The sequence below is a fragment of the Lactuca serriola genome, chromosome 8 (genome assembly GCF_051521515.1).
Source record: "Lactuca serriola cultivar US96UC23 chromosome 8, Lser_US96UC23_V15, whole genome shotgun sequence".
NCBI classification, from domain to species: Eukaryota; Viridiplantae; Streptophyta; class Magnoliopsida; order Asterales; family Asteraceae; genus Lactuca; species Lactuca serriola.
Window position 1 is genome coordinate 76,491,299 of NC_136415.1, and position 60,948 is coordinate 76,552,246.

Consider the following 60,948-nt stretch of genomic DNA (forward strand, 5'->3'; position numbering starts at 1 on the left):
TTACGAGGAGCGGTACGATCACGCCTTCGCCTTGCCACGATCTCCTGAAGAACCTGAAAAACATGAAACCACAACTGTAAGCCCGAAAGCTTAGTGAGATACCCCCAAAATACCAACCACAAATACCATACACGCATAACATGCCATAACATATCCGATCATAGAACAGCCATGCTCTCCGGGTCTACTGTGTGACTGGTCCGCCGCACCGGCCAACAGTCCACCTGGTCCACCCTCTGAGTCAATCCGCATACATCGAGTCTGCAGTGTGATTGGTCCGCCCGTTCCCGGGCCTTCAATCCACCTGGTCCACTCTCTGAGTCTACAGTATGACTGGTCCGCCCGCACCGGGCCTTCAGTCTGTCTGGTCCACTCTCCGAGCCTTCGGCACGTCTGGTCCGCCCCTACCGGGACCTACAGCCTATCCGGACCGCTCGCTGGGCCTACGGGACAACCGGTCCGCCCTGGGTATCTTGGCCTACTGCACACAGCAGGACCCGCCTCAACCCAACTCCAGTCCATACATCCATGTGCACATATACATACAATCATCTAAAAATTCACAGATAACAAGCAGATCAACAAATCACATAACATGCCACTATCCTCGCCAGGATACCGACCTAACAGGTCACTAACATAGCATTTCTCTAACTCTTGGATACCGATCTCAATCAGGTCTCTAGCATATACCATCCTAACTCACAGGATGCAAACATGATAAAACAACAACATAAAAACAACTACCCGGATCTCAATCCGATAAGGGTCGGCCTTGGTGCCTTAGACCCCGTTGATATAGTGAGGATAACTCACCTCGAAGCTGCCGACTGAACAGATAATCCGAGCTACTCCGATCACTGATACGATCTCCACCACTGGTCAACCACCAATGCGCTGAACTCAAAACAACAAACAATAATTACCAAAATGCCCCTGGACACCATTGGTCAACCCTTGGACAAAGGCAAGGTCAAAGTCAACTCCTGACTGACCCTACTCGCCGAGTCAACCCTATGACTCGTCGAGTTCCCATACTCAGACTTCACTCCATCCGCGACCTAACTCGCCGAGTCACCCCAAGACTCGCCGAGTCCAACAACTCAGAGACCACTCGCACACAACTCACCGAGTCATCCCTTGACTCACCGATTCTCGACTCAACCAAAGAATATCGGAACTCTTCGACAAGACTCGCCGAGTCCAAGAACAGACTCGCCGAGTCCAAGGCTATCTTCATCCGACTCGCCGAGTTGTTCTTCCAACTCGTCGAGTCCCAGCTCATCTTCAAGCAACTCGTCGAGTTCACCCATGTGACTCGCCGAGTACCACCAATCTGAATCCATTCAGAAGCATTCCAGGCCATGCAAATGATCCAAAACATAGATCCAACCTCCTACAACTCATCCATCACGTAAAGTGGCAATCTTTACGTGAATCCATAGAGATCTAGGCCATATTCACTCATAACTAGGGTTTGGGACTTGCAAGCCTCACTAAACACTCCAACACAGGGACTTTCATGCTCTCTGATTCTCCTCCCTTCCAGATCTGAGGTAGCAACCTCAGATCTACCCTCTAGACATCCATTTACACCCTTAAACATGATCCCACAAACCCCAAAATGAAGAAACAACATACAATCGGACCAAGAACGAGATATTACCTCCAATGGACGCCCCCAACTGAAATGAAGTTGATTCCAAGCAAAGCCCCTTGCCCCAAGCCTTCAATTCCCACAAATTCCTTCAAAGATTACTTCTCCAAGCTTCAATCCACTCAACAATGGATCTCCTCTGCGATTTAGGGTTTCTAGCACTCAAGAGGGAAGTAAAGAGGCTGGGGAAGGAACATAATGTTCCTTATATAGGGCTCAACCCCGAGAATTAGGGTTTTCTCCACCCAGCGCCTACTCGCCGAGTCCAACTCATCGACTCGCCGAGTCGGCTACTTAACACGCGGTCAAGCCGCGACTCTACTCGCCGAGTCCATCCATGGACTCGCCGAGTCACTCTTTCCCAATTAACACTTTTGGCCCTTCAACTCTACTCTCGCTATTTCGGGATGTTACACTAGGGTTATTGCTTTGGTATTCAATTTGCATGTGTCAATTAGTGAAAAACTTAGATCCAAAGCAATTAGGGTTGCGTGATCACATAAGATTGTAGATATACTCATAACCCATCAGCCCCATGATTAAGAAATTGCTTAGATTGATTATTGGAGAGAGATAAATGATTTATTAATATACTAATTAGAAATAGTTATAATTAATTTGGAATTAATAGCGGGTTAATTAGAATTAATTAAAGGTTGAAGGACTAAAGTTGTAATTGTTCAAAAGTTAAATAGAGAAGAGGTTCCAAAACCTTCATCCTATGGACGGTGTTGGAGACCCTAAAAGGGTTTCCGATAGCCTCCATTTAGATAATTAAGGAACTAGATAACCGTCTTATTTGAGATAATATTATTTTATATTCAAAGAAGGGTTTCTAGATGTCTCCTACTCAGCTATAAATAGCGTCTTATACTTTGGAATTTTCAATTACTCTATTTCTAGATACCAGATCCGAAAATTGATCCTCTCTTCCCTCTCTCCTCTCTCCTGATCTTTTTAGGGTTCTTATGTTGTGGGAATGAATTATTAGAGGTTCGTACACAATTAAAGCTTGTTTTCAAATAGACTTTTGGATTGTTTTGATGGAATCAAAGATTTTTTTTACAATAACAAATAAGATATATGTAATTTTGTGAATTTAATTTCCGTAAGGGTTTAAAAGATTTGATGTTCAACAATATGTTGCTTCAATAGTGTTATGACATAGATCAAAGTAGGTTGCATGTACCCTTAACGCCTTGTTCATGATTTTTTTTTTTGTAAATTCAATAAAGGAAAGAGAAGGAAAATTTTGACAGAAAGGGAGGGGATGGAAAATATTCATTATTCTATGTTTTCGAGTTCAAAAGAAGTGTTTCCGAGTTCGAAGGAAATGAAAGAAAAATTTCTTCTCATTTCCACTTCTCTCCTTTAATGAAACTCGGGAACACCAATCTCTTTTATTTTCTTTTCATTTCCACTTATTTCCTTTTCTTTCTCTCGTTAAGTTGAACTCGGGAACGGGATGTAAAAGTATAACATCTAAACTGTTAGATTTAACAATGCAGGGACTACCGGTGTTAACAAAACCCTTCATAGGGATCACCCATGACAAAATGCGAATAGTAGGACCAAAATCGCTATTTTCGCAACACCATAGGGACCAAACATGTATTTTACTCTAAAATGAATTAAATATATATTAAATAACGGAAATATGACCAGATCTCGTATCAGATGAAAACGAGGAAGTTCGAGTAAAGCGAAAGACGAAAGACGGAGAATTCGTGAACTCAATCAGTGAATTGAAAATCATAGTATAGTCGATTTAAGCATATGACTTGTAATATTGAGGAGAAATCATTCTGGGTTGAACTGGGAGCCGATTTAGTCAAGGTATGTTGATTATATTTGTAAAGTTTGCTTAAGTTGTGTTAAATTAATGGTTGTAAGATGTTTAGTTGTTGGGATGTTAGCTAAATCAAGACATAGAACTAACTTAGAAGAAAGTTGAGTTGAGATTGTGTTTCCTGACCTAATTTTGTCAATTTCTCGATTAAAATGAGTAATGATGATTTGAGTGAATTAGGCAATGTTAAGTAATGAAATTGAGAATATTATATATATATATATATGCTAAAACTATAGGATGATGTCAAATTAAGTAAAAAGAATCAACTAAATGATGAGCAAGTTGTGTGGGGGCTGGAAATGTTAGTGTCATTTGCTCTGAGCAAGAGAAAGTTGCTCTTCTCAAGTTCAAACTTAGTGTTGATGATCATTATGGAATCCAGTGTGATGGTGTCACTGGAAATGTTCAAGGCCTTCATCTCAAAGGAGATTACTTCTATGACTACTTAGTTGGTAAAAAGGTGAGCACTTCTTTGGCAGAGTTGAGGCATCTCAAATACCTCGACTTGAGTAGGAATCGTTTTTTTTTTTTTTTTTTTTTTTTTGAAGGAAGTCATATACCAGAGTTCATTGGATCCTTGAAACACCGGAGCTACCTCAATCTCTCTTATGCTGGTTTTGGTGGTATTATTCCTCCTCACATTGGAAATCTTTTCTAATTTAAAGGTTCTTGATCTCAGTTCAAACTATTATGAAAACTTTCTGAAGGCAGATGATATGGCGTGGGCCTTTACCCTTTCGTCACTCCAGCTTCTCTACTTGAGTGCAGTGGATCTTAGTCGAGCACAGAACTGGGACATGGTGCTTCACATGATTCCCTCGTTAAAATACCTCCATCTTCGCTACAATTCTTTTAAAGGTCCACTCCCTGGCCTTTTTCAAAACATGACATCTCTAACTTTCCAAAGCTACTATAAGCGTGATCCCTTCTTTGTCAGAGCTGCATTTGTCTGGTTGTGGGCTTGATAAAACGCATCTATCTTCCCATCATCTTAATTTTAGTACACTTTCTAACATCCAACACCTAGATCTTAGCTGCAATCCACTTGGAGGCATATTTCCATCTGTATTGAGAAACATGAGTTTCCTAAGAGTCCTTGACCTTTCAGATTCCATGCTGAATTCATCGATTCCTTTTATGCTTATCCTAATACAATACTTTTTGTATTTTGAATTTGTATGACTTGTAATACGGGTGTTGTTTAGAGGTGCCAATTTACAAATCTATACTGAATTGGGTATTTAGACATGATCAAGTTGTAGATTATACTACTATGGAATGCAAGTAGTTCTCAAATATATATATATATATATATATATATATATATATATATATATATATATATATATATATATGTTATCAGCTTTCATCTACATTTGTCCTAGTAAGTAAGAACCAGGTAATCTACTCATTATTTATTTCTTCATTTGTAAATTTTCTAGTTTTTCATGTATAGAAGGAAGATGTGTGGGTGAAAGGTGGAAATTTTTTGTTGGATTTGGTATTTGGATAAGATTATGGTCTGCTTGTATGAATATGCAATGGTAGTGGTCTTGTTTGATTATTTGGTTATGATATTAGATTAAGGTTAATCAGTATGTAAAATGTCATCCTTATTTTGTTTCTATGTATCTATCATTCTATCTGTAATTTCTGATTTTTAACATCATTGTAATATTTTACCTGTTTTTTTGTCCTGCATGATTGATACAAACAGGTGGGAGTTTGTGCATGAACAATTCTTACCAAAGAAGAGGTAGATTTTAGAACATTTAGTCGAATATATTTCCTCAAATATCCTTGGACATTTCCTTAGTGAAAACATACCATAACATATTGTATTGCTTGAGTTTTTTTATTTGCATCACCTATTTTTTTTTTGGTTTGACCAAGATAGTTGTGTTATTACTAGTTATTTCCTCGGGTGTTCAAGCCCTTGATATGTATTTGAGCAATTTCTTGATGTTCCTTGTCAATTTGCACAGATATCAATGATGAATATTTGATTGAAAGCTTGTTTTATTAGAGAATGGACATTTAGTTTGTCAATGTACACAGACTTCATATCCTTTGTGTTAAATTCTTTTAGATTTTAGGGATGAGTCATCGAATCATGCATGGTCTTTTGCTTAATAGAGTTATTGTTCATCTCTACAATCTTGCTTCCTTGTTTTCTTTAGAAGCATCTCATCATTTTGCTCAGTTTTCTCACCATGTAGGGTACATATTCATCATCTTTTGAGGCATCAACCAAGTTACTTTTGAATGCTAAAATAGATTACAAAGAGAACTATATATAGCCAAACAAACAAACGAAAAATACTACAAAACTTACAGGCATGTGCTTCCTATCAAAGTGGCAACTAAGCCCCCGTTATTCTCCTTCATACTTGGTCAACATATGATCACTTCAGCAACTAAATGAATCTGCCTAAAACCAACCCATGACCCATCACTAAAACCCAATTAAACCTGACTTGAACCATCAAAGATTTCTTGCAGGGTAACCCCTTTTTAATTTTATTATGTGTTTGAGGGTTTTATTATATATATAGATAACGACTAACCTTGTCCTTTACTTTATTCGATTTGTTTCTTTAGGTCATTGAAGATGCATCATATATTATACTCATAACCATGTTACAGGTCAGTTTTTTCTAACTCAAGTGGGTGAGTTTTCTATGGGAATCTCATAATAGTTGAAAAACACAATATCTCGGATACACCACAGTACACTTTAATAAAATAATTAAATAAACCAAGTGTCGAAAAATAATGATAAAACATAAACTTTTGGGGGATCCTTTGTGGACTTTATTAATCATATGTGAGGTCCACCATGAAACTATTTAGACCTATCATGTTACCATTGGCCTGCTAACCTATTCACAAGTTCGTGTATCATTTCCCACTTAAATATATTGAAATAATAATGTAGTTTTTTAAATTCACAAGTTCCTGTATCATTCCTGACTTTAATACATAAAAATAACAATATAGGATTAAAATAATGTGATTCAGGAGATTGTAAGTATTAGATTACACTTTGAATAAGTTTTAAAATAAAAAATATATATATATATATTTTAGGTATTTCTGTAAATCATTAAATTTCAAAATCAAGTTTATAATCTTTAATTATGATAAGTCTTAAAACCATCATATATATTGTTTTTGTGGGCAAATGCATTTACGTGTGACATGGGGAATTGATTTAGCCAAAAATCACTTTCTTTGATTGAGAAAATTAAAAAAAAAAATAGCCCATGACCAAATCAATACAATTTTGTGGATACAAATCAACAATTGATTTCCATGTCTTGTTTTGGTCAAAGGAAAAGTAAATATAGATAGACTATAAGCATGCAGTCTTGTCTTGTGGATACAAATTTTCAATTGACTTCCAAGTCTCCCATCACAATAACTTGTTTCATCACATCACATGCATGGGCAACTTAGTCATCATATTTGTAACTTGTAAATTTTTGGTTATAAGTTAGTTTTTTTTTTTTATTTTTTATTTTTATTTTCATATACACTCCACAAAATGCAATGTCAAGTCTTGTACCCTTCTCCAGCATACTGTTAGGAACAAGCTAAAAAATCAAAAATTAAAATACGTTTCCTTTCCTTGACACATTAACATTGTTACATCAAATAATACTAAAAACAACTTGTTCTGTTGTATCTAGGTTTTTAAATCGTTGAAACCAAAAATCATTTTTATAATATAGAACAATAATTTACAAAAATTTATAATCTATCTTTGATTTCTCAAAACTCCATCTTTACCTCCTAAAAATATAAAGCTAAACTAGTCTTGAACACGGGTGTTATAAAGGTCATGATTTCTGATCAATATACTTACACAACACTCATAGATGGGCTATCCAAAGCAAAAAGATTGGAAGATTCAAATATGGTTTTAGAAGATATGTATATTACTTTTTTTTGTGGCAGATTTTTGTGATGATTAGGAAATTTGTGAGGTAGTGCTGGTTGTGATCGTGGCAAAAAGAGCAATACGGTGGTGGTGTATGGCTACATGATGGGGATTTGGAGACCCTAAAAGCGTTTCAGGTAGCTTCTATTTAAATAATCAATGAACCAGATAACTGTCTTATTTGAAATAATATTATTTTATGTTCAAATCATGATTTCTACATGTCTCCTACTCAACTATAAATAGAACCTTATACTTTGGAATTTTCAAGTACTCTTTTTTTAGATACTAGATCCAAAAATTGATCCTCTCTCGCCTCTCTCCTAATCTTTCTATGGTTCTTGTGTTGTGGGTGTGAACCATTAGAGGCTCGCACACAAATAGAGCTTGTTTTCAAAGATAATTCTAGATTGCTTTGTTGGAATCAAAGATTTGTTTACAATAACAAATAAAAGGTATGCAATTTTGTGAATTTTGCTTTCCATTAGGGTTTAGAAGATTTGATGTTCAATAATATGTTGCTTAAATAGTGTTATGACATAGATCAAAGTAGGTTGCACGTACCCTTAAGAATATAATGATTTTTCCGTATTATTACATGTAAAACCTATCAATATCTTATATAAGTTAACAATGACAAAAATATGATTAAAGTCACCAGATACATCCCTCGTTTGACATGGTCCTCAAACATAAGATTTCATGAATATAGCATATAATATCCTAAAAGGAAACCTATTATAACTTTTCAGATGGTAAAAGTAATATGATTATTTGTTACATGTTTTTTATTCATTTGGTGATGATATTACTAGCTTATTAAAAAAATCTATTATCACAATGTTTTTTCAATCTTATTCATACAACAAGGAACAATGCCCAAATTATTCATAAATAAATTTCATTAAAGTATATTTCTGGTATACCCGAAAATACCTAACCCGAATCATCAACCCGGATACCCGAACTATAAGACCCGAATTGTAAATAGTTTAGGTTTCGGTTCATATTATTTTATGAAAAAACTCGAATTACCCGAAGCTCGAAAATTACCCAATCAACAGACCTAATTAGCAGTAGTGATTAGTAGTAGATAATAAGCAATAAAGAAAAGATAAAACAAGGGAAAATTAGTCCTATGCTAAAAGCATAACATCTAAACAGTTAGATTTAACAATGCAGGGACCACAAGTGGTAACAAAACCCTCCATAGGGATCACCCATGACAAAAAGCGAATAGTAGGACCAAAAGCGCTATTTTGGCAAAACCATAGGGACCAAAAAAGTGTTTTACTCTAAAATGAATTATATATATATTAAATAACGGAAATATGACCAGATCTCGTATCAGATGAAAACGAGGAAGTTCGAGTAAAGCGAAAGACGGAAGAAGGAGAATTCATGAAGTAAATCTATGAATTGAAAATATAGTACAGTCGTTTTAAGCATATGGCTTGTAATATTGAGGAGAAATCATTCTGGGTTGAACTGGGTGCCGATTTAGTCGAGGTATGTTGATTACATTTGTAAAGTTTGCTTAAGTTGTGTTAAATTAATGGTTGTAAGATGTTTAGTTGTTGGGATGTAAGCTAAATCAAGACATAGAACTAACTTAGAAGAAAGTTAAGTTGAGATTGTGTTTCCTGACCTAATTTTGTCATTTTCTCGATTAAAATGGGTAATGGTGATTTGAGTGAATTAGGCAATGTTAAGTAATGAAATTGAGAATATTATATATATGCTAAAACTATGGGATGATGTCAACTTAAGTAAAAAAGAATCAACTAAATGATGAGGTCACGTATTGTGTTGCAGGTTTTCCGTATCTCAGTTACTTGCAAGTTGCAACAATATAATTTCTTCCTTTAATTTGATAACATCAAAAAGATTAGGGTCCCACATTGACAAAAGCTCACCAGATCTTTCAATTGCCTCAGCTACTGGCCTACTGCATAATTGCAGGTTCTTTTTCCCCAGCAAAAGTAACCTGATTTTTAAGCTCACCATATTTCTTTTTCATTTATATTGGATTCAGTGAGTTTTGATCCCCAGACACTTCAAATACTCTTTCTTTTACTTTCCCTGAAAACATCTCCTGCTTACACTTTTTTCCTTTGAGGTTGTGAATGTTCTTCATTTTGCTTTCCTTATTTTATAAATGTAGTAATGCTTTGTTGACAATCACTTTCTTCAAACCAAACTCCACCACACTATGTGCTCTGGACCATTGGGATCACCCTCAAAATTTACAAACTTTTCTGTTTGGACCAACTTTATCTTTTTTGCTCATAATTAGACAGGTTATTGTAATTACTTTTAAAAACAAGTAAGAAAGCATTGAGTCAGTATAAGTAACATAATCAACCATTCAATGTTACATTCCTATAACACTATTAGTTACCAAAATACAAGCATATCTAGTAAGTAAGACAAGAGAATAAAAGAATGGCATCAATTAGTAGAAATGCTATATATAGTTATAATGTTTTGCTGGAGATGAGATTGAATTCAATACCTAGACAATGCCTCTGTAGTATGTACATTAAGTTTCAATTTGGTTTAAGAAAGGGAGGGCTTGAATTGAGATACACTTTCAGATGGATTAGTCTTTAGTGGAATGTCTTTGAGCATTCTTTTTGTTATAATTGGTGATAGCTTCAAGAATGCAAAATCCATTTTAATTGGGAAGGTAATTTCTTGCAAGATATATCATGGTTATTAATTTTTAAATATGCCGACCACTGGGCTTTGAAATTCTACATGTTAATTACTTTACTGTAGTTTATACACACATTTTAGCTATCCAAAACATTCTAATTTTGTAGGGTTTTTTTATCATTATATTTATGTTGGTCCAACCTACAGAACGTGAAAAAGCTTTTATGTATTCATTATCTCTTGTGTTATGATGCTTTCCTTGTTTCTGTAATTTTAGTTTTTCCCTTGGTCCAACCCTTTTGTATTATGTGTTTTGAGGGTATATATATATATATATATATATATATATATATATATATATATATATATATATATATATATATAATGACTAACCTTGCCCTTTACTTTATTTGATTTGTTTCTTTAGGTCATTGAAGATGCATCATTATATTCCAAACCATGTCACAGGTCATTTTTTTTTAACTCGAGTGGGTGAGTTTTTCTATGTGAACCTTGTAAAATTGAAAAACACCATGTCTTGTATACACCACACTTTAATAAAATAATCAAATAAACAAACTGAATGTTTCCTGTAATTTAGGGAACCCAAGTGTCAAGGATATAACATAAACTTTGGGGGCTACTTTGTGGACTTTAAGAATCATATGTGAGGTCTACCGTGAAACTATTTAGAACTATTATGTACTATTGGCCTGCTAACATGTTCACAAATTCGTGTATCATTTCCCACTTAAATATATTGAAATAATAATGTAGTTTTTTAAATTCACAAGTTCCTGTATCATTCCTGACTTTAATACATAAACATAACAATATAGTTTTAAAATAATGTGATTCAGGAGATTGTAAGTATTAGATTACACTTTGAATAAGTTTTAAAATAAAAAAATATATATATATTTTAGGTATTTCTGTAAATCATTAAATTTCAAAATCAAGTTTATAATCTTTAATTATGATAACTCTTAAAACCATCATATATATTGTTTTTGTGGGCAAATGCATTTACGTGTGACATGGGGAATTGATTTAGCCAAAAATCACTTTCTTTGATTGAGAGAATTAAAAAGAAAAATAGCCCATGACCAAATCAATACAATTTTGTGGATACAAATCAACAATTGATTTCCATGTCTTATTTTGGTCAATGGAAAAGTAAATATAAATAGACTATAAGCATGCAGTCTTGTCTTGTGGAAACAAATTTTCAATTGACTTCCAAGTCTCCCATCACAATAACTTGTTTCATCACATCACATGCATGGGCAACTTAGTCATCATATTTGTAACTTGTAAATTTTTGGTTATAAGTTAGTTTTTTTTTTTTTTTTTTTTATTTTTATTTTCATATACACTCCACAAAATGCAATGTCAAGTCTTGTACCCTTCTCCAGCATACTGTTAGGAACAAGCTAAAAAATCAAAAATTAAAATACGTTTCCTTTCCTTGACACATTAACATTGTTACATCAAATAATACTAAAAACAACTTGTTCTGTTGTATCTAGTTTTTTAAATCGTTGAAACCAAAAATCATTTTTATAATATAGAACAATAATTTACAAAAATTTATAATCTATCTTTGATTTCTCAAACACATAAATGCTTGTTTGTCAATATATATTGTGCTTTTTTCAATTCATAAATTGTTAAAGACTTGTGACCAAGTAATTACGTGTGCTATGGGGAATAAACTTGGACCAAAACCACTTATTTTGATTAACAGAAAATTAAAAGTGAACCTGGACCAAAAGAATACAAGTTTGTGGATACAAATTGTCCGTTGACTTCCATGTTGACTTCAAAGTCTTATGTATCATTTGCTTGTGAACAAATTCCCAAGTACATGTATCATTTCTGACTTAAATATATTAAAACAATAATATAGTTTTTAAATTCACAAGTTTGTGTATTTTAATTTATAAAAATAATAATATAGTTTTTTATAAATAATGTGATTCAAGAGATTGGAAGTATTAGCTCATGACCAAAAAAATACAATTTTGTGGATACAAATTAAACATTGATTTCCATGCCTATTTTGGGGAAAAGTAGATATAGACAAAGACCAAAAGCATGTGGATAAACTTGTTTCATCACATTTTCTAGAACACTTGAATACTGTAGTAATGAATGATATACTGCTTAGTTTGCAACTTATAATATTGTTGTGATGAATTAAAATTATTATTTTCATATAATAAAATAAGACAAATAAACAAACTGAATATTGCATGTAATTTAGGAGGCCAAGGTCTGATACCAGTATTTTCAAAAATTAATAATAAAACTAAATGAACTTTCTTATGTATCATAAAGTGTGAACATATTGATTAGTAATCTTAAACACTGTTTTTTTATTTAGACTTAATAATAATATCAAAATAATAACATGATTTCAAAATAATGTGATTTAGAAGCTTGTAAGTATTAGATTTCCACTCATTTGACATGCTCAACCCATCTAACAGTTTCATATTTAGTCACGGTTTTAAATTCCCAGCTTATAATTGTAACTATCACTTAAAAATATTTATAATGTATCTATGATTTATTGAAATGGAAATGCTTATTTGTCAAATACTGCATTTTATTCAATTCTAATTTGTTAAAAGATTGTGGTGAAATAGAATTGCATGTGCTGTGTGGAATAGTCTTGTCCCGTAAACCACTTTTAGTTATTGAGATAAAGAAAACTTGCATAAGCATATAAGTTTGTGGTTACAAATTTTTAGGGAAAATGACTTACGAGGGTAATTATCTTTATCGCTTTGTTCACATTTAGGTAACTTCTTTATTTTTGTACACATTTGACCATTTAACTTGTTATATGTGTTTACATATAGCAAGTTAAATGGTTAAATGTATACAAAAATAAAGAAATTACCTAAATGTAAACAAAGCGATTAAGATAATTATCCTCCTAAGTCATTTTCCCCAAAATTTTAATTGACTTCCAAGTCTTCCAATATTGCAACAAGTTATTCTTCATTAATTTATTCCTAAGTCATTTTCCCCAAATTTTTAATTGACTTCCAAGTCTTCCAATATTGCAACAAGTTATTCTTCATTAATTTATGGCTTTATAAATGTACTAGTTACTTCATCATAAGAACCCATCACTTCATCATCACAACTCATCTGCTCGCTTCAATTTTCTTCTAAACTAAAATTAAGTTAGGGTTGATAATGGGGAATTGGAGGGGTTTGGGTTTCCATCTCATTTTCGTATGTGTGTTTTTGTTTGCAGCCACATATTCTTGTTTGGGGGTTGGAAATGTTAGTGTCATTTGCTCTGAGCAAGAGCGAGTTGCTCTCCTCAAGTTCAAACAGAGTGTTGAAGATCCTTTTGGAATGTTGTCATCATGGGTTGGAAATGAGTGTTGCATGTGGGAACGAATCCAGTGTGATGGTGTCACTGGAAATGTTCAACGCCTTCATCTCAAAGCAGATGATTACTACTACATATCTGGTAATAAGGTGAGCTCTTCTTTGGCAGAGTTGAGGCATCTCAAATACCTCGACTTGAGTCAGAATTATTTTCACGGAAGTCGGATCCCTGAGTTCATTGGATCATTGAAACAGCTGACCTACCTCAATCTCTCTGATGCTGATTTTCAAGGTATTATTCCTCCTCGCATTGGAAATCTTTCTAATTTAAAGGTTCTTGATCTCAGTTCAAACCATCATGAGCTGAAGGCAGATGATATGGCATGGGCTTTTGGCCTTTCGTCACTCGAGCTTCTCAACTTGAGTTCAGTGGATCTTAGTGGAGCACAAAACTGGGACATGATGCTTCACATGATTCCCTCCTTAAAAGAGTTAAGTTTGTCACGTTGTAGACTTTCCAATGTTAATCTTGGTCCTTTTCTTAATTCCAGTAGAATACTTCCTAATATAAAACACCTCGATCTTGGCTACAATTCTTTCAAAGGTCCACTCCCTGGCCTTCTTCAAAACATGACATCCCTAACATTCCTCAGTCTTTCTGGATTTAATCATAGTTTATTGGCATGGAACTTTCCAAAGCTACTAAGCATGATCCCTTCTTTGTCAGAGCTTCATTTGTCAGGTTGTGGGCTGGATAAGACGCATCTATCTTCTCCACATCTTAATTACAGTACACTTTCTAACATCCAGCACCTCGATCTTAGCAATAATCCACTTGGGGGTATATTTCCATCTGTATTGACAAACATGAGCTCCCTAGAAGTCCTTGACCTTTCAGATACCATGCTGAATTCATCGCTTCCTATTATGCCTAAACTTCTAGAGCTTCATCTTTCTGGTAACAAGTTTAAGCAGATTGAGGATGTTGGAATCTGGAGACAGTGCCACCTGAAACAATTAAGTGTAACAGATAATGAGTTTGCTATGGAAATGATTGACACACCAAAAAATGCATCAGAGTGCTCCATATATGCTTTGGAGTTTCTGGAATTAAGTCGGAGTTTAAATGGTAGAATTCCAGAAACACTTGGAGGACTGGCAAACTTAAGAGACCTTGATCTATCATACAACAAACTGACTGGTTCAATCCCTGAATCTCTAGGAAGATTAAGATTTTTACAAGTACTTGATCTATCTGAAAACCAATTGAATGGTTCAATTCCAGAATCCCTTGGAAAATTAGCATCTTTAACAAATTTGGATCTAGGATCTAATTTATTAGACGGGACTATTCCAGTTTCGATTGGGCAACTTGCCAAACTCCGTACTCTCTCTATCTATAACAATTCTTTAGAAGGAGCGGTTACCGAAGCCCATTTTGCTAATCTTTCAGTGTTGAAGGTCTTGGATGCTTCTTCTAACACTAAGCTGACATTCAATGTTTCACGTGGGTGGATACCTCCATTCCAGTTGATATCTCTTAGTCTCAGCTCTTGCAATATCGGGAATGGATTTCCGCAGTGGCTTCGACATCAGAGGAAACTTGAAGAGTTAGAGTTGTCCAATGCTACACTTTCAGGGCCGCTGCCCACATGGCTGCGGAAGATGCCCATCATTCCTGTCTTAGATCTCTCTCACAACAAACTCAGCGGATCTTTGAAAAACCTTCCTAATGCAGGAAATGGTGATGTATATTGGTATGTACCTGTATTACTTCTGGAATATAACCTTTTCAGTGGGTCAATTCCACGGTCATTATGCAGAAGAACAAATTTGGAAGTGCTTGATCTTTCAAGAAACATGTTAAGTGGGAAAATTCCCAACTGTATGGGGAATCTGCAGGGTTTGACTGCCATGAGATTAAGCTCAAATCAGCTCTCTGGTGCCATTCCTAGTTCAATTGCTCTTATTTCATCATTACTTTGGTTAAATTTGAACAAAAATAACTTTACTGGTGAAGTTCCTCCAGAATTAGGGAATCTCCAAGGTTTGGGAGTCTTAGATTTGGGTGACAATAAATTATATGGAAATATACCCAATTGGATAGGGAAAAAACTTACATCTTTGGTAGTTTTGAGTTTACACAAAAACAACTTTACTGGTAGAATTCCTCCATCTCTTTGCAAAAGTTCAAATCTTCAAATTTTGGATCTTGCATACAACAACTTAACCGGAACCATCCCTCCGTGTGTAGGAAACTTAAATGGCATGGTTGTGAGTCACTCGATATCTGAGCATTTTTTAGATATCGATGATGATAAGAATGTGATTCAGGTCATGAAAGGTGTTGATCTTGAATATACAACAACTTGGGAAATAGTTTATAACATGGACCTTTCAAGCAATAAACTTGTGGGAGAAATACCTGTTGAGCTCACTGCACTTTCCATGTTGGTGGGTCTGAATCTGTCTAATAATCATCTGAGAGGGGGTATTCCAGACAGCATTGGAAAGATGATGAATTTGGAAACTCTTGATTTCTCAAAAAACGAGTTGAGCGGGAGGATCCCTTCAAGCATGGCGGCTTTGACTTTTTTGAGCCATTTGAATTTGTCACACAACAACTTGTCGGGTCAAATTCCAATAGGAAATCAACTGCAGACGCTTATTGATGATCCATCAATTTATGCTGGGAACAAACATCTATGTGGACCTCCATTGCAAAACACTTGCTCAAATCATCAAGATTCAACAACAACAACAAGCAAGAAGAAACACAAAGCAGCTGATGAGAAGATGGAGGTATGGTTGTTTTATGTGGATATAATGAGTGGTTTTGGAACAGGTTTTTGGGGTGTTATTGGAGTTCTGATGTTCAAGAAGCAGTGGAGACACAAACTTTTCATGTTTGCTGAGGAAACCATGGATAAGATATACGTTGCAGTTGTGGTAAGAGTTGCCAAGTTCAAGAGAGGAAGAGAATAGCTGTGTAGATCATGTGGAATGCAAGTAGTTCTTGAATGCATGTTATCAGTGATAGTTTTGCTTTTGAGATATGCTTATTCTAATGTATTACTATTTGGATTTTGTATTTGTATGGCCTTTGTGATATCAGTGTTGTTTAGAGGTGCTAATTTACAAAATTTCTTTTGGATTTGGTATTTATACATGATCAAGTTGTAGATTTAGATTACTATGTATTTGAGTTGTAGATTTTTTTTTTCTTTTTAATTCTCGACCTTCTGCTGCTGTTCTCACTCCCAACATGGTGTTGTATCCCCCGGTTTTCATCTACATTGGTCCAAGTAAGTAAGAAACATGTAATTGACTCATTATTTATTTTTTCATTTGTAAAATTTCTAGTTTTTTCATGTATAGAAAGAGGATGTTTGGGTGAAAGGTGGAGTTTTTTTTTTGTTGGATTTGGTTTTTAGATAAGACTATTGGTCTTGTATGAATCTGCAATGGCAGTGATCTTGGTTGATTGTTTGATTATATTCTCATGAGATTGCAAGTTATGAGATTAGATTAGGGTTAATCTCATATTTTTGTGTTTGTTTGTATGGTGTTCAGTCTATTCAGACAATCACTCTGACTAACATGAAGTTGTATTGTATGTATTTGTTGCATTAAACTGGTGGTCCATTTTACCCTTCCTGAAGAGTAAGATGGTTTTGGATAGGATAGGATATCTATGTTTTTCTCATCATCATCTATGTTATGTAATCCTCCACAAGGCATATCATCATTGACAATAGATGTAAAGAGGGTCTTAAAGTCACTTCTGATACTATATTATTTCTAAGTTTATGATATTTTGTCGGTTTTTTTGATTTTGGATTTTTCTTGACCCATCCCCCTTTCTACTTATGTGTTTTAAGTTTTTCATATATTGTATCATGCGTAACCTTTTTCTTTACTTTATACATTTTGTTTCTTAATTTAGATCATTTTGAGTTCATCATCGCATGGCTCTTCATGATTGCTCCTCTCCTCCATTAAACCATGTTAATTACGGGTGAGTTTTGTTGTGTACTTTGAATTGCTTCAAGTGGATAAAATATTTTGCTTGAACCATATAATTTTAAAACACATTGTCTAATATATACCACAGCCTGATTAAATAATAAACACAAACAAATAAATAAAATGAATGTTGCATTCAGTTAAAGTAGCCCAACGTTTAAGGTTTAATACAGTGTGAAAAAATAATAATAGAACAAATATGTGAACTTTGGGGGCTACTTTATCGACTTCAAATTCATATGTGAGGTCTACCGTGAAAGTAATTAGACTTCTTATGAATAGATTTGACTAGTTATCCTCAAAAAAGCATTTTTGTTCCAAAACAATAAAAGAATTTGTTGCAATTTTGGTGGTTATTTTGATGTTTTATAGCAATTTTGGTCATGTTCCAAGTAAAGTTACCATCTTACCCTTTATCTAAAAATATTGTAAGTTCATATATATTAAAATACCTTTGAGCATTCTTTTAATTAAATTTGTTGGCAATTTTGTTTATATTTTTAATGGAACAATAAATTATTAAATTTGTCTATTGTATCAGGTGAAAATTACCAATTGTGTTTGGAATCTGTATGAGATTAAGCTCAAATCAGCTCTCTAGTAGCATTCCATGTTCAATTGCTCGTAATTCATTATTATATTGCTTAAATTATGAACAACAATAGCTTTATCGGTAAACTTCACTACAAGAAAAATAGCCTTTTACGACGCGCAAACAACGACACTCATTGATTTATGTTACGCAATGGAGAGTGACGTTAAAAAAGTGTCATCTCTTCAAAAAATTTAAGGATTTAGGTCACGCATTATTGCGTGCCCTTAAAATAGTGTCTAAACAAAAACAAAAAAAAAACACGGAGGGCACCTATAACAAAATGTGTGTCGTCTAAAGACGTCGCTTTATAAATTTTAATGGAACGCGCGTTCCATCCGGGGGAAAATGAAATCCTAAAAAATTAAAAACCCTGCATCTTTTTCTTCTTTCCCCTTTCCCAGATTATCGACGCTCCTTCCTTTCCCTCTTGTCTCTCTCGGTCGCTACCTAGGGTTTTTATTGAAATGTTGAATCGATTGACTGAGGTAACCAAAGGTCAAGCGAACCGGGAAAGGGTAGTGAAATCTACTGTTACTCTTTGAAATCGGATCCAATCCTACCTTCGCCCCATGCCTCTTGTATCTATCAGTTGCTACCTAGGGTTTTTCGTGAAAGCTTGAATTGATCGACTAGGGTAACTAAAGGGTAAGCGAACCACGAAAGGGAAGCAATAAATCCAACACTCACTCGTAAATCGATTCTACTGGATAAGGTTTCAATTTGGGGCTCTTTACATTGCTATCGATTCTACTTTCATTCAAGCTTACATCGGCGTTTTTTGGTATACAGTAACCGAAGCTTACAATCTCATCGATTCCAGTTTCTCTCTCTGAATAAAAATATCTCATATTCTCTAAAAGCCCTAAACCAGCCACCGCCGACTATAACCTCCGCCATCATTCATGTCGTCTTACTTCCCAGATGGGATGTGTTTGTACGCGAGAAGACTGAACAAAAAATGGAAAAAAAAAAAAGAAAAAACGAGAGAGAGAGAGAGAGAGAGAGAAAAGATTTTAAGGCCGAGGAGAAGATACATCAGAGTTGTGGTATTGTTCTTAACGTATTTTCAAAATACAACAACCTTATTATGGGCTTGAAGAAAAAGATGATCGTTTCCTCTGTTTTTCAGTTCTAGATGGTACGGGTTCGCCGTGATATGGTTTAGAGAAGTGTACGTCATCTCTGAAGGTCACAATCATCCATACCTAATTTTCAATTTCTCTCTCTCTCTCTCTCTCTAAACATCTCCTCTCTTCTTTCTTTCTAAAACCCTAGCTTATCATCATTGCAGAGGAATTTTCGTGCTGTTTTCCACCATCTGTGTTGGACCAAACCAGTTTTCAGTTGACCAAGATTTGAATTGGAAAAAAAAAAAGAAGAATTTTCGTTGTGCTGGTGGCTGACGGGACACAAAAGCCAATCGGTTGGGGCTTGTACAACTCGTGATCTATGTTCTGATCGAAAAGGGGTAGGTATTTCCTTGAATATCTATCTATCAATTTACAAAGAAGAAAATGAATTGATCGATTTATATTATTAATCACAAGTGTCATCACTGAATCTCTCCACATTGGATTTGATTAGAGTTGGTATAGCTTCTAGTAATGTGATAAGAGCATCAGAAGATAATCGGTTAGAAAATCATATTGTCTGCTAAAACTTAAAAGTATGATATGGTTCCTTCTTGATGTATGAGTTTCCTATTCTTTAATATTCTGATGCAGGTCACTTATATTGAGGTCAGACCTTGGGGAGATGTACAAACTAAGTTATAGTTTGTGGGCTTCTCGATAATCCTGCATAGTGAGCAGTTGAGTGGGCAATGGAGATCATGTATATTTTTATCTCATGAAATCCTGGAACTTTTGTTGCCCTGATGAAATTTACATTATATCCTATGGGTGTGGGGTATTCATCAATATCAGCAATCTGTACAGTGTTGAGCTTTATAGGCCTCTAATATTGGACAGAAGTTTCTTATGTACAATTCCATATCATATTTTTTATCTTTATTTCCATTAAAGTTTATATATATATATATATATATATATATATATATATCGTTTGATTGATGATGTGGCGCATCTTGAAAGATTAAGAATACTTGCATTTATGGTGGGGTTCCAAAGGGTCCTCATGATTTACAGAAAGGTAGGTGGTGATAAGCTCAAACGTATCAATCAATCTTCTAGGAATTGAAGGCATTGAAATCTGAATTAAGGTCTATATATATATATATATATATATATATATATATATATATATATATATATATATATATATATATATATATATATATATCAGCATTTTCTCATGGGTAATATTTTACTTGTAGTGTGTGATCCCTCACCTGTCTTTAGGTGGGGAAGTGTTTTGGGCTGGTCAACATCACAAATCTTGTCTTGGCTATGTTGCAAGATACAACATAGACAGCATGGTAATTTTACTCTCACTTACATATGTTTGTCTTTTTGATATAAATAAATATATAATGAAAACTAATTCCTTAATCTGTTGCAGGTGGCATCTGGACAAATAGCTAGCACTGAACTGTTGCACTTAGCTATGTTCAGAAAGTGTTTGAAAAGGTAACAAACTCAAAATTTTCAATAATTAGTATATGTTATGAGATTTAATTCAAAGTTATCAATAATTAAGTGTGATTTTTGTCTCGTTTTGCATAGGTTTCTCTAGCAACTGATATGATGTACAATTAAGCTCTTTCAATCTGTTGGGACATACAACACCCATCCATGCTTGATCCCTTCTACTTGTGGGCCTATTTCTTGATTACTGGTTAACAGAAAAGAGAGTCGACATGTTTAAATATGATCTTTCCTATATGGTAAGTAAGAGTATATTTATACAACTATAAACCAGTGATTGTTAACATAATCATGGTTTTATCTGTGTAGTGTTTTAAAGTCTCAAATCTTTGAGTTTCTAACAGCTATCAAATAAACAATCATTTGCTATTCTACATTGACTCTAAACAGAAGGGTAAACAAAAACAACAATACCCAAATCCCATATGAAACATGAGCCCTTAATGGAGGATAAAAGTAAGAATGTAAATACTATACAAAAAGCACATATAGATTAAAAAAGATACTAGGAACTATACTAATCCACTACCCTGATTTTAAGCCTAAACAGAAGGGTAAAATGGTCATATATTCACGTTTACAGATTTCATTCGCTTAAAAGTGAAACAGATGATGTGTATACAACACTTGATGAAAAAAACATGCCATTAGTGATATACAACAAACACTTGTTATTATTACATTTAGTGTTTAGGTACAACCTCAACAAAGTTGCACAATACAAGCAACTTACACTTGAGGAAGCAGAAGAAAAGATAAAAAAACAGAAGGAAAACTGTAGATGGGTATGAAAGATGGATGATGAAAGCTGCAAACAATGGTGCAGCTGCTTTTGGTGAAGTTGAAAGGCCTTATGACAAGGAAGGTGGTGGTGGTGGAGGTGGTGGCAGAGGGCGTAAAAACAATAATGCAGATGATGATGAAGGGAATGTGTCATATAGAGGAGAAGAAGATGAGGATGAAGAGTTTGCAAGGAAAAATAGACTTGGACTTAATAAAAGAGGGGGTGATGATGATGAGGAATGCCCTAGAGGTGGTGATCTTGATTTTGATGATGATGATATTGCGAAAGGTGATTGTTTTGTTATTTGGATAATGGAACGGAATGACACATTCCATTTACTACTTGAATTTGAATTTTCCATGAGAAATGAAAATAGGTTGTTTGTTTATTTGTAATTATATGTGAGATTTCAGGTGATGAGTGGGAGCATGAGGAGATTTTCACAGATGATGATGAAGCAGTTGGTAATGATCCTGAAGAGCGTGAAGACTTATTAGCCCCTGAAATCCCTGCTCCTCCTGAAATCAAACAGGTTCACTTTAAAAAAATAGATAAAATTAAAATATTGTTTTTTAAAACATTAAATAATATATATAATATATATCCAAGATGAAGGCGATGAGGTTACAAAGGCCGCTGTGATGGACTCCTTCAATTTCCATTTCTACCCCTTGTGGGTACTTCAACACTTGACCAAATGAAGGTTTCAAGAGGCCCATAAATCGATCGATTTCTTCTTCAATCTGATATTGAAAACACCAAAGACGTGTTATGCATATATTCACGTGTAAGACACACACACACACGTACATGTACATTTTCCTCTGTTTTAAAAATGATTCATTCTATTAAAAGTTGTAATTTTTTTTCTATATTTAGGCATAGAAGTTGATAAGCCTTTGTGGGTGGGAGCCAAGGTGGCTTCCAAATATTCAAGATTGCGAAGAACATTCTGCTCAATCAGCTAAAAATGGTGTTTCTTTTAATCCTAGTAAACATCATAACCCTAATAAGAAAACAATATCCAAAGATTCTTCAAAGAAGGAAACTAGATCCCCCTTATTGGATTGCAGTTTATGTGGGGCCACAGTAAGAATCTTGGATTTCATTCATGTAAATCGTCCTTCCCGTTTTTCCCCCAACAACATCGATGTCCCTGAAGCAAGTAAAAATATTGTAATCACACATGGAATAAGTGCAGCAACTGGAATCAATGGATGGGTTGAAGCTGAACAACAAACAGAAGACATTGATGAAGCTGCAACTACATGAATGGATTTAAATCTTACAATGGGAATTGGATTGTCTCAAAAAAAGACCTGTATCTGACTTATACCAAGACCCAAATCTCGGTCAGGCTGCAGGCAGTGAGGTCGGGGGTCGGGCAGCTTCGTATGAATTCTGGGGCCCAAACAAAAGAAATGTATATGAAGGTGGGAGTACAGTGGATAGGCCACAGGGGATTATCCCCCATACAAATTACATTGAAGGTGTTGTCATTAACCGATATGTTGATGAAGTCAACGATAGTAAACAGGCATGTGGGTCCGGGTCTTACAAATGGGACTACTCATCTGGTGCGGGTCCCAGTTGGGTTTCATATTTTGATATTGACATAAATGCCCTACCTCATTCCACTAAAGATTCAGCAAAAGCTTCATCTGTTATAGCAATGGACACTTTTTTGTCACAGTGATGATGATAATGATTCAATGGAGAGTGTTGAAAATCATCCTGGATATGTAGGAGGAGATGAGGTTAATTACCCTTCGGTGTCTGGTGTTAAAAGCCCGGATAACCAGGGGAAAATAGGACAAATGATGAAGAGGTTTTGAATCTTATGGGTCATGGAAAAGACGGTTTTACCCTTGCGATTAGTGGAGGAGGGAGTATGGGAATGGGTGTAAGTCATGAAGCTGAGATTCAGGGGTCGGATGGGTTGATTCATAGAAGTGGAAGTGATGTTGGGAATTTTTCTGTAGCAGGGGTCGAGGTGGGGGTGGGATCCACCTCCACCTCAAGTGGTGGTGGTTGTGGGTGACAGTTGACTTTAGGTGCTTTGGATGGGTTTCAATAAACCCAATCAAACCCTTGAATCTAAATCAGGTAACATGTACAAATGGTTTGGTTTAATCGTTATTTTATTTATTTATTTATTGTGAACAGGGCTTGGCCACCTGAAGTCATACTCACACCTCTATGCTTCTTCTCTTGTGGTTTATGAACAAACAATGGGCATTAGCATGTGGAGATATTTTACGAAACTATAAAACTCTCATGCTTCCTTTGGGGTTTTGGTTCTCTTAATGATTGTACTGGAATGTTTGTGTGATTGATATGCAGGTGTTACTCTTGGGGCAAGTTTATATGGAGAAAAATGTGCATCAAGTTCAGCTGATGGGATCGAGAATCAGGTGGATGGTAGTTTATACTTTATTATTATTATTATTATTATTTGGAATAAGGGGAATGAAATGAAAAGATCCCCTGTGATGAGTTTAGTGGGTTGATGAATTTGCTCCTCTGAATGAGAGTGATTTCTTGTTCCTAAAAACTTATGATACTTTTTTGCGGACAAAAATGCCCCTGTGTGCCTAATATTAGAGCCAAGCTGTTAGTCCTTCAAATCACGAGTACATGAATTCCATCTAGCTATATATATATATATATATATATATATATATATATATATATATATATATATATATATATATATTTCTCCTGATAGGATTAGCCTTTGTTTGTTTCAATTGGTGGGTCAAACAATACAAGAAATGTTTACAATCACAAAGGATGTCAAAGAAGGTAGGACCAGAAATTCATACATGATGGAATTAACTTTCCCTCACATAAGTTTGGCTATACAAAGGTCTATCATTTAGTAATAGAGGCACAAGTAACAGAATATGGAATTAAGAATCATATTGCGGAAGCAAGTGAAGCATTGTCTGAAAGTTATATGTATTATCTGATTTTTACAGGATATGGTGTTGTGTCAAGGCATGAAGCATTGGAACGTGCAAGGAGACACAATGTTGATTTAGTTGAGGTATAAATTATAATAAGTCATAACTGTTATAACAATATATATATATATATATATATATATATATATATATATATATATATATATATATATATAAGTGAATCTAGAACTATTCCATCATTGTGGAACTTTCAACACTGATCAGGTTTCTCACCTGACCTTTTTATAAAATTTTCAAGTTATTTTGTTTTCAAATCAACGTATTGAATTTGATAAATAAAATGTGATATTTCTATATTGTTGGTTTTCAACCTTAACAGTGATTCAAATTTGCAAATGGCTAATGCTTACAGGACCATGAGGAATGTCATGGAAAAACTGGAAAGAGACTTGATGTTATCAACCACATGGTTCTGTGGGGAAAGCTGCAAGGAGGTAAGAAGTCAGCTCCCAAATATACCTTGTGTCATACAGGTTTGCTATTTTTTAGTTTTTTAAATATTTTTTTCTGTTTTTTCATGGCAGGAATTCATTGTTATGTGCAAATTTGCTATGGGCTTAAGCCGACAATTTAACAGATCGGTCATACCTTCTGAACGTAAGATCTATTCCCATTTCCTTTCATATTTCAAAAATAAAGAAAAATAACATTACAACCTTAATTGGTTACCTTCTATCTTATAAACTGTTAAATGTTGTTGTGTACGATGGAATGCATGCATTTCTCTAGTCTGCGGAAATGATTTTATTTGGTAAGTGATACCTAAACCTTGAGAAATGTCAATTTTATCCTTGAAAACCTTAAAGGAAATAGTACATTTCAATAATTGACTACTTTTGAGAGGTGGCTTCTCTCCCTCATTTACCGTATATTTCATTTGATGCCTACTACTGCACTTATAATATAAGGGTAAAAAAAGGTTTATAAATTTCTTGTAGAGTTGTATTTTATGAGGAAAGATTCAAGAATGAAGAAAAGTAAGTAATCTTATGATATTGTGATTGTCCCTTTTTCTGGATCAGGTTTAATTTGGATTTCAAGCTCACCAGCATCTCCAAGTAATGAGGGATCCGTTACACTTAAGAATATCAGCTTATCAAGAGCATCACTTGCATTACTAAAAGAAGGTTTCTTGTTAGAACTTTTGTTTTTAAAAACGATAAAAGATGGAAATCAAGCATGAAACATGTAGACTGTAGAGATGTTTTTACATGTAAATTTATATATTGTAAGAAATAGAATTGTAAGACATTAAATTTTATGAAATGGATTATATTTTTTGTATATGATATTTTATTTTATATTGTGAGGCATTAAATGCAAATTTAATTTGAAAATTAGTAAATCTATAAAAAATAATTTTTTTTAACATTTAAAATTATGATACGCAAACATGCGTGTCATCTTCATTTATGACATGGCCTTTCTTGACAGAGGCTTTCTTGATACGCATTGCGTGTCATTAACACGCGCGTCGTAAGGTTATGACACGCGAATGCGTATCGTCTTCCTTTATGACAGGGCCTTCCTTGATACGCATTGCGTGTCGTAACCGCGCGTCGTAAATGCGCGTCATAAATGCGCGTCGTAAATGCGCGTCGTCTATAGACGACGCGCAAAAGCGCGTCGTCTCTCTTTATGACAGGGCCTTCCTTGACACGCATTTGCGCGTCGTCTGAGCGTTTTACGACGCGCAATGAGCGTCGTAAAAGGCCTTTTTTCTAGTAGTGCTTCCTCGGGAATTAGGGAATCTACAAGTTTTGGAAGTCATAGATTTTGGTGACAATAAACTCGGTGGAAATATTCCCAAATGTATCGGGAAAAAACTTACATATTTGGTAGTTTTGAGGTTCAACAAAACAACTTCACTGGTAGAATTCCTTGATCTCTTTGCAAAGATGGGATCTTGATTTCAATGTACAACGTCCAAAAGCTTACCTTGAACTTGGGTGGGTAATAAATTCAATTATGGATAATATTCTGTTCTTCCCTTTCTGAAATAAATTCGTGATTTTTCTTCACGAAAATCATTTAATTTTGGAATAACTAACAAATTAGCAAATGGGTGCTGTTTTACAAGAAGCAATCGGTCATTACAAGGCCCTTATGACCCAATTAACATCATGAAGAAGTAGGTAAGTATTGTATACTAATTCTTGTAAGAAAAGCATGGTGGTTGTTTTGTGAATCCAACCATGAAGTTTGAAAATTTCCATTTTTCAATCAATAATTGGTACTATATTCATCTTTATGAAGGTGCTTCAACGCCCATGATTACATCTACTTCAAGGTCCTTGTGAGTTTTTATGTTCTTTCGATCTTTTACTCAGATTATACATAAACCGCCATACTGGTGTTTATGGGTAATGTATTTTTAGGTTGATGTTAATATATATATATATATATATATATATATATATATATATATATCATGTGTAAACCTTAATATGCTCAATAATTTGCAATTATTGATGAAATAATCAAGAATCGACCCAAAATCATGCATTGATTGGTGATATTCTACACCATGTTTAGCTATGATCGTTAATTTTATAATTGACCCAAAATCATGCATTGATTGGCTTGATTCTTTGTTTTGCAGCTTGTCGATCTGTGTGTGAATGCTAACTCAGGTGATGCCTTCATTTGATTCAACTTAGTGTGTTTAGTCTTAAAGAGAAATATTATATACTCCCTCTGTTTTAATGAAATTGTTTTAGGTTATGTATCTTTCATCTTATGACTTATATTTCATCTCACATCTGTTTTAAGGTTGCTAGAAGTTACATTTCTGGTATAAAGGGTGTCCCTCGTTGTACTTGCATACTTTGTTAGTCGGTATTAGATACACACCATATATAGGTTATGTTGTAAATTAGTTGCTATCTACAGTCAAAGTCAAACCATTCTTGTTCCATTCATATATGTTTTTTTACAATTAAGTTTCATCACGTGCATTGTAGCAATTATTCTAATAAACGTTTATGGGTTGTTTTCTTTAATGCTTTCTGATCTCGAAGTGGTGGTTCGATGGACTCACAAAGTGGGAAACGAAAGGAAGAACAAACGAAGAGACCGATAAGGGTAACAAAGTGGGCGTGATAAACTCATTAGGACATCGCTTTATTTATATAAGGGGGTGTCCAATCTTGGGGAACAAGGGTTGACCGTGGACCAGAGTCAATTGCCACATCAGCTGTGACTAGGCAGCCACCTCACCGTTTTTTTTTACTGATTTGTCATAGAAACTTTTTATTACAGGTCAAGGGACCATTTCAATTGGTCAATGTATATGTCGTTCCCTTAATGTACAAAAAAGATTAATTGGGTGACCTTTTAAAACAAACTTGACAAGTTCGTTAGGATAAGATGACATTTTCCCTTTTCCTATTAACAAATCCACAAGTTCGTGTATCTCATTTCCGACTTAGATATATCGAAATCATAATATCGGTATTTAAATTTACAATTTCGTGTATCATTTCAAGAGATTGTAAGTATTAGATTACACTTTGGATAAGTTTCAACGTGCTCCCAACTTGTTTGTTTCATTGTCACTTTAGCCCAACCAATTTATCGTTTTATTTTAAAAAGTTTGTCATCTTATTATTTATTTATTTATATATTTTGCATATGAAGGGAACCAACTTGTGTTTTACCGCTAATTTATGTAACAAACCCATTATAATTGGTTAGTTTGTTATTTGACTTTTTTATTTGGCTAGAAAGTGTTGACATGTAGCTTCGTCATTCTAATTTCTTCCCATCTGTCAAACTTTCATCTACATATCAATCATATGGCGGTTGGTTTAGTGATAAACCGATAACAATTAAAAAGTCTTCCCATATGTGGAGATAAAGGCAAGAGAAAGGCGCGCACAAACACACATACACATTGCTCAGTTTCATCCCCTGCCTCCCCATTACCAAAACTCTAGTGCATACAAAGAAGATCAATGGAGAAGTACTTAGGAAACAAGTACACAGGAGACGCATGTGTTTATACACATCTCTTTCCTTTTCAATTTCAGTTATTTCTAACATTTTTCTCAATTTCTCGACGCCTTCATTCGATTGTGTGTTTTGTTCGTTTAGTTTCTCATCGAACATAATAACTCTATTTCTATTTTAGGTATAAACAAATTGAGTTCTATTAGGGATTCTGATCATCAAATTTTACAGAAATGTTTTTCGTTTCATGTTTTAGAGTCCCATGGAAATTTAACTTGAAGTTCGATATATAAAAAGAATCGCTTGATATAAATTATGTGTTCTTTCTGCTTGTCAGTTTTCAAGATGAATTTGGGAATGGTTTCTGGTCGGTGGTCAACCAACTTCAGGAAAATTGATTATCATGTTCAGAACCGTCAGAGCTCCTCCCATGTGTGTTACTTGAAGGAGGTTAATGTTGTCCAAACACGGTGGCGATGGCGATTGAGTTGAGTTACACACAACGGTGATAAACAACCCCTACAAAGAATCTGAATCTGGTAACTCCACCCTATACTAGGCTTTTGTAATCGTAGGAGGTGGTGGTTAGATTAGAGGGCGACATCAATGGGGGTTGTTGGAGATGATAACAAGGAGACATTGTTTGTTGAGAAGATTGATCACAAGCAAAGCAATTTCGAGTAGTTGATGATCTACAACAAGTATTTTGGTCTCAGAGCGTGTGAGAATGTTTGTTGACAGTGCAGAGGACATATCTGGTCATCACAATAGCAAAATAAAGTTCTTACATCGTCAGAACATTTGGTGTCAGCGTTGCTACCTGCAGTGGCAGCCAGGATACAAAGAATCATTGTGGTTCTCGTGTAAAGAACAATATGCAGAGGAGTAAGATGTTGGTGATTTTAGTTTCACCATGTCATTTTATGTAACTTGAATTATCATGTGAGCTAAGGGGCATCTTAATTTGTTTTCTAATATGTGTACGGGTTGGTACGGAGTGCACGCATGTATAAGATCAACTTAATAGCCGGTTCGACGACTAGTCGGGGGTCTAGAGGCAGCGCCCTTGGGTCCGGGGTTTCCAAAGGGGCAACACCCCTTTGGCGGGGTCTAGGGGCAGCGCCCCTAGCGGGATCCAAGGGGCATAGCCCTTGGCTGGTTTCCCGCTAGTGTGATATTTCGATTCTTGAGAGTGATTATGGTAAAACTAACGAAACTCATTAGTTTTGGTAACCCTAAATCCTCATTAAAATCCGGATTACCCTAACTTCCTTCCAAAGGAATTTATAGCGGCCCAACCCTAATGAAACCCTAATATCGTTTATTATATAAACGACTCTTCTTTTCAGAAAAATGGGACGATCTTAAGCTCTCGTTTTCATCATACTTTCAAAAATCCTCTAGCATACTGGCTTACGATTTCTGTGCCTAGAATCGTAAGTGTCCACTATGATTATCCTAGGATGAATTTCTTGTAACCCAGGCATAGGGTAGAAATATCAGTTCGGAAAGTGATATTACGATCCAAGTTGGTATCCAGATCTCCACCATAAACCCTAAATTTCCCAACATTCAAACTGATATTTACTATTCTTGGAGATGGGTGACTTAATCCGCGAGATGACCACCAAGTTTGCAATGCTGGAGAAGTTCGAAGGCGTCGACTTTAGGAGCTGGAAGAAGAAGATGTACTTCATGCTGACAACTCTGAAAGCAGCATAGGTGCTGGTACTCCAAGACCAGCAGAGCCAGAGGAAGGTGTTGTTGAGACTATTGAAGAGATAAGAAGGAGATAGAAGTGGGACAACAATGACTACATCTGCAAAGGTCACATTCTTAACGGTATGTTTGATGCTTTATTTGATATCCATAGTGAAGCCTTGTGTGCCAAGGAGTTGTGGGGCACCCTTGAGTTGAAGTATATCACCGAGGATGCTTCTAGCAAGAAGTTTCTGGTAAGTAACTTTAACAATTATAAGATGGACGACTCAAGGTCTGTTACTGAACAATTCAATGAACTCCTTGACATATACAGTTACTTTAAACTGCACCAAATGAATATGGATGAGTCCATTGTTGTGTCAACCATCATTGACAAACTGCATCCATCCTGGAAAGACTTCAAACACAACTTGAAACTGATGGGTTTATACAAACAATCCTATGTGTGCATGCAACCCTAGAGTTGGATCTATGTTTTCACTATTAGTTATACAACTTTATGAACACAAAAAGAAACCTGGCATGCTACTATTATTTTTGAAGTCCATATAAAAGAATAGAATACATACCTTTTGTTGTTATATAGTAATAACAACTAGTTCCTTGAATTTCCTTAGCTCTTAAAAGCAAGTACCATAATTATAGTACCTCTAATGGCTCACAAACACACTAGGTGAAATGATGAATATTGTTGAGAGGAGAAAAGGGTATCTTGCCCTAGATTTCGTCCCATTTAGGGTTTCCCAAAGCTTGGACGAAATCTTAGTGCCTTAGGGTGCTATTTATACTTAAGGCTAACTAGGGTTTCCAGGTGTAAACCCTAATCCCTTAGCTTAGGGCCTAAGCAAGTCCATGGACTCCTTTCCTTAAGACCTTGGACGAAAACTCCTAGATCCTTCTAGTATTTTCGTTCAAGCCTTAATAAAGGTGATCCAGTGGCCCAAAGCCTCAACTATTGAATAATTACAAAATGGCCCCTACACTTTCAGTCAGTTCCTTTAATCCCAAAATTAATTCCTAATTAATTTCTGATTAAATACTAATTAATAATATGATTCCAAATTAATATATTAATCATATAATGTATTAACAAATCATATTTATACCCTAATTTATTATTCTTAACAATAAACCAGCCTCTCTCCTCAACAATCATCTTGTCTAGTCACCGGTGTGAAGGCAACCCAAAAGGACCATGCACCATCGGGTCAAGTACATACCAAAATAGTTATGGACTTAGACACTAATCCAACAGTCTCCCACTTGGATAAGTCTAATAACTATTCTGCATATGACTTCAGATCCTGGTCTGCAATCGTAGCTTTCAAAAGCCGTTGTCAACTCTGATCTTATCAGAAGCATGTCCTTTAGATAAGGGATCATATATTCCTCCATTCTAGATATCGTATATACTGAGACATGGATTTAAACCATTCCTTTCTATACTGTTCCCCGATTTATGACAAATGATAACAGACTACAATTGAACACATCAAATTAGTCTCAGTTTGGCCAAGCGCTTATGTGTCATCACTAAATCATCGAGGGGCCCACAGATATCGCTTTCATCCTACTTTGGATAAAAGGAACGGATAAACTTTGATTCAGTGCTTGCTTGCACTCACTTACCGAATCACACACAACAATATGTTTTATAACACCAAGTTACTGGTGCGTTTACATATTATCAATGTGTATCCGACTCGCAAGATACAACTCACACATCTCGGTTTCAAGAATATAAGATGTTATCGTCTCACCAATCACTCATGATACAATTCATGAAGTGATCCAAGTGAGCGTGGGTTTAATCCAATGCTCAAATCATATTCATAAGCACTCATGAACGTTGCAGCAAACATTTGCTTATGTCTAATACACTTTAGACAATCCACACACCAATTCACGACAGTCTTCATTCATACCTACTTCCAAAATATGAACCACTGTGGTCCGTTCGAATAATTTGAATATTATGAAATAATTAATTATTCAGGAAGTAAAAACATGCAAAGTGAAACACAAGAATAATACTAATCCCATATGGCCCCAAACTCTGGGTATAAATAAAAACATTTTATTTAATCACCATATTGATTACTCATTATTTGTTGTTTCGGGTAATCAACTTCTTTCTTGAATTATTACTACACTTGTCCCATGCTCTGAGCATGCACACAATGTTTACTTATGGTCCTTACTTTGTGAAACAGATCAAATGAACACATTTCCAATCATACTCATTTCACAACTCCCAATCTTTATCACAAATGTAAGAATATCAAATTCTTGCCACTTATAGAATATGCTAGATTCTAACATTTTATGCAATGATCCTTTCGTAAAGTCATATCTCAAAATCATCAAGACTTGGCCAATCTCTATGATGTCTCTCACTCAAAGTACATTCCTTTGAACATCCTTCTTGCATAAAAGTTTCTAATCTAGACATAGATTCTCAATATTCAGCTCCCAAAATGGAAACATTTCCATATTTGCCATATGACAACTCATTCTTAATAGAATCTTATCTATTCATAATAATGTCGATATGGTCCATCCAATACCATACTTCCAACTACTCACAAGCGACCAATTCTCAGCGAGCTTTGGATCGTCCTTTGATAGTTGTTTAATTATCTTAGTCAAAATGGATTCTTGTCCTTTTTCCCTCTTAATGCGCTAGACATTTGGAAAATTTTAGAATGGTCAAATATTATAGCATTTGCAATCGATCCTATACCCGAAGCGTATGAGACACGATGCATAATGTCTTACATAAAGATACGATACTTTATTAATCTGCTGCCATAATATCTTATGTGTCACGTTCTTATAATTCGAACTATGAAGAGGGATGCCATAATCATAATCGAAATTTTGAGAACGCACTATGTATCGTTGACTAAATTTATTAACATTCCATAATCTAAGCCTTTAGATTTGAAATGAAGCATAATATTCTCTCCCTTAATTATAGCAAAACAACTATTCAACCCTTACGACTTTGCAAAGTATAACTCTTGTTTTCTATAATTAATATTGTTAACTTGAAATACTTGCCTTAATAATCATACAATCACAACATTTATGCTCCCACTATCATGATGATTATTATCATATAAGCATAACACTTATGCTCCCACTAGCTTTGACGTGTATTCAGAAACCAACTTAACTTCCAGAAAAACAATACCTATTGAATTTCTTAAGTTCATATTTATAATACCTAATGCTTTGTTAATCCTTTATCTAAGCTTCTTAATCTTATACACCTTTGCCTTAGATAGCTCATATGTGTGTCTAAACAATTCAGACTAATTGCCAATTCTCACAATTCAAATCATGGAAAGGGATACCGTAACCATAATCGAATTTAAGAATGCAATTTTCATAATCACTATCTTCTTAAAATCTCTCTTAGTGAAAGCATTTCCTCACAGTCATTTTCATGAAGGAGGGAATCTTATGACACTTAGATTTTAATGGTGTATATGTTCCTATCCATGCGAATTTGTCAAAACCAAAGTTTGCGCAAATCCAAACTCATATGAACCGAACTTTCTCAATCTTGATTTCTTGCCTTATGGTAACACGAGTGCCCACCATGTCTTCCAAGTAGTTAAGCAGCTCACCCTTTCCTATCAATGTACTTTTCATTGATCAAGGTGCTTGCCTTTTATGCGTTCAATTGAGAACTCATAGAACACACATGCATAATTAACTCAATTGGAATGGCATAGAAACAAAATAATGTCAACACGATAGGTTATAAACCTCAAATTGTGTGCTAGTGATGATCGATAAGGTTTATTCTTGATTTGTTCTTGAGACCTTTCAAGACCATTGAGACTCCCACTGACTCCTTGACATATAAGATTCTCTTGTCAATAAACATTTCTCGACAAACAAATATTCAAGAGTTAGTGTAGCTTTTATCAAGACAAAATACTTCACAAAATTGGTCCTAGTTGGTCTTTGTCTTCTCCAAGACATCACAACTTTCCAATTTCAAATGTGCAAGAATAAGAAAACCTTTTCAAATTCCACATTTGATGAATGTTATAAACCTTCTTAAGACTTGTCACTCAATGTCACAATCTTAACTCTAAGACTTGTTTTTGGAACGAAGTATGATTGACTTCTTGATTTAACCATTTCTTCAATTCTTGATTCCTCTTCTCAGACATACAATTGTACTAAGATTCATTTAGAGGATCAATTGAGATATGGTTCTTAATCATAAAGACCTATCATAAAACATAATAAAAGGTACTCTCCCTTCTTCTTAGAATAGAGAAACTTTTATCTTTCTGCCTACTTGATTCTTCTTATCCGTTTTGCTATTGATTGAAACTCTTTCAATCAATTCAGAATTACACTTAATCTTATAAGTATAATCATATTTACTAAACCTTTAGTAAATCATGACGAATATCTTTGTCACTCTTGTGGTGGACTTGATCAACACACAACTTTGTGTACTTGATCTCATAGTCCTTCACTTGACACTTTGTCAACGAATTAGTCTAATTTCCAAATATAAAATTTCTCATTAATCATGCAACCAAGTTGCATGATTCCAAGTTTCTGTCCAATTGAAACTTGGGCGATGAGAAACTCTCCCTATTTGGTAAATTCTTGACATTTCCACAAATAACATAATCCATTATTGCTAATAACTGAAACATTCAAACATCAATTTTTCATACACGCCATTGCAAGGATAAATAAATAATATAAAATCAAAATTTATTTTATTGCGGAAAAATTTGTCCTTACAATGCAATTCAATTGAAAACTATGTTAATACATATTTCATAGCAATCTATTCTAACTCCAAGTAGTAGCTCAAAATTCTAATCTTCAAGCAATGCAATCGAAATCCATTTCTTCACGATTAGATTCAGCTCGCGTCTTCCCTTAAGCTTCCTCTATTTTCTTCAATTCTATAAAACATCAAAATGTAATCTTATCACATCATGTATTAAGAATCTAGAATAAGAACTTAAAAGAGTTAGTTAATGGATTTCTAACTATACTAAAAATTCACAAAACTATAAAAAAAACATATACATATGACAATTCACTTGCAATAACATACTATGAAATGCTAAGGTACAACCTTAAGATGCATCGTAAATAAGTTTTATAACATAAATCATATTTATATCACAATTGTCTAACATATTCACATAATACTTGCACTTGCATCAAAAATCATTTGGCTACAAATATAAATTATGAAAACCAACTGTACAGCCTTACAAATGGCAAATGTACAACTTGAAGATGCATCAGAAAATCTGTTTACTACAAATATAATGCATGAAAACCAAATATACAGCCTCACAATGCACGATTTATGCATCATGTACTTGTACAATCACATATCTGCAATATACTAACAATACCAAGGCTACCGACGCATCAAAACCACAATGCTACTTATGAAATGCTCTAAATATCGGATATAACTTATACATCTACGAAAATCAGAAAGGCAACACCTTCGATTTATGTTTTTTTTCGTACTTTTTATGAATAAGTCGTAAACAAACATACCCTAAACATGATAGATGATGATTATAACACCAAAATAGTAAAGATCTTACCATGTTTTCAGGAGAGTACATACGATCGTCTATAGCTTCCTCTGAGAGACTTGAGAGAGTTTCCCAAACAAAAGTGAAGAAAAATGAGGGTTCTAAAAAAAATTTAGGAATTTATATTCTTAAAAAGAGAAAATTGCAGATGGTCGCAGATGGACAGGGTTAATCTACGAACATACAACTTACAATGCACGCCTATGCTTTAAGCGCTTATACATTCGCAGATGAGAAGACAAAATTGCAGATTACCCTAATCCATCTGCGATTTTAGTGGCTATCTTACATACTTATAAAGCTTGCATTTCCCCTTGAATCTCATGCATTTGAAACCCCCCACAATAATTTGCTAAAACCTCATGCATTTGAAACCCCCAACCCTTTTCACCTTCTTAATAACTAATCACACATAATCAATAGTAATTCATATGAGATAATAATTTGCTAAAACCTCATGCATTTGTATGGTATTAGAACATGTTTGAGTTTTTGGGTTTTAGACTTTAGTAAATGGGTAATCCGTTTGATACGTTGGATTTGAACCTATCTTATTTGAATTACCCAAACTCTTATTTTCCTTATTCAAATGTTACATCAATGCCAAACAAAAGATAAATTAATAATATATGCTCATGCATGTTTTGTACAAGCCCCAATCGAAATACAAAATATCATGATCATACAATTAAGTGTGTCTTTTATTCCATTTTTGGCTTTATAACAAAAGTTTGTTTACGTGGCGAAGAAAGAAAACTTGAAGATGAATATTTAGGTTGGATGTTTATATAAGATTTATTTTAAATATATAATAAGCAACGATTATAAATAATAAAATCAAATTACATGGATATGTCATATTATCCATGCAAGTCTTTTTTGAAATGCAAATTGTCTATCTTATCACTTTATTATTTAGTGTATGTTTCAAATTTTAATAATAAAATTAAGTGTTTCTTAAAAGTCTTATTTAACTTATTATTAATAATAAGTGGTTTAAAATTAATGAATAACAAATTTAAATGATAATAACATCAAATTATAAACTACATTTAGCTATAAATAAATTGTATTTTAAATGAACATCATTATTGAAATTAAAAAAATGATCGCATAAGTAAAAATATAATTAATCAATAATAATAATTGTTAAAAATAATACTAAATAGATAATTATCTTTAATTATATTAATAAGGAATGTGGGTTGATGTCAACTAATATTATTGTTCAAAATAATTATATATATATATATATATATATATATATATATATATATATATATATTAGTGTAAAAATATTATCTCAAAGTTAATGTCAATAACATAACCATTTTAAACATATATCTTTTAATATTTTAACAATATATTTTTAATCTTCGCTGCGCAACGCACGAGAATTCGTCTAGTTTTTATAATTATAGGTTATTTTTAGCTATTTTCTGCAAAGGGATTAGAAAATTTGTTATATCTATAATTCAAAACCACCGATTAATTTTAACATAGTCCGTTTTAGCAATCTCTAAATATTATTAAAAGAGAACCTTTAATTCACCAATGAAGCAATCAAGACCCTTGATTGTATTTCAATCATAGGATTTTCACCATTAGATCAAATTGATGACATCATCTTCTCAAAATAGAATTCAAACATCTAATTATAGAATCTTTAAATTTACCAATTACATTTCAAACACAATTACATTAAATTATGGAATCCTTAATTATAGAATCTACTCATATTTAATTATAGAATCTATTCATATTTTCGAAAATATATTTCACAATTCAAGCATAATTACATTTAATTGTAGAATCTTTAAATTCAGCAATTATGTTATCAATTAAAGCATATCATTCTATTTATATATGAGACATCGGTTTCTCCATAAATCTGGCCAAAAACATGAATAACCGCCTCCATCTTTCTCCTCTATTTTTCTCTTAAACCAGAATTCCCTAATCCTCTTCTTCTTCTTCATGTCAATGGTTGTGCTCCAATTGATGTTTTGTGTGTTCATAACAGAATGTAGCACCATAAGGTGATTCCTTTTTCTCATGGATTCTTAGAATTTACGTATTGCCTCTTCCTTGCATCTCCAATTATCACACCTCTTTTTTGGCTTCACACAAATCTCTACAAACTAAAGCAAGCATCTCCTTCAAGACACCTTTTGACGATCTATGTCATCATTAACCCTAATTAATATTGTTCATAATTTAATTCCATTATTTATAGTTTTTGGCTTCAAAATTTAAACCCGATTAGTATCAAGAAATGAGAAATTGCAACTAACTTCTAAAAACTATCAACAATGTATAATATATGATGATAATAATGCTTAAAAACACCGAGTTTGGTCTAATTTGAAAAAAGTAATTTTATATGAAAGTAGGATTGCAGTAATACTAAAAGAACCTATATGTTTTTTATCTGATGCAAAAGTGGTCGAAACATACTTCTAAATTGGCAAGAAATAGCAATGACCTTTTAATTCATTTTGAATAACCATTTAATAGATATATGTGAAAGATATGAATACTCAGTAGTTAAGACCATAGACCTTACTCAAACGTCCGCAGATGCCTTGAAGTAAGCATTCATTTTTCAATTATTTTATCATTGTCATAAAATAAAAGTAAAAAATCATCATTTGTTTAAATTGTTTAATTCGTCTCATAATAACAAGTAAGTTCTGTGCCAATTATGTATTTTGACATTTTTAATGAGTTATGGGTAATATCTAAATTGAGGAAGCATAAATGTTTTTATATTTCTTTGTTAGAGTTTTTTTTTTATATTTAATATTGTATGTGTGTGTGTGTGTGTGGGGGGGGGGGGGTGGGTGGGGAGGAGGGGGTTATGTGGTTCATTTCAAATAAACATAAATAAGTTGCTATTTTTAAAATAAAAAAAATTCTATTTCGCAATATAACCATAAAATAACAATGTATTTTGAAAGTACATTGTCAAACGTTGGATTATACTTGCGTAGACCCATTTTGCGCATTGTTAACTATATGTTGCTGTTTCCGGTGTCATAGGTAAAAAAGGTTTGAAGGTACTTTGTGGCGATGAAGGTCGTTCAACTAATAAAACAAAAAATATTGTCTATAAAGAGGTCCTTCAACGATTATATATATTTACCAACCTCAGTGTATTTTATACACATTTCAATAATATCAATAATCCTAATTTTTTTATAATTATTCTGCAATATCTATATACATTTATATTTTATTTATGCGTTTCCCGTGTTTAACGCGGGTATAATCTAGTTTTGTCTTTCATAAAAAAAAATAAAAGGGTTATTTCGAGAAAAGAGATAGACAAGCCGGAAAAAAAAAAACGCAAGGCAGCAGCAAATAGCTGTTGGGATCGATGGAGCCAGCAGCGCCGCCGTGGGTGGCTGCAGATGGCAGTGGTTGCGGCGGCGGCCGGCAGAGGTCATTGGTGGCCGGGATGATCAGAAACGACCGCATAACTCTCCAATTTCAGTTTTGAAACCAAATTGTGAAGGTAACATCTAAACCCTAGTAAAGATTGTGAAATTGTTGGAGTTTTTGTGATGCATTCACAGTTTGGTAAAGATTTGTATCTTAAAACGTCACTAGAAACTTGAATTATTGGAAGAATATTATATAACGGCATTGACTTAAATATTTAATTTGACAGATTTGACTTTTCTGTGGTCAAGCTTTAATTTGGATTTTTTTACGTTGTGTTAAAGTAATGGTTGTAAGATGATCATTTGTTGGGATTTTAGCTAAAACAAGACATAGAACTAAGTTAGAAGAAAGCTGAGTTGAGACTTGAGATAGTGTTTAGTGACCTAATTTTGTCAATTCCGGGTTAAATTGGGGAATGGTGATTAAATTGAATTAGATAATGTTAGTTAATAAAAATGAAAATATTATATATATACATATGCTAAAACTATGGAATGATGTTAAATCAAGTAAAAAATCAACCAAATGATAGCTGGAACAAGGTTTTGATTACATAGGGAACATATTGGAGGGGCTATACGACCTTGTAATATATTATTATCAGATATTGATGACTGTTGATAGGAAAGTGGGTTGAGGCATACTTGTTGGGTATTTTATAAACTGATATATAATTAATTAATTAATATTGATGTTACATATTACTTATATATACATCCCGATTACTAGACAAAATGTTTATTTTGATGACTATAAATATAATTCAAGAATGATCTAATCTCTTCTCCAATCTCTCTATATGTAGTCAGACTAGTAACTGTATGGCTGTGTAACTAACCCATGAGCTACATTCTAACAACTTACTTCTGTTGACTTTGGACTCCAGCTTTGACTTTTGTTTGACTAATTTGTTTACTTTTCTTCTGGTATATGTATATACTATATAGTAGAGTATTGTTAAAAACAACCAACTTAGTATTGAATTGTGGAATATTATGCAAATTTAGGATATATGGTATACTACTTCTAGCTTAATTAAGAAGGACAACTGGGGATTGTTTATACTTTATACTTTATAGTTATGGCAAGAGTGTATGTACTATGTAGTGAGGGGTATATATGTTTGAAATTGAACTTGCTTATATAGTTTTGTCTTGACTTCAAAGTCGTTGAATGAAAACTTTCAAGGTAGCTCTTCATTCAATGTTGTATTCCTATAACACTATTAGTTACCAAAATGTAAACATATCTAGAATGTAAGACAAGAGAATAAAAAGAATAGCATCAATTAGTAGAAATGCCGAATATAATTATAATGTTGCTGCTCGAGATGAGATTGAATTCAATACCTAGACAATGCCTCTGTAGTACATACATTAAGTTTCAATTTGGTTTAGGAAAGGGATCGGGCTTGAATTGAGATACACTTTCAGATGGATTAGTCTACAATCATAAGTCTTTATTGGAATTTCTTTGAGTATTCTTTTTGTTTTATTAATTAAGTAGCTTATATTATAAAACAGAGCAACAAATTAAATTTGTCAATTAATTTATCAGGTGAAAACATTGCAAATAGGCATCTGGCGAATGTCAAAGATTTGGTCATAGCTTCAAGAATGCAAAATCCATTTTAATTGGAAAGGTAATTTCTTGCAAGATATTATTACTCTTTTTAAATCTGCTGACTAGTGGGCTTTCAAAAGTTCTACATGTCGTTAATTACTTACTTTAATGTAGGTTATACATGCATTTTAGCTATCCAAAACATTCTCATTTTGTAGGTTTTTTTTTATCATTATATTAATGTTGGTTGAACCCACAGAGCATGAAAAAGATTTTATGTATTCATTACCTCTTGTGTTATGATGCTTTCCTTGTTTCTTTAATTTTACTTTTTTCTTGCAGGGTAACCCCTTTTTAATTTTATTATGTGTTTTGAGGGTTTTATTGTATATATAGATAAGGACTAACCTTGCCCTTTACTTTATTTGATTTGTTTCTTTAGGTCATTGAAGATGCATCATATATTATACTCATAACCATGTTACAGGTCAGTTTTTTCTAACTCGAGTGGGTGAGTTATCTATGTGAACCTTGTAATAGTTGAAAAACACCATGTCTTGTATACACCACACTTTAATAAAATAATCAATTAAACAAACCGAATGTTTCCTGTAATTTAGGGAACCCAAGTGTCAAAGATATAACATAAACTTTGGGGGCTACTTTGTGGACTTTAAGAATCATATGTGAGGTCTACCGTGAAACTATTTAGAACTATTATGTACTATTGGCCTGCTAACATATTCACAAGTTCGTGTATCATTTCCCACTTAAATATGTTGAAATAATAATGTAGTTTTTTAAACTCACAAGTTCATGTATCATTCTCGACTTCAATACATAAAAATAATAATAAAGTTTTTAAATAATGTGATTCAGGAGATTGTAAGTATTAGATTACACATTGAATAAGTTTTAAAATAAAAAAAAATATAGTTTAGGTATTTCTATATATCATTAAATTTCAAAATCAAGTTTATAATCTTTAGTTATGATAAGTCTTCAAACCATCATATATATTGTTCTTGTGGGCAAATGCATTTACCTGTGACATGGGGAATGGATTTAGCCAAAAATCACTTTCATTGACTGAGAGAATTAAAAAGAAAAATAGTCCATGTCCAAAGTAATACAATTTTGTGGATACAAATCAAACATTGATTTCCATGTCTTGTTTTGGTCAAAGGAAAAGTAAATATAGATAGACTAAGCATATAGTCTTGTGGACACAAATTTTTAATTGACTTCCAAGTCTCCCATGACAATAACTTGTTTGACACATCACATGCATGGGCTACATAGTCATCATATTTGTAACTTGTAAATTTTCTGTTATAAATTAAAATTTATTTTCATATAAACTCCACAAAATGCAATGTCAAGTCTTGTACCCTTCTCCAGCATACTATTAAGAAAATAAAAAAAAAATGTAAAACCTCCATAAAGACATTAATTCTATTTTACCCTTCTGTATTATTTTTTACTAAACTCATTAATTCTATTTTATAAAATAATTTAACCAACTTCTTAAATAATTATCAAAATAATATAAACACCATATAAAATCTAAACACCCTACAAAATCCAAATATAAACACCCTATAAAATCAACACATGAAAACACATACATGATACAACTATAGCAAACATGAGCTACACATAACCACCATATGTTATAATCGGAAGAACTCTATAATGCAATAACAATAATCTGATCAGCCAAATTTCATTCCTGTGTCACCATGTGAAAGCGAAATTTCATCCCTGTCTAATGTCATCAATAAAGATTCAAAACCTGTGATTTGATTCTAATGATTCACCATCAAAACAACTTTCCATCAGCCAAAATCAAGACCATTTCCTGGAAAGGAATCAATCTTCAAAATCTGGTAAAATACCCATTTGCAAAAATAAATCACAATCCGCCTGTTCCACAGAAAATCAATCAAAAACATGAAAAACCCTTTCAAGCACACTCAAAATCTGGAGTGTCGGTGTTCAAATTTCGAACAGAACCAAGAACACTCAAAATCCAGATTACCCATTGATGAATTCCAATCTAAATAGCATAAATTTGTAGCAAAAACCAATGCGGATGACACAAACATGAAATATTTTGAAGAAAATTCAGAATAAAAAACTGGAACGGAAGGGCCTGATACAAAGAAAATCGATCTCAGAACAGAAAAACAAAGAAAATAAAAAAAATCGATAACTGATGAGGCCGTCGATCGATTTCAATTATCAGAATTGGTTTTCAGGGGGGGGGGGGGGGGAAGAAGAACAATCGATCTACTTTCAGTAAAGAAAACTTACCTGCAACATTAGGCTGTCGTCTCTGGCGGTGCTGGCGGAGGCGGTGAATGCTGTCTGAGCTTAGCGGCGGAAGTCATGAGGGGAGTCGATTTTAGGGGGGTCTGCGACGAGAGTAGGTAGGAGGAGCGATCGGTACTCGAGATGGTCGGGGGAGGGAGGAGACGATCTGAAGGTGGACGTGTGGTTTTGGAATCCATAAAAGGGTAAAGAGGGAAGCACGTGTTCTTTTGTTTTTTCAGATACAAGCCCAAGTCTGAAAGTTTAAGAGGATTTTACAAAATTAAGAGGCATTTATTCCTATGCTACCAAACAATCTTAATCTGAAAAATTAAGTGTTTGCCTCTTAATTTGTCCATTAAGAGGCTACCAAACAGCCCCTTAATCTGAAAAATTAAGTGTTTGCCTCTTAATTTGTCCATTAAGAGGCTACCAAACAGCCCCTTAATCTGAAAAATTAAGTGTTTGCCTCTTAATTTGTCCATTAAGAGGCTACCAAACAGCCCCTTAGTTTGCAACTTGTAATTTTATTTATTGTCATATACACTCCACAAAGTGCAATGTCAAGTTTTGTCCCCTTCTCTAGCATACTGTTAAGAACATGCTAAAAAACCAAAAATTAAAATAGGTTTCCTTTACTTGACACATTAACCTTGTTACATCAAATAATAATAAAAACAACTCATTCTGTTGTATCTAGTTTTTTTTTTTTAAATCGTTAAAACTAAGAATCAACTTTATAATATAGAACAATGATTTAAAAAAAATTATAATCTATCTTTGATTTCTCAAACAGATAAATGCTTGTTTGTCAATATATATTGTGCTTTTTTCAATTCATAAATTGTTAAAGACTTGTGACCAAGTAATTACGTGTGCTATGGGGAATAAACTTGAACCAAAACCACTTATTTTGATTAAGAGAAAATTAAAAGTGAACCTGGACCAAAACAATACAAGTTTGTGGATACAAATTGTCCATTGACTTCCATGTTGACTTCAAAGTCTTATGTATCATTTTCTTGTGAACAAATTCCCAAGTAAATGTATCATTTCTACTTAAATATATTAAAACAATAATATTGTTTTTCACTTCACAAGTTTGTGTATTTTAATCTGTAAACATAATAAAATAGTTTTTATAAATAATGTGATTCAAGAGATTGGAAAATATTAGCTCATGAGCAAAAAATAAAATTTGGTGGATACAAATTAAACATTGATTTCCATGCCTATTTTGGGGGAAAAGTAAATATAGACAAAGACCAAAAGCATGTGGATAAACTTGTTTCATCACATTTTCTAGAACGCTTGAATACTGTAGTAATGAATGATATACTGCTTAGTTTGCAACTTATAATATTGTTGTGATGAATTAAAATTATTATTTTCATATAATAAAATAAGACAAATAAACAAACTGAATATTGCATGTAATTTAGGAGGCCAAGGTCTGATACCAGTATTTTCAAAAAATAATAATAAAACTAAATGAACTTTCTTATGTATCATAAAGTGTGAACATATCGATTAGTAATCTTAAACACTGTTTTTTTTATTTAGACTTAATAATAATATCAAAATAATAACATGATTTCTAAATAATGTGATTTAGAAGCTTGTAAGCATTAGATTTCCACTCATTTGACATGCTCAACCCATCTAACAGTTTCATATTTAGTCACGGTTTTAAATTCCCAGCTTATAATTGTAACTATCACTTAAAAATATTTATAATGTATCTATGATTTATTGAAATGGAAATGCTTATTTGTCAAATACTGCATTTTATTCAATTCTAATTTGTTAAAAGATTGTGGTGAAATAGAATTGCATGTGCTGTGTGGAATAGTCTTGTCCCGTAAACCACTTTTTGTGATTGAGATAAAGAAAACTTGCATAAGCATATAAGTTTGTGGTTACAAATTTTTAGGGAAAATGACTTACGAGGGTAATTATCTTTATCGCTTTGTTCACATTTAGGTAACTTCTTTATTTTTGTACACATTTGACCATTTAACTTGTTATATGTGTTTTACATATTGGCAATGTCACCGGCTATAGCAGGTGACAATGCTAATATGTGAACAAATTAACAAGTTAAATAGTTAAATGTGTACGAAAAAAGAAAATTGCCTAAATATGAACAAAACGAAAAGTTAATTACCTTGATAAGTCATTTTTTTCACTTTTAATAACGATTTTATTTTTCATATTTGTTTGTATTATTTTTTTCAAATGTTATATTTAAAATATCCATATTTTCCTAAATATTAATTAAATATTGACCAATTTTAAACTTTATTTTTTAATTAATAAATATGTTTTTGTTTTGTAAAATATTTTATATAGCCTCTTATAATTTTTTTCTTTTGTTTTAAGCATATACAATATTTTTAAAGTAAATAGTATCTAACAATAAAATTAAATAAATTAAATATTTAACAATAAGTATGGAGGGTCTTTTAAAAAAATAAAAACAAAATATTACTTAGCAAATAAAAATAAAAAAATCTATATATTGTAAATGTTTTAAAATTATTCCAACTTTTTAATAATTTTGAATTAGAAGTTTACAAATTTTTAAAAGAAAGTTTTATAAAGGTGAACAATTTTTTTTACAAAATTAATTTTTTTTTTATAAATTCTTACAACATTTTTATGATATTTTTTCCTACGGATTTTCTAATACAATGTTTTTAATCTCTGTTTATATTTTTTTAAACCTTTTTTTACTCCTTTATATAATTTTAATACAAGTGTTTTTAAACAAAATGTTTTATAAATGTGTTAAACTTGTTTTTTTAATTACATTTCCATATAATTTTTTTATAACTTTCATACATTTATTTTTAAATTCTCTTTTACAACAGTTTTAAAGTGTTTCACAGATTTTATATGATAATTTAATATTTTTTATAACATTTTAAAATACTTTTGTTAAATACTAGTTTAAAATGTTGTATTAAAAAAACTTAAAAGTTTGTAAACTTCTAATTAAAAATTATTAAAATGTTGGAATAATTTTAAAACATTTACATTATATAGATTTTTTTTGTGTTTATTTCCTAAGTAATATTTTCTTTTTATTTTTTAAAAGACCCTCTATACTTATTGTTATATATTTGATTTATTTAATTTTATTGTTAGATACTATTTACTTTAAAAATATTGTATATGCTTAAAAACAAAAGAAAAAAAATTTATAAGAGGCTAATTATATAAAATATTTTACAAAACAAAAACATATTTAATAATTAAAAAGTATAGTTTAAATTTGGTCAATATTTAATTAATATTTAGGAAAATATGGATATTTTAAATATAACGTTTGAAAAAAAATAATACAAACAAATATAAAAAATAAAATCGCTATTAAAAGTGAAAAAAATGACTTATGAAGGTAATTAACTTTTCGTTTTGTTCACATTTAGACAATTTTCTTTTTTCGTACACATTTAACTTGTTAATTTGTTCACATATTAGCATTGTCACCTGCTATAGCCGGTGACATTGCCAATATGTGAACACATATAGCAAGTTAAATGGTTAAATGTATACAAAAATAAAGAAATTACCTAAATGTAAACAAAGCGATTAAGATAATTACCCTCCTAAGTCATTTTCCCCAAATTTTTAATTGACTTCCAAGTCTTCCAATATTGCAACAAGTTATTCTTCATTAATTTATGGCTTTATAAATGTACTAGTTACTTCATCATAAGAACCCATCACTTCATCATCACAACTCATTTGCCTACTTCAATTTTCTTCTAAACTAAAATTAAGTTAGGGTTGATAATGGGGAATTGGAGGGGTTTTGGTTTCCGTCTCATTTTCGTATGTGTGTTTTTGTTTGCAGCCACATATACTTGTTTGGGGGTTGGAAATGTTAGTGTCCTTTGCTCTGAGCAAGAGCGAGTTGCTCTCCTCAAGTTCAAACAGAGTGTTGAAGATCCTTATGGAATGTTGTCATCATGGGTTGGAAATGAGTGTTGCATGTGGGAAGGAATCCAGTGTGATGGTGTCACTGGAAATGTTCAACGCCTTCATCTCAAAGGAGATGACTACTACTACATATCTGGTAATAAGGTGAGCTCTTCTTTGGCAGAGTTGAGGCATCTCAAATACCTCGACTTGAGTGGGAATGATTTCCAAAGAAGTCGGATCCCTGAGTTTATTGGATCCTTGAAACACCTGAGTTACCTGAATCTCTCTGATGCTAATTTTGATGGTATTATTCCTCCTCACATTGGAAATCTTTCTAATTTAAGGGTTCTTGATCTCAGTTCATACGATTCTGAAAACTTTCTGAAGGCAGATGATATGGCATGGGCTTTTGGCCTTTCGTCACTGGAGCTTCTCAACTTGAGTTATGTGGATCTTAGTGGAGCACAAAACTGGGACATGATGCTTCACATGATTCCCTCCTTAAAAGAGTTAAGTTTGTCACAATGTAGACTTTCCAATGTTAATCTTGGTCCTTTTCTTAATTCCAGTAGAATACTTCCTAATATAAAACACCTCGATCTTGGCTACAATTCTTTCAAAGGTCCACTCCCCTTCCTTCTTCAAAACATGACATCCCTAACATTCCTCAGTCTTTCGGGATTTAATCTTAGTTTGGCATGGAACTTTCCAAAGCTACTAAGCATGATCCCTTCTTTGTCAGAGCTTCATTTGTCAGGTTGTGGGCTGGATAAGACGCATCTATCTTCTCCACATCTTAATTACAGTACACTTTCTAACATCCAGCACCTCGATCTTAGCAATAATCCACTTGGAGGTATATTTCCATCTGTATTGACAAACATGAGCTCCCTAGAAGTCCTTGACCTTTCAGATACCATGCTGAATTCATCGCTTCCTATTATGCCTAAACTTCTAGAGCTTCATCTTTCTGCTAACAAGTTTAAGCAGATTGAGGATGTTGGAGTCTGGAGACAGTGCCACCTGAAACAATTAAGTGTAACAGATAATGAGTTTGCTATGGAAATGATTGACACACCAAAAAATGCATCAGAGTGCTCCATATATGCTTTGGAGTTTCTGGAATTAAGTCGGAGTTTAAAAGGTAGAATTCCAGAAACACTTGGAGGACTGGCAAACTTAAGAGACCTTGATCTATCATACAACAAACTGACTGGTTCAATCCCTGAATCTCTAGGAAGATTAAGATTTTTACAAGTACTTGATCTATCTGAAAACCAATTGAATGGTTCAATTCCAGAATCCCTTGGAAAATTAGCATCTTTAACAGATTTGGATCTAGGATCTAATTTATTAGACGGGACTATTCCAGTTTCGATTGGGCAACTTGCCAAACTCCGTACTCTCTCTATCGAAGGAGCGGTTACCGAAGCCCATTTTGCTAATCTTTCAGTGTTGAAGCTCTTGGAAATGAGTAAGCTGACATTCAATGTTTCACGTGGGTGGATACCTCCATTCCAGTTGATATCTCTTAGTCTCAGCTCTTGCAATATCGGGAATGGATTTCCGCAGTGGCTTCAACATCAGAGGAAACTTTGGAGGTTAGGGTTGTCCAATGCTACACTTTCGGGGCCGCTGCCCACATGGCTGCGGAAGATGCCCATCATCAATTTCTTAGATCTCTCTCATAACAAACTCAGTGGATCTTTGAAAAACCTTCCTAATGCAGGAAATGGTGATGTATATGGGCCTTTTCCTGCATTACTTCTGGAATATAACCTTTTCAGTGGGTCAATTCCAAGGTCATTATGCAGAAGAACAGATTTGGAAGAGCTTGATCTTTCAAGAAACATGTTAAGTGGGAAAATTCCCAACTGTGTGGGGAATCTGCAGGGTTTGACTGCCATGAGATTAAGCTCAAATCAGCTCTCTGGTGCCATTCCTAGCTCAATTGCTCTTATTTCATCATTATTTTGGTTAAATTTGAACAAAAATAACTTTACTGGTGAAGTTCCTCCAGAATTAGGGAATCTACAAGGTTTGGAAGTCTTAGATTTGGGTGACAATAAATTATATGGAAATATACCCAATTGGATAGGGGAAAAACTTACATCTTTGGTAGTTTTGAGTTTACACAAAAACAACTTCACTGGTAGAATTCTTCCATCTCTTTGCAAAACTTCAAATCTTCAAATTTTGGATCTTTCATACAACAACTTAACCGGAACCATCCCTCCATGTGTAGGAAACTTAAATGGCATGGTTGTGAGTCACTCGATATATGAGCATTATTCAGATTTCGATTCTGATAAGAATGTGATTCAGGTCATGAAAGGTGTTGATCTTGAATATACAACAACTTGGAGAATGGTTTATAACATGGACCTTTCAAGCAATAAACTTGTGAGAGAAATACCGGTCGAGCTAACTGCACTTAACATGTTGGTGGGTCTGAATCTGTCTAATAATCATCTGAGAGGGGGTATTCCAGAGAGCATTGGAAAGATGATGAATTTGGAAACTCTTGATTTCTCAAAAAACGAGTTGAGCGGGAGCATCCCTCCAAGCATGGCAGCTTTGACTTTTTTGAGCCATTTGAATTTGTCACACAACAACTTTTCGGGACAAATTCCAACAGGAAATCAACTGCAGACGCTTATTGATGATCCATCAATATATGCTGGGAACAAACATCTATGTGGACCTCCATTGCAAAACACTTGCTCAAATCATCAAGATTCAACAACAACAACAAGCAAGAAGAAACACAAAGCAGCTGATGAGAAGATGGAGGTATGGTTGTTTTATGTGGATATAATGAGTGGTTTTGGGACAGGGTTTTGGGGTGTTATTGGAGTTCTGATGTTCAAGAAGCAGTGGAGACACAAACTTTTCATGTTTGCTGAGGAAACCATGGATAAGATATACGTTGCAGTTGTGGTAAGAGTTGCCAAGTTCAAGAGAGGAAGAGAATAGCTGCATAGATCATGTGGAATGCAAGTAGTTCTTGAATGCATGTTATCAGCGATGGTTTTGCTTTTGAGATATGCTTATTCTAATGTATTACTATTTGGATTTTGTATTTGTATGACCTTTGTGATATCAGTGTTGTTTAGAGGTGCTAATTTACAAAATTTCTTTTGGATTTGGTATTTATACATGATCAAGTTGTAGATTTAGATTACTATGTATTTGAGTTGTAGATTTTTTTTTCTTTTTAATTCTCGACCTTCTGCTGCTGCTCTCACTCCCAACATGCGGTTGCATCCCTCAGTTTTCCTCTACATTGGTCCAAGTAAGTAAGAACCATGTAACTGACTCATTATTTATTTCTTCATTTGTAAAATTTCTAGTTTTTCATGTTTAGAAAGAGGATGTTTGGGTGAAAGGTGGAGTTTTTTTTTTTTGTTGGATTTGGTATTTAGATAAGACTATTGGTCTAGTATGAATCTGCAATGGCAGTGATCTTGGTTGATTGTTTGATTATATTCTCATGAGATTGCAAGTTATGAGATTAGATTAGGGTTAATCTCATATTTTTGTGTTTGTTTGTATGGTGTTCAGTCTAATTAAACAATCACTCTGATTGACATGAAGTTGTATTGTTGGTATTTTCTACAGAAAACTGGTGGTCCATTTTGCCCTTCCTGAAGAGTAAGTTGGTTTTGGATAGGATAGGATAGGATAACTATGTTTTTCTCGTCATCATCTATGTTATGTAATCCTCCACAAGGCATATCATCATTGACAATAGATGTAAAGATTTGACTAGTTATCCTCAAAAAAACATTTTTGTTCCAAAACAATAAAAGAATTTGTTGCAATTTTGGTGGTTATTTTGATGTTTTATAGCAATTTTGGTCATGTTCCAAGTAAAGTTACCATCTTACCCTTTATCTAAAAATATTGTAAGTTCATATATATTAAAATGCCTTTGAACATTCTTTTTATTAAATTTGTTTGCAGTTTTGGTTATATTTTTAATGGAACAATAAATTATTAAATTTGTCTATTTTATCAGGTGAAAATTACCAATTATGTTTGTAATCTACCATGAGATTAAGCTCAAATCAGCTCTCTAGTATCATTCCATGTTCAATTGCTCGTAATTCATTATTATATTGCTTAAACTAGGTGTGAGACCCGTGTATTACACGAGTTTATTAAAAATAAAAATTTAATATCAATATTTAATCATTAAATATTTTATAAAATAATACTTTTACATAACATAATATAATCTTTTGTAATATTTATAAAAGAAATCAAATATTCTTTAAAGCATTTATTAGACTTTATTATCAAATTAATAGAATGATTCTCTTTCCTTATATGAAATTTAATTTAAAAAATTGAAAATTCCTAAAAAATAACAAGTGGAAAATAATAATTCTAAAACTCCCATAAAATTACCACTACAAAAAAAATGTCAATTAGTGACCAAAAGGAAATGGTCATTAACAATAGAACTAGTTGTCACTAAATGATTTAGTGACCAAAATTCTGGTTGTCACTTTTCGTCACTATAGGTCCGTCACAAAACTGATTTACTGACCAAAATAAGATATGGTCACTAAATAGTGACTAAAATATATGCGTCACTAAATCTGTGATGACCAGTTTCATCACTAAATGTCGTCACTAATCAATGAAAGTCGTCACTGTTTTAACTACTTAGTGACCAATAAAAGTCTTCACTGTCTTATCCGATTAATGACAAAAGAAAGTCGTCACTGGTTTATCCGATTAGTGACTATAACAGGTCGTCACTAATTTATCCATTTAAACAAAAAAAAGAGGGTCAATAAAGATCAATGCAGATTAAAAGTCCGGATAACGAGGAGCGAGTTTTAGGAGTGTGCTCCATAAACTTCCAACCTACCTGCATAGGAACATAAGAATGTATTAATCACCACATTTGATCGGGAAACAATTGATAGTCAGTAATTCCTTCAACCTGTGTATAAAAATAGTCAAACCATGTCTAAATTTGTTCTTGCATTTATATACGAAAATTAATATATATATATATATATATATATATATATATATATATATATATATATATATATATATATATATATATATAAAATAATAAACATACTCGAATGTTAGTGTGGGGTCCGCTGATGCAACTATCGTGTGGAGCTGTGTTCTGTCAGCTGGATCTGTTTCTATTCTGACCAGACATAACATTGCACGTGTACTTTCTGAATAGAAGGTTGTGCTTGCTACTAAATTAAACACGTTTGGATCCTGAAAATAATGCAAAAGATTTTTTAGGGTTAAAAAAATAAATGAAAGTACATTGTTATTGTAGATAATAAATAATAGAAAGAACTTACCAGTCCAGGACAAACCATCAATCTCAAAGTGTTGAACAGATTTGCCATTTATCCTAATGACATTGGTCTCACACCTCTTACCCGTATAAATTATGATGGAACTTGGAAGTCAATATAATATAATTTCCACAAAATTTAATAATGTAAAGAGGAAGGAGGGGTAAAATGAACAAACCACTTCTTGATGTTTTAAAGGAGGTCCAGATAGTGATCTCCATTGAGGGAAAAATTCCTCAGTGGTAACTTGAATATGAGTAAAAAAATTGTTCAACCTGTACAACCAAAAACAAATTAAATATTTAAAAAGTTAAAAAAAAATTAATTTAAATTAAATACCAATACAACTATAAAAAATACCAATTGGGGTCCAAACTTTTAGGAGAAGTCCAGAACAACAACATCCCTACTAGGTCGGAGGTTTACAATTTCAAGTGAGCATTGAACCTAAACAATTTCAAAAAAAACAATTTAATAAAACATTTAAGTTAAAAAAAAGTAAAAAGTAAAAAATAATTTGACCTGTGCACGTGGAGGTAAAACCACTGCTTGTACTGAATCAAATGGTCTTATTATTATTATTATTATTATTATTATTATTACCACCTTTAAGAAACCGTTTTGCTAACTTATCTAAATCTGAAAACTCTTGAGTGTCACCTCGACTGTGTCAAAATTCAAAACCATAAATTCTCATTACAATTATAAATTAGAAACTATGACCTAAAATTTTATTGATATGGTGATGATGATGATGATGTCATGTTTGTATTTTTCTGACCTTACAAGAAACGGGTGATCGCAGCATTGGCGAAGGCGTAAAAGTAGCTCCAAAATGGAAGCATAATTGTGAAGAACACGTCCTTGTTCAACAAATTGATCGAATTTCACCTAAGATTTGTAAAAAAATAAAAATATAAAGATTATTAGGTAGCAGAAAAGATAAAAAGACTACAAGTTTATAAAATGGAGTACCTTGGATCTCTTAAAAAGAGCATCGTAGAAATCTTTTCGGATTCTGTTTGTTGGCAATATATTACCTGCATGTCAGCAGATGAGAGAACTAATATAGGCCTGTGACAATAACAAGGGTAATATAGTCATTTTACTTGAAATAAAGACGATGTCATTAAGAAATGATAAAATTACAACCAACATAGTTACAAAAAACTAAAATAAGGACTAAAACTGCAAGAGAAAACATTTTTGGACCGAAATTGCAATAAACAACGATACTCAAGGACCGTTTTTGTAATTTACTCAAAATTAGAGGACTTATGAGTTTATAATTTATAACCTTCCTTCTCTGTCTGTGCTAAACTTTGTTCTTCTTAACATTATTGGTCTTAAAATGTTTTGGACCAAACTTAAGCCCCTTTCATGTCCATCTTCAGAAGGTTTCTGAATTAGCTTGTTCCACCTATTTATATAATAATACACAAATAAAAAAGAAATTATATAAACCAAAAGAAACTTATTTTCAATTTTTTTTAAATAAAAAAACATACCAAGACCAGCTCCCGTTCAATCCTTAAGAACCAAAAAAGTAAACATGTTGACCAAAGTCATACTTGGATAGGGGTCCCGATCAAACACCGTCTCCGGTCAGCAACACGAGTAGCTGCCGCCATGGAAATTTGACTTTTTGAAGATTTTATTGTGTGTGCTTCAGCATTCTACAAATACAAATTATAAAATATAAAATAAACATAAAGCTTATAATTTCTCATCTTAGAAAAAACAGAAAGTATTCTAAGTTACCTCAGATGAAAATTCTGAAGCTACAACTCCATATGTGGTTAACACAACATCACTCTAAGCTAATATTTTGGCATCTTTTGGACGACTTTGCCCATAGTGAACATAAATTGACAAAGTCCCTGGTTCTGAATGGCTTTCAATCTCTGCCTATTACCAATGTTCACAAACATTAAATTTAGCTTCCATTGACCTATAAGAGCCAAGGGACATATGATAAGATTCCCACCACCAATGAGTGATTGTTTATGCTTTCTAAGCTTATCAAAACCAGAAAATTTAGCTGCTTTTTTTGGAGATGATGAAGATTGATCTGAGCCATTGATTTCACTGGTGGAATCTTTATCTAATGATCCACCTTTTTCAGTATGAGCAAGAAGGAGTGATATTGTCATTATAGTCTTTCCAAGCCCCATTGAATCTGCCAAAATCTTTATATTATCATGTCTAAATTATCTGTTGTGTATATAATAAAACATGGGAAAAATGTAATTATAAGCAAGAACATAGTCACATACTCCTCCTCTTGCCATTTGAAGGGTACTTGGAAATTCTACAATAGCTTCTCCAGAAAATGAATTCACATACACTATGAATTTCCTCCTGTATACAAAAAAAAAGACATCAATGTAAAAAAAAAAAGAATCTAATGAAACAAGAAAAAAACATACTTGTCTGCAAGATGATATGCATCCCAACATGGATGAAGAGTAGTAGCTGCATCATCAACACATGGTCCTTTTTCCAAATTAACCATGAAATGAAGTGCTTGTTTTTCATAGAGGCGAAGTTCACACAATAGAGTATTAGGAGGTTCCATTTCCTAAAACATAATATGAACAAGTTCAGATTCTTTGTTAAGACATAAAAGTTATTAAGATGAAATAATATTAATATTAATACCTCTAACTCAGAGACATTTGCAACACCAACAATATTGTCAAGATCATTATCTGAAATTGTCTCTTCGGGTTCAACTGTACTTCCATTTGAAGATGAGTTTTTGAGTTTGGGAGCATTGAGTAATGGAGGAGGAACACCAGAAGAATCCTTTATGTCTAATCTTTGATTCCTTGTGTATAAGTCAGTAGGTGTAAATTCTGCCTAATTACAATCAAGGACAAAAGAATGAGCATTTCCAAATTCCAACCAGCATAGGGGTATTTTGGTAAATTATGAAAATGTATTACTTTTTTGAAAGGAATTAGTCCAAGTAATGGGAATAAAGTTGGAAGAGGTTGGATGGAGGTTTCATCAACTGAAGTGGTGGGTACCTTGACAGATGTCTGATGGCTTGTGTGCAATATGGAACTGTTGATGTAAACACTGTTTGAACAAATATTAACATCAACATCAGAAAGAGTAGGTGATTTTAGGTAATAACACCACAAACATACCTGATAGATAGATTAATGGTATCCATAAGACCTAGATTATGTGGAGCAGATTTACAAAACCCTTGAATTTGAATTTGATACAAGTGTTAAAACTCTTGAGAATTTGACAAGTGGCAAAAAAACCTTCATTTATTAGAGAGGATTATGAACAACAGTAGCTTTATTGGTAAACTTCCTTGGGAATTAGGGAATCTACAAGTTTTGGAAGTCATAGATTTGGGTGACAATAAACTCGGTGGAAATATTCCCAAATGTATCGGGAAAAAACTTACATATTTGGTAGTTTTGAGGTTCAACAAAAACAACTTCACTGGTAGAATTCCTTGATCTCTTTGCAAAGATGGGATCTTGATTTCAATGTACAACGTCCAAAAGCTTACCTTGAACATGGGTGGGTAATAAATTCAATTATGGATAATATTCTGTTCTTCCCTTTCTGAAGTAAATTCGTGATTTTTCTTCACGAAAATCATTTGATTTTGGAATAACTAACAAATTAGCAAATGGGTGCTGTTTTACAAGAAGCATTCGGTCATTACAAGGCCCTTATGACCCAATTAACATCATGAAGAACTAGGTAAGTATTGTATACTAATTCTTGTAAAAAAAGCATGGTGGTTGTTTTGTGAATCCAACCATGAAGTTTGAAAATTTCCATTTTTCAATCAATAATTGACACTATATTCATCTTTATGAAGGTGCTTCAACGCCGATGATTACATCTACTTCAAGGTCCTTGTGAGTTTTTATGTTCTTTCGATCTTTTACTCAGATTATACATAAACCGACATACTGGTGTTTATGGGTAATGGATTTTTAGGTTGATGTTAATATATACCGTGTGTAAACCATAATATGCTCAATAATTTGCAATTATTGATGAAATAATCAAAAATTGACCCAAAATCATGCATTGATTGGTGATATTCTACACCATGTTTAGCTATGGTCGTTAATTTTATAATTGACCCAAAATCATGCATTGATTGGCTTGATTCTTTGTTTTGCAGCTTCTCGATATGTGTGTGAATGCTAACTCAGGTGATGCCTTCATTTGATCAACTTAGTGTGTTTAGCTTAAAGAGAAATATTATATACTCCCTCTGTTTTAATGAAATTGTTTTAGGTTATGTATCTTTCATCTCACATCTGTTTTAAGGTTGCTAGAAGTTACATTTCTGGTATAAAGGGCGTCCCTCGTTGTACTTGCATACTTTGTTAGTCAGTATTAGATACATACCATATATAGGTTATGTTGTAATTTAGTTGCTACCTACAGTCAAAGTCAAACCATTCTTGTTCCATTCATATATGTTTTTTTACAATTAAGTTTCATCACGTGCATTGTGGCAATTATTCTAATAAACGTTTATGGGTTGTGTTCTTTAATGCTTGCATATCTCGAAGTGGTGGTTCGATGGACTCACAAAGTGGGAAACGAAAGGAAGAACAAACGAAGAGACCGATAAGGGTAACAAAGTGGGCGTGATAAACTCATTAGGACATTGCTTTATTTATATAAGGGGACCAAGTAACGATGTGTCCAATCTTGGGGACCAAGCGTTGACTGTGGACCAAAGTCAATTGCCACATAAGTTGTGACTAGGCAGCCACCTCACCGGTTTTTTACTGCTTTGTTATGGAAATGTTTTATTATAGGTCAAGGGACCATTTCAACCGGTCAATTTATATGTCGTTCCCTTAATGTACAAAAAAAGATTAATTGGGTGACCTTTTAAAACAAACTTGACAAGTTCGTTAGGATAACATGACATTTTCCCTTTTCCTATTAACAAATCCACATGTTCGTGTATCTCATTTCCGACTTAGATATATCGAAATCATAATATCGGTATTTAAATTTACAATTTCGTGTATCATTTCAAGAGATTGTAAGTATTAGATTACACTTTGGATAAGTTTCAACGTGCTCCCAACCTATTTGTTTCTTTGTCACTTTAGCCCAACCAATTTATCACTTTTATTTTAAAAAGTCTATCATCTTATTATTATTATTATTATTTTGCATATGAAGGGAACCAACTTGTGTTTTACCGGCTAATCAAGGTAACAAACCCATTATAACCGGTTAGGTTTGTTATTTGGCTTTTTTATTTGGCTAGAAAGTGTTGACATGTAGCTTCATCATTCTAATTTCTTCCCATCTGTCAAACTTTCATCTACATATCAATCATATGGCGGTTGGTTTAGTGATAAACTGATAACAATTATAAAGTCTTCCCATATGTGGAGATAAAGGCAAGAGAAAGGCGCGCACACACACACACACACACATACACATTGCTCAGTTTCATCCCCTGCCTCCCCCATTACCAAAACTCTAGTGCATACAGAGAAGATCAATGGAGAAGTACTTAGGAAATGCGTACAGAGGAGACGCATGTGTTCATACACATCTCCTTCCTTTTCAACTTCAATTCTTTCTAACATTTTCCTCAATTTCTCGATGCCTTCCTTCGATTGTGTGTTTTGTCCGTTTAGTTTCTCATCGAACATAATCACTCTATTTCTATTTTAGATATAAACAAATTGAGATTTTCTATTAGGGATTCTGATCATCAAATTTTACGGAAATTTTTTTCGTTCCATGTTTTAGAGTCCCATGGAAATTTAACTTGAAGTTCAATATATAAAAAGAATCGCTTGATATAAATTTTGTGTTCTTTTTGCTCGTTAGTTTTCAGGATGAATTTGGGAATGGTTTCTGGTCAGTAGTCAACCAACTTCAGGAAAATTGATTATCATGTTCAGAACCGTCAAAGCTCCTCCCATGTGTGTTACCTGAAGGAGGTCAATGTTGTCCAAACACGGTGGCGATTGAGTTGAGTTACACACAACGGTGATAAATGACCCCTACAAAGAATCTGGTAACTCCACCTTATACTAGGCTTTTGTAATTGTAGGAGGTGGTGGTTAGATCAGAGGGCGACAACGATGGGGGTTGTTGGAGATGACAACAAGGAGACATTGATTTTTGAGAAGATTGATCACAAGAAAAGCAATTTCGAGTAGTTGATGATCTACAACGAGTATTTTGGTCTCAGAGTGTGTGAGAACGGTTGTTGACAGTGCAGAGGACATATTTGGTCATCAGAACAGCAAAATAAAGTTCTTACATCGTCGGAACATTTGGTGCCAGCGTTGCTACATGCAGTGGCGGCCAGGATACAAAGAATCATTGTGGTGCTCGTGTAAAGAACAATATACAGAGGAGTAAGATGTTGGTGATTTTAGTGTCACCATGTCATTTTGTGTAACTTGAATTAGCATGTGAGCTAAGGGGCTTCTTAATTTGTTTTCTAATATGTGTCCGGGTTGGTACGGAGTGCACGCATGTATAAGATCAAATTAGTAGCCGGTTCGATGACTAGTCGGGGGTCTGGGGGCAGCGCCCTTGGGTCCGGGGTTTCCAAAGGGGCAACGCCCCTTTGGTGGGGTCTAGGGGCAGCGCCCCTGGGGTCCCGCTAGTGTGATATTTCGATTCTTGAGGGTGATTATGGTAAAACTAACGAAACTTGTTAGTTTTGGTAACCCTAAATCCCCATTAAAATTTGGATTACCCTAACTTGCTTCAAAAGGAATCCATAGCGGCCCAACCCTAATGAAACCCTAATATCGTTTATTATATAAACGACTCTTCTTTTCAGAAAAATAGGACGATCTTAAGCTCTCGTTTTGATCATACTTTCAAAAACCCTCTAGCATATTGGCTTACGATTTCTTTGCCTAGAATCGTAAGTGTCCACTATGATTACCCTAGGATGAATTTCTTGTAACTCAGACATAGGGTAGAAATATCAGTTCGGAAAGTGATATTACGATCCAAGTTGGTATCCAGATCTCCACCATAAACCCTAAATTTCCCAACATTCAAACTGATATTTACTATTCTTGGAGATGGGTGACTCAAACCACTAAGTTTGCAAAGCTGGAGAAGTTCGAAGGTGTTGACTTCAGGAGCTGGAAGAAGAAGATGCACTTCATGCTGACTACTCTGAAAGCAGCATATGTGCTGACTACTCCAAGACCAGAGGAGCCAAAGGAAGGTGTTGTTGAGACTATTGAAGAGATAAGAAGAGACAGAAGTGGGACAACGATGACTACATCTGCAAACGTCACATTCTGAACGGTATGTATGATGCTTTATTTGATATCCATAGTGAAGCCTTGTGTGCCAAGGAGTTGTGGGATACCCTTGAGTTGAAGTATATCACCGAGGATGCTTCTAGCAAGAAGTTTCTGGTCAGTGACTTTAACAATTATAAGATGGATGACTCAAGGTCTGTTACTGAACAATTCAATGAACTCCTTGGCATATACGGTCGGTTTAAACTGCACCATATGAATATGTATGAGTCCATTGTTGTGTCAACCATCATTGACAAACTGCATCCATCCTGGAAAGACTTCAAACACAAGTTGAAAAATCAAAAGGAGGAACTGTCTTTGGTTCAACTTGCTAGTCACGTTCGTATTGAAGAATCTCTTCGTGCGAAGGAAAGTGACAAATCTGAAAAACCCAAAGGAAAAATTAAGCCTGGACAACCCTCGGTTCATATGGTTGAAAACAAACCAAGGAACCAGAACCACAAAGGACATGACATACGTAAGCAGGAACATGTCCCAAGCAACTCCAACAAAAAGAGAAAGGATCTGGTTTGTTGGAGGTGCAATCAGGCTGGGCATTGCAAGCATGACTGTCGTGTGAATTTGGGCAACAATGGTGCTGGAAACAGTGGAGTCAATGGGAAAGTGAACGGGTCTTCGGCCCAAGTTAAAGGAGGTCAGTTTTTGATTAACTTTGATAATTCTAATCAAAATTATGTTTGTTATGTTTTCATTTATCCCTAAATCATTCTATGTGCAGGATGATGATGTTGCTTGGTGGATCGACTCCGGAGCAAAGAACCATGTATGCAAGGATAAACGGATGTTTGAATAATTAACTCCTCTTGAAGATGGGTTGGTGCTGAAAATGGGAGACGATTCTTTTATTCCTATTTGTGGTTTAGGTGTCGTGTGTCTTGAATTTACGTCTGGAAATACAATTAAGTTATTTGATGTTTTGTTTGTTCCCAAGATTCACATGAATCTTGTTAGTTCTAGTTGTTTGAATTCTGCTGATTTTAAACAAGTTATTGAGTCGGATAAGTTTGTTTTGTCTAAGGGTGGAATGTTTACTGGCTTTGGATATTTAAATAATATAATGTTTCGTTTAAATCTTGTTGACAAATCATTACCTGTTCAAAATTTTGCATTTTTGTATCTTTTGTTTCTAATGTTGATAAATCTATGTTTTGGCATGTAAGATTAGGTTATGTCAACTTTAGAAGGATGCATGAGATGTCAAAAGATGGATTAATTCTAGCCTTTGATATGACATCTAATAAATGTAAAACATGCATGCTTACAAAAGTGACAAAACATCCCTTTCCTAGT

The 60,948-nt window shown here is 33.6% G+C and overlaps 3 protein-coding genes and 1 pseudogene across 21 annotated transcripts; 3 read left to right on the forward strand and 1 right to left on the reverse strand.

The window, feature by feature from the left end:
- Nucleotides 1-3,301: 3,301 nt before the first annotated feature.
- On the forward strand, nucleotides 3,302-16,649 carry LOC145065842 (uncharacterized). Of its 17 annotated transcripts, XM_079012937.1 has the most exons (10): nucleotides 3,304-3,493; nucleotides 3,892-4,132; nucleotides 4,217-4,367; nucleotides 5,227-5,265; nucleotides 5,729-6,012; nucleotides 6,111-6,155; nucleotides 7,470-7,589; nucleotides 8,804-8,961; nucleotides 10,538-10,578; nucleotides 13,382-16,649. In XM_079012937.1, exons 9-10 carry the CDS (start codon nucleotides 10,548-10,550, stop codon nucleotides 16,444-16,446), a joined length of 3,096 nt encoding a protein of 1,031 aa, XP_078869063.1. In that variant the 5' UTR covers nucleotides 3,304-3,493; nucleotides 3,892-4,132; nucleotides 4,217-4,367; nucleotides 5,227-5,265; nucleotides 5,729-6,012; nucleotides 6,111-6,155; nucleotides 7,470-7,589; nucleotides 8,804-8,961; nucleotides 10,538-10,547; the 3' UTR covers nucleotides 16,447-16,649. The 17 variants fall into 17 exon arrangements, 11 of the variants coding, with proteins under 11 accessions (XP_078869063.1, XP_078869065.1, XP_078869060.1 ...); XR_013688536.1 differs by lacking the exons at nucleotides 3,892-4,132; nucleotides 4,217-4,367; nucleotides 13,382-16,649 and adding exons at nucleotides 9,268-9,414; nucleotides 10,712-10,903 and having other exon boundaries at nucleotides 3,302-3,493; nucleotides 10,538-10,602; XR_013688538.1 differs by lacking the exons at nucleotides 3,892-4,132; nucleotides 4,217-4,367; nucleotides 13,382-16,649 and adding exons at nucleotides 9,268-9,414; nucleotides 10,712-10,903 and having other exon boundaries at nucleotides 3,302-3,493.
- Nucleotides 16,650-20,779: 4,130 nt separating this feature from the next.
- On the forward strand, nucleotides 20,780-21,867 carry LOC145067064 (uncharacterized). The gene is made up of 2 exons (XM_079014282.1): nucleotides 20,780-20,927; nucleotides 21,383-21,867. The coding sequence occupies exon 2, from the start codon at nucleotides 21,487-21,489 to the stop codon at nucleotides 21,865-21,867; it is 381 nt and encodes a 126-aa protein (XP_078870408.1). The 5' UTR covers nucleotides 20,780-20,927; nucleotides 21,383-21,486.
- A 17,211-nt stretch (nucleotides 21,868-39,078) lies between these two features.
- On the forward strand, nucleotides 39,079-50,182 carry LOC145065843 (uncharacterized). 2 transcript variants are annotated; one of them, XM_079012945.1, is made up of 4 exons: nucleotides 39,079-39,255; nucleotides 40,743-40,827; nucleotides 41,191-41,235; nucleotides 46,924-50,182. In XM_079012945.1, the coding sequence occupies exon 4, from the start codon at nucleotides 47,028-47,030 to the stop codon at nucleotides 49,965-49,967; it is 2,940 nt and encodes a 979-aa protein (XP_078869071.1). In that variant the 5' UTR covers nucleotides 39,079-39,255; nucleotides 40,743-40,827; nucleotides 41,191-41,235; nucleotides 46,924-47,027; the 3' UTR covers nucleotides 49,968-50,182. The 2 variants fall into 2 exon arrangements, with proteins under 2 accessions (XP_078869071.1, XP_078869070.1); XM_079012944.1 differs by lacking the exons at nucleotides 39,079-39,255; nucleotides 40,743-40,827; nucleotides 41,191-41,235 and having other exon boundaries at nucleotides 46,676-50,182.
- Nucleotides 50,183-51,705: 1,523 nt separating this feature from the next.
- Nucleotides 51,706-58,005, reverse strand: LOC145067066 (DNA repair protein RAD5A-like; annotated as a pseudogene). Its single transcript, XR_013688819.1, has 19 exons — nucleotides 57,787-58,005; nucleotides 55,761-55,868; nucleotides 55,489-55,568; nucleotides 55,282-55,417; nucleotides 54,995-55,195; nucleotides 54,763-54,914; nucleotides 54,610-54,694; nucleotides 54,276-54,522; nucleotides 54,095-54,243; nucleotides 53,842-54,009; nucleotides 53,631-53,753; nucleotides 53,309-53,407; nucleotides 53,115-53,224; nucleotides 52,856-52,998; nucleotides 52,694-52,780; nucleotides 52,512-52,608; nucleotides 52,337-52,412; nucleotides 52,096-52,247; nucleotides 51,706-51,873 (listed from the first exon to the last, which is right to left on the reverse strand). The product of XR_013688819.1 is annotated as a DNA repair protein RAD5A-like (transcript).
- Nucleotides 58,006-60,948: the final 2,943 nt, after the last annotated feature.

What these genes read in the sequence shown, in the direction of transcription:
- LOC145065843 (XM_079012944.1), top strand. Translation starts at nt 46,863, where the DNA reads ATGGGGAATTGGAGGGGTTTTGGTTTCCGTCTCATTTTCGTATGTGTG.
- LOC145065842 (XM_079012937.1), top strand. Translation starts at nt 10,548, where the DNA reads ATGCATCATTATATTCCAAACCATGTCACAG. An exon ending in TATTCCAAACCATGTCACAG is followed by an intron (nt 10,579 to 13,381) that starts GTCATTTTTTTT and finishes TTTTGTTTGCAG; the next exon opens with CCACATATTCTTGTTTGGGG.
- LOC145067064 (XM_079014282.1), top strand. Translation starts at nt 21,487, where the DNA reads ATGATGAAAGCTGCAAACAATGGTGCAGCTGCTTTTGGTGAAGTTGAA.